Source organism: Leptosomus discolor, chromosome 7, assembly GCF_034619465.1.
Source record: "Leptosomus discolor isolate bLepDis1 chromosome 7, bLepDis1.hap2, whole genome shotgun sequence".
Lineage (NCBI taxonomy): Eukaryota > Metazoa > Chordata > Aves > Leptosomiformes > Leptosomidae > Leptosomus > Leptosomus discolor.
The window spans coordinates 45,868,482-45,929,541 of record NC_141397.1 but is presented as its reverse complement, the minus strand read 5'-3'; the positions used below and the strand labels follow the sequence as shown (position 1 = coordinate 45,929,541).

Genomic DNA, 61,060 nt, shown 5'->3' with positions numbered 1-61,060 from the left:
TCTGGAGACTACCAAGCTGGTTTTAAAATTGCACAGCTCTTTCACGTACATGCCTCCCGTTCCTCAGAGAAAACTCCCAGCTATGTTTTTGGACATCGATTATAGTTATCCAAGCGGCCAGCTGATGGCAAAGCACCTCCTTTACATTCTTCAGGATAACTTTTCTTGCAGCCAAGAAGACAAGCGTACACAGTTAAAAAGCTGGCTCTCACTGTACATTCTGCCAGGAAAGGCTCAGGGGCCATGCTTGAAACTTCATGGTCATAGCGTGTTATATTTTTCTAGCCAAGCAGACCACATTCACTGCTGTATTTCTCAACAGCTCATTGGTCCAACAGCTGATACATATATTTTTAAAATAAGCAGCCTGAGTTACAGAGACACCCCTCATATGACTACCCCTCAACTGCTATTCTACAAGTGTATACATGGTATTGCAAGATGCATGGAAGACCAACCATAATGCTGTGCAGCACCCAAAAATGATGGTGTCTTATCATTGCCATACGTTGCAGTCAGAGTCACCACTCAGCTCCTTCCACAACACAGCTTAAGGACACTACTTGTCACTCTGCATGATAAGAAGGACTTTGTCCCCTCCCCTAAGACAGGGAAACTAAATTGGAGTAAAACAGTTTGAACACAAGCCTCAACACTGTGGTAACAACTCTGCTCAGCTGTATGTAGCCAAAGAATCTTTTAGTGGAGGCTTTTTTATTAATATCTAAGATAAATTTGTTACAAATCACTTAACATATTTTATGTTGGATTTTTCTTTCTTTTTTCTTTTTTTTTTACTTGTTTGTGTTTTATTTTTTCCTGAGGGATTGCAATGGGTATATACACATATATATATCCCATACACACAGAACTAGCCAGGTTTGGCAGTGCCATCAGAGGATGCTATGCCAAGCAACAAGTACAATAATGAGATTTCTTTCTCAGCCATACCCAAGTGTGTCCATCTGATCTCTGCCAACACTGGTTGCTGAAGAAACCTGCCATCCTGGCCAGCAGGATGCTCCCACTGAAGCCTGACAGCGGGAAGGTGCCAGCACTTGAAGAGCCTCCACCTCCCTCCACCTTCGCATCTTCAGCCACCCTTCCTTTGCTCCTAGTCCCCAGGGGATAGCAGGATGCAGAGCTCTGCATGCCCCAAGGACAGCAATTTGCTCTTGGCTGGTTGCCTCATACCCCACCCTACCAGCCAATCGCTCCCCCATAGCCCAAATGTGAGCCCTTCCTTGGCTGGCCCTCCTGCTTCAGAAGAGCAACCCCATGGCCAGGCAGGTGGTTTCACAGCCCACGGAGCCACAGGGCCAGCATCCCACAGGCACAGCCACGCTTCCCGGCACCCCTGACCCCACAGCAAACCAGCCCCTGCTGCCACTCCGGCAGCGAATTTGGCTTTGTATTCCGTGCTTTGTCATCACTAGTCATCTGGGCCCAGGGGCCTCTAATTATGAGACACAGTGGGGTCAGCTATTTCTAACTCAAATTTGTGTACAGAAATTCCTGTGACTCTTCCGAATGGGCCAGTTCTGTTGGGTTTGCATGGCAAGATTTTGGTAGTGGAGGGCTACAGTTGATAGAAGCTTGCCCTATGTCCCAACAGAGCCAACGCCAGCTGCCTTCAAGACAGGCCTGCCACTGGCCAAGGCTGAGCCCAGCAGTGACGGTGGGTAGTGCCTCTGGGATAACAGATTTAAGAAGGGAGAAAAAAACCCTGCTGCAGAACAGCAGCTGGAAAGACGACGAGAGAAACATCCTGCAGACACCAAGGTCAGTGAAGAAGGAGGGGGAGGAGGTGCTCCAGGTGCCTCAGCAGAGATTCCCCTGCAGCCTGTGGTGAAGACCAGTGAGGCAAGCTGTCCCCCTGCAGCCCATGGGAAGTGGAGCAGATGACTGCCTACGCCCCGTGGAGGACCCCACGCTGGAGCAGAGGAAGAGTGTGAGGAGTCCTCCCCATGAGGGGAAAGGAGCGGCAGAGACAGCGCGTGATGAGCTGACCACAACCCCCATTCCCCGTCCCACTGCACCACTGGAGGGGAGGAGGTAGAGAATTGGGGAGTGAAGTTGAGCCTGGGAAGAAGGGAGGGGTCGGGGGGAAGGTGTTTTAAGATTTGGTTGCATTTCTCATTACCCTACTCTAATTTGATGGGTAATAAACTAATTTCTCCACGTCAAGTCTGTTTTGCCCATGACGGTAATTGCTGAGTTAGATTTCCTCTCCCCTGTCCAGCTGAGGAGGGGAGTGACAGAGCAGCTTTGGTGGGCACCTGGCATCCAGCCAGGGTCAACCCACCACACCAGTGCAGAAAGGCACAAAACACTTTTTAGTCAAGTTACCAGCCTTGATCGACTTACCACGTCTCTGAAAAGGCGGTGCCATACGTTACTCTGTAAGGAAGGCGCTGCACTCATATCAATCCTAACAGCTCATGCAGCAGTGGCACAATCACGGTAGCACTGAAGCCAACTGAGGAGTACGTTATAAATTTATACGGCACTTCGACTTCCAGTCGTCTCCGGGCTTCCAGGTCGCCAATAGGAAACTTGTACCGATAACCCAGCATGCCAAGGACCACGCTCTTCATGAGCTGGCGCGTCAGCAGAACAACAAAGATCCCTACGAAGAACCTGGCTAGAGCGACCATCACTATTTTACTGGTGATCAGAGGAAGTCCAAGCTGAAAATTTTCACTGGTATAGGCTGGCACAACATACTGGTTATTTAACCAAAATCCCACAGTTGCTCCAGCTCCTGCTCCTAAGATAGTAGTGGTGTCTCCCCTGGTAGGGCTGTAATAGTCCAGTTTGGGGTAGTTGTAACATAAGACAAGAGGCACAACTATGGAAAGCAGTGGACAGAAGGGACTAGTTAACAGCAAGTGATCTATCATGTCCCACGCAGGATACAAGAGCATGAGCAGGACAGCCGAAATCAGTGCTCCGCCGATCACGTCCTGCAAAGAGATCACGTTTAAAAGCTTTGTGAGACCTGGAAGGTAAAACAGATATTCTCGGGTGATGATAAAAGAGGAGTATCGGCATTTGTGGGCGCACAGCAGCAGAGGAACACCCTGAATTCACAGCGATGGCACTGTCCACGCGCAGTGACAACCCAAAGCCTGTGCTAAACAAAACGTGACAATCCATGAACCCAACCTTAGCCTTGTCTGTGTGAATGTATCTATTGACCCATATTTTTCCCCTGAACAAGTGAGACTGTTCCTCTCACCTGCTTTCATGCTGTAAGGGCACTCTTCACCTGCAACCTCAATGGGAAAGGCACATGCACAACTCCACGTCAGGAACAATATCACAGTAAGCTGCCTTCATACAAACCCTTCCATAATCCTACAAGTAATTTCATCATGCTTGCTTGCTTTGCATAAATGGGAAGATGCTGTCTTTTGTCAGAGACAGGCACCCAGTCCAGGAACACAGGCTCTGGGATGAAAGGCGCAGAGCTGCAGGACACGGTGCATGTGCCATGATTTCTGCCAACCGTGGTGCAAGGTAGGCCCAGCCAGGCAGGAATAAATCAAGAAGAAATTTCTTGCCCAAGCCTCTGAAATCCAGCTTGCAGTAAAGCACCTGAGGCAAACGCGTAGTTAAAAACTAATTTATTAACAGAGGCAAATAAGGTGTTTTGAGAACTTGATTGTTCTCAACTGCAAGGCTGGGAAAGGAGACAAAAGGTAACCGCTAACAAAAGCTGTCTGTATGAGAGCAGCCAGATAAAAAGGAATATAACAAGTTTCTCTGTGTTCTCCCTGTGTCGCTCAGGAGGCAGCAGAGTTTGTTCTCCGATTATGAAAGGCACTGCAAAACCTAATGTTAATCACAGACAGAAAAGTCCTCTCAAGATTATATCTATTTCATTGAGTCATGACAGTTGACTACTAACCATGCTTGGTCACAGTCTAAAATTAATTATTTATGAGAACTTCACTTATAGTTACATAGGAACGAGGGGACTTTTTCACAACACAAATATTTAATCACTTTCTTGTAAATGCATTACTCCAGTATGGCTGAATTTTAGCTGTTTGTAACTTCGAGGCAATAGAGTCACAGCACATTTGGTTTTAAGCAACTCCCAGAGCCATTTTGCATATTCCTAATACAAATTTCCACTTGCAGTTATTCCCTCATCGATGACATGAAGGTAGCCCATGGAAATAAAGTTTTTCACAGATGTCTAATATGTAAAATGCCATTAGGTGTCAATATTTCACAATAATCCATCTTTTGATACCAATTTTCAGGTGATAACTTTACACACAAAGGCATGTGTTTTGGCCCAACACTAAATAACTGCATGGACACGAAAGAGCTGGGGGTTGCTGCCAGCACTGATGCTCAGAAATCCCATCACCACTGTGTATCTTCATTTCCCACCCCACTATTTGTCCACCATTAGAAGTAAAAGTCCTGACATCTCAATACCCCCTCATGTCCCGTTAAAGAGTGAAATTCAAAAGCTGTTCACATGCTTTTTCTGTTCCAATTAAAGACATTTAACCAAACATTAACATTCCCCTAACAAAGGCTTTGCTCAGATTTATCTAGCTGACTCCAGCAGTTCCTGGCTGGGCTGCAGACAGCCTCTATTTACAGACCTGATTAAAGTTTTCTGAATTTTATTTTCCCCTGTTCAGCCCCAGCACAGTAACATGGCTCCTGTAGTTTTCAAGCAGGACCCAGATAACCAACTCTGCTCCCAACCAGTGGCTTATACCAATGGTCTCCAGAGTGGGTGTGCAAGACAACCAATCAGGCCGTGGGAAGAAAATACTTTTTGCACCACTAATAAGTAAAATAAAATAAAAAGTTATATGTTAAAAGCAGTGCTTATTTCATCCTTATCCTTTTTTAATTTACATTTTTGTGTATGCTTCATAGTGTATGTATCACTACAGTAGTACATGTATATAAATCATAAACAAATACACATATATTGGGGGTGCACACTCAACATTTTTTTACTGATCAAAAAAGTTTCAAGACCAGTGGTTTATTCTGTTTTTCCCCCTATCCACCAATATATGGGCTTCTCATTTTGGAGACTCCTTACCAGAAGCTGCTGGAGACCACAGGACATACTCAGCCATGGCCATCAGTAGTGACTCCCTTTGGTTCTGATATGCACGGGCAGAGGTTTGATTTTCTCAACACCCAGAGGAGGTGGGTGAGTTCAAGACCAACATTTTATGAAGACAATTAGCAGTGCAGAATTAATGATTTTCCCCCCTCACCTGTTGAACTAAGGAGAAGATGGGAAGAGGAGGGACAGCTCTGATTTCTGTGAGAAAAACTGCTTTTCTGGACTCTCCCTAGTGTGCACCCAGGAGTTTTCCCTAGTGGTGGAGCTGCTGTTAGCACTCCCAGGAAGCACATTCTTGCCTTTCTGCCTGTGTAAACAGATTAGCCTCTCACAAAACCCGCAATTATAAAGGAATTTTTAAATGAGGGCAGGCTCGAATTTTGCTCAAGGTGCAGCACTACCGGCAAAGCTTAAAACCTCTCGTTTCCCTGCTGGGACACTCCAGCTCCCTCAGCACAGACAAGTCCCAGGCTCCATCCCTCCCCAAAAGCCCCCCTGCTGCCATGCAGCTCAGCCCCGGTCCCGCACAGCACCCCCCTGCCTCCCTCCCAGCAACAAGCATCTGCCCGGCTTCGACACAAGGGAGGCCTCACTCCTATCGATTATAACTGGAGAGCTGTTGTTTGGCTTGGTCACCTAAAGAACATGCCAGTATTGGGTTTCTAACGCTGCAAGTAATTCAAGTTATTTTCCATAAAGAAAAACAACTGGGGTAAACATCCAGTTGCACGTGATGCCTGGGATGCAGGCCCGGGCTGGGGCGCTTCAAACTGCTTTCTGCCCATCACCGAGGCAGCACAACAGCAGCACGGTCCATGGGTGCTGGCACTGCTGCGGGGCTCAGTTCTTTTTGTTCCACAAGGTCTTAGAGCATGATTTGTTTTAGGATTGCAAAAGGTTTCTGAGGGCAAGACCATTCTACGCTCTTCCCATTGAAACTACAGTTGGAACTGTAAACACAAAATGTCCCCAGAATCTCAAACCAACACCCCAAACATGGTGGCACTCAAGCATCTTCTCTGGTATTGCCAATCAAAGCAAAAATAACACTTTTCCTATTCTGTATATGGTCACTGATTGCCTGAATCCCCTTCACACTTTCATTCAGTGTGAGATGCTACTTGCTCTCCTAAACAGAAATACCTGATTAGCTTTCCACTTCTAAAGGTTACTCTGTTTCATCCCACAAGGACTGTACTGCCACAGTGTGTAAAGTGATGCCAATACAGTGTTTGTTTATCAGCTTTAAAATATTTAAGATAATTTCAGGATAAATGGTGGTGTTAAAAAACCTGAGATACAGCACAGCAAAGAAGCAGGGCGGGGGCTACAGAGTACCCTCTCCTGAGAGCGCTGTAATCAGCAGCAAATGCATCAACACTGAATTGGTCTATCTGGGGGAAAAAAAGCAATTTACCTTGTTTACAGAAACAACTTTCAGGATTCTTTTTGGTCATAAAAAGCGACCTTGTGACTTCTCTCTGTACCCTACCCCCCATGCTGGCCAGCATAAGGGATTACTTGCTTTTAACTCAGGGTAGCACAAATGGGAAGCTGCAGTACCAGTAAGGTTGTCCCAACATCATGGCACGAGACGGGGAAGCACACATTGCAGCCAGGAGACCCATCTCTGCCACCACAGCAAATGCCAAACCCATCAGCTCAGGGCATTAAGAAATTCCTACTGCTGGCCCTGAAAGGTTAACAGAAGCCTAAAAGCCTGCCCTCCTCCCCCTGCCTTGGGGGCTGCCCTCACTGAAGTTCTTCCCAATACCATTTGCAATGATCTTGCTTGCATGTTTTTTGGAATACTGTGCACTCATATGAACACTCATTGTTTCAAACGCGAGATGACTCAGCTGCGCTCCAGCAGCAAAGAGACAGGAAAACTTGTTTACCCCACCGAGGCAGAGATCAAATATTAGGCCAAAGTTTGAAGATGGAGAGTAAAGAGCTATTTTCTAAAATACAATTCTCTGGGGAAAAAAAGCTCAAACAACAACAACAAAACAGTCCTATTGTCTCAAATTGGTTTTTGCTCCTTAAAAATAACCCCTAAAAAGTTACAGATCCGCTGCTTCAAAACATGTCCAAATTTTTGCTTTGCCCTTTTCAGGTAACTCTAGATTCCCTCTTTGCCAGCTCCTCAGACTCCAACATTTAAGACTTAAAAGGAAGGACCCTGCCTTTCCCCTGCTTCTCCCCACACATGGGATATTCTCGTGTGGAGGTGGTGAAGGTGGGTTGCTGTAATTAAATTACCTCTCAGCAGTGCAAGTGCATTGCTTGCACACCATCCTCTAGCTGGGTGATGCTCTCCTGGTAACAGCACAGGCAACGGATGTTTATTTCCTTTTCCTTAAGCATGGTGTCCATTCTGATACAGCTATAATGATGCAGATAGCTCTCATACCAGCTTACTGCCTCTCCAGAAGGTCTTTAATGGTAACATCTCTTCTACTGATGTGGCTGTGCTTTTTGAGGCCTCTCCTGCTCCAAAAGCAATGCCAGCAATGCTGAAATACAGACTGATTTGTAGAGCTGAGACTACAGAGATAACCCCCTGCACTGGAGATTCAGCTATGGCTGTAGCAAAGCATGGTGCAACCTCCTTGCCATCCCTTCTCTGGTTCCTCAAATGGGAAAAATTCAGTTACCCTAAGTCAGCGGATTTATGTTACCCATTCATTTGCTTTACTAAAATATTATGATTGCTTAATACATAATTATATCCTGTCAGTATTCATTTTCTATTAAGACCTCAGTTATAAATCCATCAGACAGAGGCTGTTTCGGCTGGTGGCCTGGCAGAGCAGCTGCTGCACCTTGGCCCTGTGGTGTCTCGGGCAGCTCAGGGCAGGAGCCACCCCTCAAAGTGTGGAAAATGGCTCTGAACCGCACTTCTTCCCTGAAAGAACCTGTGATTGCACGTGGGACACCAGAACCTGACATTGCAGGTGGGATGCTGCCGCAGAGAGAGGGTTTGCATTTGGGCAGCTGTAATCATCAGGTGTTTCCCCAGCTCTGTCCCCAACACTACATGCACAGGATGAAGACCCCAGCGAACTACATTTGCCCTTTTGAAAGGCAGCATTGCTCACACTTCAGCTAAGGAGTGCTTTTTTTTATTTTAATTTTAAAGTTCTTTTTTTTATCATGTCAAAGGCACAAAGGACTTTTTCTTCTTTTCCCTAAAATCCAACCAAATTTAGAGGAGTCCTTCATTACAATGGACCAGCAAGGGAAGTATGCGAAGAATTTTTACTGATTGACTTAAGGTCACTAGCCAAGAAAGGGTGTCTCCAGCTTCGATTTAAGTTACTGTTTTGATCCACTAGGCCTGGAAGGGAAGGTCAAGCTATAACTTATAGATAACCTTAATCTCATAAAGGATCCCTTTCTTACAGTCGTCAAGTCTCCTTATTACAAATATAACTATTACTTAGTAAAAAAATACCATTATTTATGCATATACAACCAACTAACAATGAATATCAAACTCCTGTGGGGAAGTAGTTGTGAGTTTTTATCCATACTTGGGAAGCCACACCACCCCTCCGACCGCTACATGTAACAGCACAATAACATTTCCTCTTGTCAGGAAGCAAGCAGCTACTGCCTAATCAAAGTTACAATGAAATCTCTTCTTAAAGCAGGACTGACATATCTAAACAACTGTGCCCAATGAGTTTGTCATATAAAGTCACAGGTATTTTACTATTATTTTTGGACAAAGTATTTGTGCATCTCAGTCCTTTAAAGAATGAACTTCCTTGCAACTGAAAACGAGAAGCTTGTCACAATATTTTTTTAAGTGCCACATCCCTGTATGGCAACACAAGACACGCTGTCTCCCAGTCCCAAAGGGCAGCTCACTTGTCACATTTTACCCTCTCCTCTGCTCTCCGCTGCTCACTGGTGTGACTCATCGACCTGCTATTCCTTCCCTGACACTCCCAGGCTAAACCAGCCCAGAATATTTCTCACTGACAACAGCGATACTATTGCACAAAAGGCTTAGCAAAGGAGCAGCAGCAGCGTCAGTTGCCCAAGTGCGTTCCTCGGAATTAAAATTTCAAAACAGAGAACTACAATTCAGATGCCCCACCAGGGTCCTCAACACACATGCACTGCTGCTTCCCTAATGGTGTAAATAATTCCCCTGCAGACTCAAATAGCAACAGCCTGAGGGTTTTCCCCCAGCTGCCTTTGAACCTACAGTCTGAAAACTCCTGTGTTCCTGTAGTGGCACAGCCAAGGCAGGATGTACATCGCTTGAAGAGTGGGAGACGGGGATCGCTGTAGGTAAACAGCTGGAGGCACGACCGGCACGGGGCGGCGCAGGGCATCCTTACCAGGACTGTGTGCATCCCTGTGTAGAGCCTGCTGAGACACACCAGCGTTGAAAATACAAACGCTGCTACCAGGCCTAGTTCAAAGGGATACTGTGAAGAGGGAAAAAAAAAAAAAAAAAAATACACTCATTACACCATTATCCACTTTAACATCAGTATATATCTGAAATAAAGCATCCAAACAGCCAGGCTAACATTAAGTATCTCACATTGGGAAGTGGCTCCTGAGCTGTACTTTCCCAAAAAGATTAACATGACCCAAGATGAGACCTCACACCAGCCAACATGCAGTCCTGCCAGAAAGTCTTTTCGTTACCTCTGGTGCCCACTTTCGCAAAGGTCCAGTCTTAGCATGGGTAAGCCTGGGAAATAGATCGTATTTGCAGAGTTCTTTCCCACAATATCTACCTGCAAAATCCCTGCTAGTGCTAAAGACCTTAAGGAAAAAGGGCACAGCACATTGTACAAGTAATGCCAGAGGCTGAACTGCAGCCTCAGACCACCCGAGGGGAAGGCGACAGCCGAAGAGCCTGACCAGAAGCGTGATCAATAGTCCTCAAGCAGCAGGCTGGGAGGGCAAAATCAATGTCTGGACCAAAACCACAATCCAGCTACTAGAGCAGTCAAGACTCTCTTCCCTGTGACACTTAAGGTTTAATCAGCTTCTTATGAAGCTGGTTTTGCTTAATTCCCTCTCTGAGTTCCCTACGAACATGGAAAGAAGTGTGGAAATAAATCAACATTCAAAAAGGAAAAAAACTGCCCACATTTGGTAAAGAATAAGCTTAACATATTAGCCCTTAATCCACTCATTCAGTTCCTGAAACCGACTGAGCTGGTGAGCTCCTTTCAGTCTGTAAAGGAGATTTTTCAGAAAGAAATAAACCAACCCAAAATATAGATAAATGAAATTAATTCACCCGATTTGACACAAAGTCTCCATCCACTGCAGAGAGGCTGAGGACTGACTAGGGTGGCCACAGGTCAGCGCAAAAATGCTTCTGTGGAAATTTCAAGCATAACAACTCACTTCTGACCCTTTCCCTCTGGCGTACTCTAGGTCCTAGAGCAGAGAGCTCAGACCCGGCTGCAGATGTCACTCCCAGTTCATGAAACGCTATTTTTTGCTCACTTTTCTAAGTCTTCAGAGGATTTACGCCCCCTTTACTCCCCCCTCAGCAGGCAGCTTGGGAGCTAGTGCAGATCAGTAATTGATGGCTAGGGCAGCTTGAGAAGATAGCCGCATAACGTACAGGTAGCTTTTTCCTTTTTAATAGAGGCAATTAAAACATTTAATTATTTTACGGCAGCTTTATTGTTTCATGGCAGTTTCCAAGAAGTACAAGACAGCCTGTAAAGAGCTGTGTGGCCCACTGGTACCTTATTGATTGAAGTGCTGCTGACCAGGTCTTTTTGGCAGCTCTGACACGAGGTGGATCTGGCCTTCCAGGGCTGACAAATACCACACCTCCTCCCCCCCCACCCCCATCCCACTGTCAAGCTGCTCTGACCAGTTATCATACAATTACCAGGGAGCAGGAGACTGGCAGAGCAGCTTTGGGCACCACTGACCTGCTCACTCACCCCTGCGCTATGGGCAGGAACAAAGCCCTTCATGGCAGGGACTGGCTAAGTCTGGAAGTTAAACTAATTCAGAGATCTCAGTGTAATTCAGAAATCTCTGTTTCCATGAGATACAGCCCCAGGACACAGCACCTCCACCAAACTGGTGGCCATCTTTTGTCCCTGAACAGACACTGGCATCACAGGGAGGACACCCAGGGACACTGAGACAGCAGGACCCCCCAGCCATACTGCAAGCCCTCTTGGTTACATGGGTTTGTCTTCGAAATACACTTGAGAGGCCTGAGGAATGCGCTTCAACACAATACAGCCAACAAGTTATTATTGCTAGAGTACAGGAAACACGTGTTTAGATTCATGAAATGAAATTAAAATAATCATCATAGAGAAATGCATTTCTGGGAAATAAACCTTTTAGAAAGATAAAAGGCTGAAGATTTGGGGAAAATAATTATGGGATCTCCTCAAGCAGCCTACATAGAGCTCCAGTGCAGTGAAACTGCTGTTACTTCTCTGGCAAACAGGCTCTCAAATCATATGCTACTAGTCTAACATGGGTTATAGCCAGTGGATTTTCAAGGATGCTTGCCCTGCATCATACAAAAAACAGGCGACATAGAGCTCCTTTGGTTTCCCTGGGAGCTGGCGTTTCCCAACATGCAGCATTGGCTTGGTGGGAACGGGGAGAGCACAAAATGGCTCCCTTCACTGTCACTTCGCACACGAGAACAGTGAACCCACCAAACCACGGCAGGGCAGCACAGCCCAACCACGGCTCTGAGCAGGGCTTATGCTAAAGAGAGAAGATTTCCACTAAATTTCTTCTTGTGTCTATTATCGGCCAGCTACAGGTAACACCAGGGAAAAATACACATCTGTGAAAATAAATACAGAGCTCCTCTGGAACTCCAACAGCTTTGGATTTGCTGGCTTCCTGTAGCTTGCTCGAAGCAGACACATGGAGTTTGCTTGTTTTTTCTCTTTTTTTTAATCTTTTTCTTTTTCTACTCCCTACCTTGTACTGGTTCACAGTTGCAATGAGAAAGGAGAAGGAGATAGCAGTAGCTGCCATGGCGTGGGTGGAAGGCATTCCGTACTCTGCATCCGTCCTCATTTCCAGCTTGACAACAGGTGGCGAGAGGGGCCGAGGCCACTTCAGGATGTCCTTGGAGACCTGGCCTATGTACATCACTATCTGGGGAGAGGAAAGGCCACAGAGCTTTCAGTCAGCACAGGCAGTCCCCACTCAGCCCACCCAAGAACCACCTCTATTTCTGCGCATTTTCCTGCAAAATCCACCACCCCACGTGCAGAATTTATCCCCTGAATTATTAAAGGTGTTTCCATTATCCCAGTCCGCAAAGGAAGCGGCCGTTTTACTGCACCATGTTGTAACCTGATCAGAAGTGGGACCAAAAGCAGGGTTTGCTGATGAGATGCAGCAGTACAGGATGGCGTGAGGCAGACACGCTAGAGAAGTCTCCCTGTGCCTTACAACCACTCTCCTACAAAGCAAACAGCTATAAGAGAATTTTTTCCACCACCACCTTCAAATCCCCACCTCGCCCAGCCATGTCCCTCCCAGCTCCACGCAGCAGCTCTCCGAGGGCAGCACCAGCTCTCCTGTTCCCAGCAGCTCCCACTCCACACACCACACAAGGTGCTGAAGGAACCCCGCTGGGCCGCACCACCGCTGTCGTTATGAAATACTAACCCTGGCATCGTTGGGGAGGCAGCAGAGAGAAAACTGGATGAGCAACACCAGCTCCCACCTAACTCCCCACCAGCGAAGGGCTTCTGTGCAGTGCTTGGGACACCAGAGATTTAAGCAAGGGCTCCATTCATTAGCTACCAAGCACTGCAATGCAGTGATTCTGGGGGGGAAACGTTGCATTCTTAGGTCACTGCAAGCAGTAGCAATAGGAAGCTAAGGCAAGAGGCAAAGCTGGCCAGCACCCCTGAGAGGTGCAGCCATCCAGCAGCGCCCAGGAGACCCACCGCACTGACATCCTCTGCTCCTCAGCACCCTCTTCCCAAAGGCAATGGGCTTTCAACATCCACAGTGAGGAGGACATGAACAAAAGTCACCTAGTCTGTCCCTGGAACATGCATTCATTTTCCATTGCCACCCTCCTCCCTTGGGATAGTGCAGCCAGATGTATGCAAAACAAGCTCTACAAAACAAAGCAAACCTTTTTCCTTTTTTTATTTTTTTAAATACAAAAATCAGGTTAACTGATGTCTACCACGAAAGCTCAGCTGCTGTGCGAGACTGCTTGCTATTCTGCTTCTCACGCTTCCACATGCAAAGAAGGGGTATTAAAATAACATCCTTCCCATGCTGGTGTTAGCCATATGCCAGAACAGCAACACGATCATCCGCTGCCACATTTGTCACCAGCACATTGCATCCCTCTCTCCCACCAGCCATTTAAAAAATAGCTTCACATTAAAAGAAAGACGTCAGGATTCACAAATCAGAACCAGGAAAAACCCAAAACGACATGTTCCTTCACCCCGCTCTCTACAGCAAAGGGCATGCCATGGGGAGTGCTAGGCTTACAGCCAGGACCACAGCCTGGAAAAGCGACTGCTGGTGCCTTTGCATCCTTTACCCCTCCTCACATGAATCACATTACTGCCCTATTATCAGCGCCACCTGTGGCACGCCTGGCTGCTCCTATCTCACCCTGATACACAGGGCATAGGGCAGTCAGCAAATACCCTGCCCCGGACTGTGCACAGTAAACAAAGGCTCAAGGAACAAGTGTCTTAAACCACCACGTGGGTTTATATGGTTAATGTCACCAGTTTCCAAATGGATGCACGTGCATTGGAAGTTAATTAAATTCCAGGATTGAAAGCAAAATTACTCTCTCTGACAGAACATAAAACATTGAGACTACCATTTGTGATAACATCTGAGAGCCAAGGTAGGACAAGCCAGTTTATCAGCAGTCCTCTATAATAATGACTTCCACTTGTAGAAGTATTATTAGCACTAGTACATAAGAGTATTACAGAAAGGGAAATGAGTCATCTTTGAAATGAAGGCTATGCTAGGAATCCTCTGATGGCAAAAAACAGGCTGGATGCTGGAGGTGGTATGGGTAAGTAAAAACACTAGGCAATCTCACAACACCTTCCTTCTTGCCATTCCAGATTAAATTCTGACCCTTCCATTTTTTAAAAAAAACATAATGTCTATTGTATAGACAGGTACAGTAATGAGAGGTAAGACAACCTCCATGAAATATGAAGAGGAGTCCAGAATACATTCAGACTAATCGCTGATCTCTGAAGCACCAGACCTTTGCCTTTAGTTTATCTGGGTGCTGTACACATGGTTTCACACACAATGTCCTGGATTATTTGGCAGCAGAAGCAGTTGTGGGTGCTGTAAAACATCCCCCATCAGCTGAACTGGCAGGCTTGCCTGAGAAGGCGAAAGATGACAAGTGCACCATGGCTAAAAGCTACCCAGCAAAGGTGTTGCTCCAGTTTGTCTGCTGCCCACAAGTGGCTGGAGGAGCACAGGACTGCCCAGGCTCCGTGTGGGCTCTCTGGCTCGCAGCACGGCAACGCAAGCAGGCCAGAGCTCCTGCCAGATCTGCCTGTGGCAGGCAGATGGGTGCAGTCCCCAGGGAGACAGCCCCACAGCATGGAGCAGGTCAGGCAGAGCAGCTGGGACCTGCACATCTCTGCCCATCCCAGAGCATGACCCAGCCTTGCAGGGACCACTGCACAGCTGGTGACCACCACACAGCTGGCAACTGAAGGCAACATCCCTGCGAGTGTATCAGGCACAAGCATTCAGAGCTCAGCCACAAACAGTAAAAAAAAAACCCAAGCAGCAGGCCACCACAGATGCAGTCACTACATGACAAGAGTTTTGCAGAAACACACTTACAGTATCCTGCCAAAAAACTTTGATGGCCCTGGAATAAATTTAGCACGGGCAGAATGACCCAAAGTCCAGATCAGCAAGTAACCTGGGATTGCTTAGGTCCATAGGACTGGGAAATCTTGCTGTGATTTCCAGCCTACCTTAGGCAAGCCAAGCAGCACATTTGCTTTGGACAGACAAAAGGGGAGGGTATGTTAAGGCTTGACCCAGGAGCATGTCACCTTCTAGCAGCTGACTGGCAGCACGTTTCCGCATTTCAAAGTCTAAAGCAGGGTGATTCTTCAAGCCTGCAGTGCTGGGCTTCACCCAGCTCCCCTTTCTTCACAAGGGCTGGGAAGATTTAGGGTGGAAGGAGGGGCCAGGCTCAAACAATGCTCACTTAAGATTTAAATAAAACCCCTTCCAAAAGCCTTTACATTTCCACCCAAACCATCTCCAAGCCCAATGCTCAACATTGGAGGTCCTTGAACATGGAGCAAGCAGACACCATTTGCTCTCAGCAGAGAAGAGAAACCTTGAAGCAAATCATTTCTCCATGCTTTATTGTTCTGTTTTCTTCTTCCTTACATTGCCAGTCTTCTGTGTTTATTTCTAGTACAGGCTCTCTTCCACTCTGTCCAATTTTCTGCAGTTCTGGTGGAAAATGGTTTGCAGACATCGTCAGCATAAATAACTTTAATTTGCACATTAATAAGTACTTCTGTCTCTGCATGGGAAATTTGTCTGAACCTGGAGACTGTCCCATTACTGAAGTAACAAAGTCAAAGCTGTGATTGATTGGGTAGGACAATTAGCTAGAGAAGATAACTAAACAGAAATGCATGGGAATTTAGTTGAGATTTTGCAAAAGTTGATGGGATGGTCATGGCTAATTCCTTTTACTCTGAAAGCTGACAGCAGCAGTTCTGACTACCCTGTACCTCAAACTGTTGAAATTTTCCAAAATGAAACTTAACCATTTCACACCCGAGTTACAAAGATGTTTTGGTGAACATGGGGGGCTGATCGGGCTGGCAAGGAAGGAGGGGAGCTGGAGTTCAAGGACAGGAAAGGGAAAAGCACCACACGTCAGCACCGCAGCCTTCCCAGGTCACTGGACACCCACAAGCAGGGCCCAAACCCGGGTGGAAGCAAAGCAATGCTCCCAGGCATCAGACAGGTCAATACAGGGAGCTCCTGTCCCAAGACGCCCACCACACTTTCCCATGGGAGCACTCTGTTAGGGGAGGCTAAGGGACTCTGCTCTACCCCTGTATTTGCAAGTCCTACAAGCTACAACCATGAAAAATGCCACAAGGTGAGTCCTTACCAAGTAAATGATGGCAAAAGCAAGGTGGACCATGGCATGGGAGCAGAGGTGCGGTGGAGGAGTCACTGGCAACAGCCACGCACATGCATAGCGCAGGGAAACACCACCTTCCCTTCTGTACTTAGGTGTGTGCACACACAAAGAAAAGTAGCTCACATACCACTGCCACAGTGAGGACCCTCAGAAAGTTGTCAGCTCCCTAATATTTGCAGTGTCACTTGACAGTGACATGGCAGCACCAGCTGGAGATGTGGGAAACACAAAGCATCCCTCCAGCCCCTTCTTCCAAAGCCACACAGGCACGCCCACGGCTACAGGGCTGTCCCCCTGCGGGCTGCACAGCTCCCGCATCCCTTCTGCTGCTCTGCCTCCATGGAACACTAACAGGCTGAATCGGTGAGATGCATTCAGAGGAGAGCCCCGGGCTATGCAAGGGAGGCTTTTCCTCCTCAGGGCTCCTGCTCTGAACTGCATGGGAATATATTACCCGTATCTCATTCTGCTTTGTGGTGAAGCAGTAAGCAGCCTGGCTTACCGAGCCACACTTGAAATCTAGGGTATGGCTACCCTAATCTATTCAGAGTTGAGCCAGCCTCTACTGCTTCTGCATTGCCAAGTGCTACCGCATCAGCTTGGCACACTGTGGTCATGCTGCGAACACGATGTGACACAGTCTGCGCCAAAGCTGCTGTCCCTCCCAGGGGTCCCACATTTATAACCGCACACGCTGAACACGTGGGCTAAGGCAGCAAGCCTGGCACACAAGCGCATTTTTCTAACCCCAAGCCCACAAATGCTATTCTTCAGTTTCAGATTTTCTGAATTTTCGTTAAATAAGCCTGCTCTCCTCTCATGCGCATCCATGCTCTCCCAGTGCTATGAAGGTGACTCTGAAGTCTTCTGACTTACAACAAATGCAAAAAGCATGAAAAAAAATAAAGTCTTGGGTAAAGACTTCTTACTTGTTCCCCTCTCAAAGGGTTTTTCTGTAGTGCTGTAAGCAACTTAAAAACGAGACTTTCCTCAGACTCTGGTGCCTACCAGTACTGCTGGGATGGCCTGGGCTGTTTGAGGGGAATAGTAACCCTTTACAGCCAAGGCATCACGCAAAGAAAAGGCAGTTTTATTGCCACTTTGGTCCACAGCAATAGATTTTACCACACAAACACAATTAGCAGTTGCTACAGCAGCACAACAGCCTCTGTAGCCTTTTCCTGAGGGTTTCCTCTGACTCATGTATATGGTCTATCTCCAAAAACACATCCTCACCTGGGGCTTTGCACTGGGGTAAACAAGATGACTCTACCTTTGTGTTTTAACAGATCTTGCTTTGGTGAACAATGATGAATCAAACTTGAGGCATTAGCATCCTCATCGGTCCAGATGTCAGTTCATTTGTTCCAAGACCCATGGAAGTTCCTCTGGGGTGAGGGACCATTGCCCTTCCTGTGAGTATCGGAGTCCCATAAAGTGACCTGGCTGCTTGATGTTCATGTAACTCCGTTGTTGCTTCAATTATCTAAGAAGTGGGTTTACTTACCTGCAGGTGTTGTCCAGCATTTCCAGTGGGTTTCCCTCACTGCTCTTGCAGTCGCTGTGGGTAGCACTTCTGCGGCAGGATGCAAGAGCACTGCACGTGGACTTACCACCAAGTTGTCGATGTGTACAAAGGCAGATGACAAACACGGCCAAACCATCTCCATACAGAGGCATGGGACCAGTGCCACAGGATGTGATTTCCCCTTTTCAACATTTATGTGGCAGCTGCCCAGCCCCTGAGTCTGGCAGGAGTTAGGAAACAGGCCCTGTGCTACAGGTGTGTTCTGTGGCACGTCCTCCATCATCCCTCCTCTGCCACAACTTCCACAGTGGGACGGACACACTCCACCATCTCACAGGCATGTGAAGGTCAGGAGAAGCAATTCTTTTTGTACTTTGTAATACTTCAGCTAACAAAAGATGAACCAGACCATATTTACTTTCAACTTCTGATTTTGCAGCTCTCCTATCTGCGCTATTGATCTCTTAAAAGGACAAGATGAAATTCTAGAGAAGACACGGGGTCATACAGCATTGGTGACTTCTTCCCCAAGTTCACAGTGTGGCAGCCTGACTTTGAATCTGCTGTTTTGGCTCCCAAATAGAAACTCTATAACCTGGCTCTGGAAACCCTGCCCTGCAATCTTCCCAGAAAGGAAATTTACAGTTTGAAAATGATGTTGCTTTTGTTTTTGTCATAACCACTGTGTGCTGATAGGAGTGACAGAGCACATCAGGAACTGGAAAGAGGGGTGGAAAAAATAAAGATGCACTATTAATAAACTGGCATTTGCAGGAGATAAGTCAAGCAGAAGCAAAGACTGTATTTGTAGTTGTCAAGGCAGGCGTGACTTTGATTCACCATACAGAAATTAAACCAAGCATCCAGTCTGCACTGTTCACAGTTTCTATTCTCAGCCCCCCCCCATCTAAGGCTTAAGTGAGTAGATAAATGCTGCAACAGATAATAGCTGTGACTATGCCCCTCGAGCATCACTTGCTTCACAGTGAAAGAGAAGCAGGGCAAGTAAGAGCATGTTCTCTTGGAGATACTCCTCCTACCCCCAAGCCAATGCCAAGAACTAAGGTTTGGCTTCAGGAAAAAAACACCATGAAAGTTACCGAGCACCACTGCTGGCCTTTCACCCCAGCAGAAGCCTAGGCAGAGGGAGCCCCGCATAGCAGAGGAGCCCCACGCACCCCCAGCCTGGGGGCCCCTAAGCCACCCTCCGAGTACATCCTACTCCCCATCCCCTCCCAGAGCCACCAGCTGCTCCCCGCAGGCAAAGATGCCAATGGCAACTGCGAGGTTGGGCACCTCCTTGAGGCACACATGCCTCACGGAGAGGGCAGCTGGCTAGGGGAGCTTGAGGATCTGCCATCTCCAGCACAGTTACTGTTTGCCAGAAAATATATCAATCCTGTGTTAGCTGTGCAGGAACTTCACACAACATTTGCCAAGGATTTGGTCAGGTGCAACTGGACATTCAAGGTCGCATAGAGCTGGTGGGATGCTCAAACACCTGAGTTGTCCCAGCCATGATGTGAGCAGCACACCCACAAGGCAGGTCTCCAGCCCACTACAAGCAGTGCCACGCTCAGCAGTGAGCGGCAGCACGGAGTGCATGTCACAGCAAGGGGCAGCAGGGGACAGGAGGAAACAAGAGATAGCACAGAGAACTTCTTTAAAAAAAAAAAATTCTATATAGGAGGACAACTTTGTTTCTCTCTGAAGGCACACTTCAGAAAAACAAAACCCAAACAAGATCAAGAGCCTTGAGCCTCCAGAAGTATAACTGACCAACATCCTAGGACCTCCACTCTGTTTTTAAAAGAAGTCTTCATCCAAAACTATAAGATAATTGACTATCCTATGATGGGTCTAAATAAGAGACATTTGGGCCCACAGTCTCCTGGTAGCAGGAGAAACTACTGTCACATTGATCTGGTTCGTCATCTAACACCTAAAACTGGGAACCTGTTAACACCTTGTAGTTGTAGTGAAATACAAAAGGTTTCTGATTTAAACTTCATCTTAAATTATTCCCAGTTGGTTTCAGTTACAAAAGCCTCACTGATAGTTTTTCTTTAGAGTACGCCACCAGGATACACAAAATTCCCCTCTCAGTCAACACTTCCTCCTCTTATGCATGGTATTTTCTTTTATGGACCATTTATTTTTGTATTCTGACATTTTGTAGTTACATGCCTGAATACAGTCTTCCATGTTTTTATGCAGTCTAATATACAGAGCTTTAGAGAGTCTGACTTTTGAGTGACTATGTTTATCAGCTGTTCCAAGCTTGTTTTGGTGAAATGTTGCAAAAGCACAAAGACTAGCAAACACATAAGAATCACTAAACCCAAAGTTTGCTGCAAAATGAGATTTCAAAGCAGCATCCAGGATTCAATCACCGCACAGTAATGTCAGCGGCATCATCAATGCAGGTAAATTCCTGCTGGTTATTAAACTCTTGGTTACTCAGAGAGCCAGAGTCCAGAGTTCATCATTCCCAAGTAACTAAATGCTGACAGCCTTTGGAAAACTGTTCCTCTGAAGAGCAAGATGGGAAGCTAAATTGCCATGGATTCAGACCCAGGACCTTCTCAGGCTTGCTGAAGATGCCTGCATCCAGTGCCACTCAAGGAGCCCAGAGGGGCACATGCAGCCAGTGGGTGCCCACCTGGCACCACCAACTACCCAAACTCTGTGTTCCTTCAGAGATGCCACCTTCACACCTGAGTCAGCAGCTTAATCGCTCTTACACACCAGCAGCCTCCATGCTTGCTCTGACAAAGTCCCTGCTAGCTACTGCTTATTTATATAGTACAAATTTAAGCTTAAGAGAGCTGTGGGTACATTTTATATCCCGAAAAAAATAACAAGAAAAATAACCTCCAGGCATGCTGAATGGAAAGCAGAAATTGCAAACTACTTTTTTTCCAGGCTGAAATTTCACACCAAAATAAAGCTTTCCACCCTGAAGGGGTGAAGAGATTTTAAAAAAAAAAAAATCTCAGCTTTCACTTGTCGAGCCAAGATGTGCAGTAAATTTAAAGTGCATTTGGGGGCTGGTTCATGTGAAGTTATCTTTCATCTCTGCATTTCCTGGTTGAAGTACCAACAGTCACAGGCATCAAAGCCTTGTCTGTGCAGCTTCAAGAGCATTTACTTCAAATTGCTGGAAAAGGGAAGCAAAGACACCAGGGTACCTTCAGCACTGACACAGCATCTTGCTCACAGGTTTCAGGCAGTTATTTCCCTTGTCTATCCATAAAGGGAAAGGTAAAGCCTACACATATACTGTGAATCCTCAGAGGAAAGGCACTGTGGAAGCACAACATGCTCCTTTAAGCTCCCAAAGCACAGCTGGCATTTCCCAGAGCCGTCCAGCTGGACAGAAGAGCACCAGCAGCCAGTTTTGGGGACCCAGGACTACAGAAGACATCCCAGGGCACCAAGCCCACTCCTCTGCTGCTGCTGAAATAAACTGTCTTCATAATTTTTCTTACTGCCCTTTGCCCCTTTAGAGCTATTTCACAACCTTTGGCTTCAACTTAACTTATTTACAACTGCCTTATACATGTTTCTTCTTGTGACTGTACTTTTGTTTTAAGCAGCTCCTTCCTTCCCCTGGTGTTTACAGCCAGCCCTATTTTCTCTGTGACTTCATTTTGTTGGGGCCTTATCTAAGCTTTCAGTCTCTGCTCAGAAAATAGCCTGTTCCCTAATCATCCCTGGCCCCGCTCCAGTTAGAATTTATCTTTCTCAAATGTGGGTGACTGGCTCTGCATAAACGATTACAGATAAGATGGCAGGAAGGCCTTGTAAACAGCATTAATACTGCTTTAATTTTTAAGGAAAGAAACTCCCCTGATTCATCCTGGGACATAGACTCTGTCATTTCCGACTTGCAGCAGAAACTCACAGGTTTAAGGCCCCAATACCACAAAATAAAGTGCCGCACTCGGGACCACTTCTGTTTCTCCGCCGCTCAAGGGTAAGCCCACTTGTCCCGTACGGTGGCCTAACCGCCTTCGTCACGCCCACCCCTGCCAACCATGTTTCACCAGCACATGTTCCCAGTGTACCCGTGTGCTTGGCACTAGGCTCATGAAAAGGTCATTGCTGGTCCCATGTTTCTTTCCCTGCCCTCTTAAAAGGGAACCACTACTACCATCTCCTTAGGGTTCTCTGACACCAACTCCTGAAGGACAAAAGCCTTCTGCAGACCATGCCTGGGTGCTGCACTTGCTTCTCTGTGCTCTTCAGAGTTTTATACTGGCAGCTGTTGTCAGAGACTATTGGGCTACCTGGACTTTTATCTAACATGGCTGTTCAGACCCACATTGTCATCCATGCAGAAACAGAAGCTTTTCTTTAAAGCTGACTTGCAGATCGCCTCAGATCTGCACTTCTGTGCACCACAGTGTCACCAGGCAGGCGTCCTTCCCATGCTATGGCCAAAAATCTTCCAGTGAGTTAAAAGCACAGCTTTGTCACATTGAACATGTGGCATTTCCCACGCAGCTAAGCCGATTCTGCTGTTGCACACATGACCAAGGCATGCAAGACACCACTTACAGCATCACAAATGCTGATTCCTATTCATAGCCTGCCTCACCAGCAAATAAGCTACCCAGCTGAGCTTGCCATAACATTCACACATAGCCTGCATAGACATTTTTAGCCATTTCACAACTACATATAATTAAAATGTTTTTAAAACTACAGATTGTCACAAGTCTGTGCATTTAAAACAGCTTCTCCTTTTCAGTACAAAATGCGACTCCAGAACTCCCTAAGTTAAAGAATAATATTAATAATCATAATATCACGTTTGAATACCCTAATTAAACCAGCCTAGATCTGGCCAGTACTCAGATGGGCTCCTTGCAAGGTAAAGGCAAAGCAAGTCTGCAGAAAGACATGCAAGAAGCTCTAAAGAGTCATTTTTTGAGCAATATGCAAACCCAGAAGGCAGTGACTACCAATTCTCATCTTCTGTGGCACATTTCCAGAAGCAGTAGGTGTACTCCTGGACAAAACCCAGCTCTAATTATACAGTGTCCACCTACTTCCAAATTTCATCTGCAAGTTATTTTTCATGTTCTCTTTATAAAATGTATTTGACTAGGGTTACTGGCACAGAACAACCAAAGCCTTCGGTCCAAGACTGGGTGCATTTGAAGTACAACCCAATTTTATTATTTCTCATCATATTATTTGGACAAAAGACAGAATATTATTAACCAGAATTGACTAAGTCCAGGAGAAGCTTCACTGTAAAGAAACAAAGCTAGAGATCCCATCCAAGTTTTTACCAAGCTTCAATCACTTAAATCAATGTAGATTGACAGCTAAACCTCTAGGGTCTGCCATCTGCCAGAGATGCTCCCCACCTCCCTTCTTTGTTCCAAAATGGTCTTATTTGGGCAGCAAAGATCTGATTGATATCAAGATGAGAAACAAGCAACAAAACTGCAGCCATTCCCAGACTGAAGTGCCTGGTTATCTACTGGTTCAGTGCCAGAACGGAAATACATTATTCTGGGTACCCCAAACTGCATTTGTGAAGGCTGAAGCAATGCTGAAGCCAGTTAATTTCAGAATGCTCACATAGTAACAAAAATCAATACTTTTAAGTCTTAGCTCTCAAGAGAGAATGTGATTTTTTTCCCCCCTCAAATGACTGCAGCAGCACCCTGTTTATTCCACTGCAGCCTGTGCATCCCCTTCCTATTAGGTTTATACTAATTTCAGTCAAGCTAGAACTACATGAAGAGGTTATACAGAAGAAATTGGGGTAAGAAAAAGATTTCCTGAAGTGAAGAAAAATTATCCTTAAAATACAACGATGCATTGGGAAGGAAGTGTTTCCCTAACTGCTCTGTGGAGACCCTATCAAAAGCAGCTCAACTAGTTATTGGGCTGAAAAAATAAGTCAGTCCAAGATGTAACAGAAGAACAGACACCCTACATCAGCAAATGCCTCTCGCCTCCTCTCTCAGCATCACAATGCCTCTGCTTCCTGAATGTGCGAGTTACACATATAAAGAATGTTGGCTTTTCTTTATTTGAAGGGATTTTATTTGTTTGAAGGACTACTCTCAAACATTCATTCACTACAGTTACAGAATTAACAACTACATGTTTAAATAACTTTGAAATACTTACAGACCAAATAATTATCATCCTTCTAGACACAGAGCGATCTATGTTCCAGTAGGTAAACGGAAGGAAAGTGATATAAAAAATCTCTTCACCCAAAGCAGCTGAAAACTTGAACAAGTAGTAGTAGAAGTAGTTCTTCACAATATACTTCTGTGTACAACCCTGGAAATGAGAGGATTTTAAAGTTTTAGTAAATGAGCAAATCATAGCAAACATTTAAGATATTTTATCTGTTACAATTCCCAGCCCTTAAACCAAATACTTTGTTAGAACAAGTGTCAATAAATGAAGTTAAATTTTTATAATAAAATGAAGATTATAGTGATAGCTCAACTACATTTCCTGCAGATCAGAAATCTATTCAAATTAATTAAGGGTAGCAGTCACATTGACACAGATCTTCAAGAGATTGGATCAATCTTTCCTCCAGGGAAATCAAGAATATTTCATAAAAAGGTACTGATGTGTTAATTTTGAAGCTTCTACATCTGTAGATAAAGACAGCCACCATTGCTTTCACTAGAAATGTGTTGAGGTGAAAAAAAGTAAGCTGCAATTACAGAAACTTCTAATTTAAAATTTGCCTCATTATAGCAGGCAAGGTTTACCCTGCTAGCCCCTGAAATTTGCCAATGGGTGCTGCTGGCAACAGCTTCCCCTGCACTGCTCTCACCACTGGGCTCTTCCGACGCCACGCTCCCCCCCACCGGGACGCTCACCGGATCGCCGCGCACTGAGATGCCGCAGTGGTGAGCTACAGCCCTCACGCGTGAGCGGGCTCAGCAACTGCAGCTGCATGAGCAGATCCGGGGGAAAACAAGGCTGTGAGTGGGCAAAGAGAAGAGCTGCCCCTCTCACCACCAAATTTTTGCTCCATTATCTTTAAGTAAAATTAACCAGGTTGTCTCTTTAAACATTACCAGCAGATATATTGCAAACAGTATCAGGTGACACCATTTGGGACTTTATTAATTTTATTAAGCTAGACATCTCACTTTTATCCGAATTTGGCAGCTAGATTTCATTAGATGTACCCCACCCAAGCCCTCTCTTCTGAAAGGCTGCACCCAGCCTGCCAGAGCTGGGAAGCCACACAACAGCATATATTATTAAGGTCATGACTTCAGCCACTTGTGTAAAGGTTTGCTGTCACTGCCATTTGGGACTAGTAGACCACTAAGAAGCCTCCCACCCTGTTAGCAACATGTAAGTGAATCACATTTTACATAGACACCTGTAAACTTCAGGAAAAAGGAGATATATATGAAGAGGATTTTTGATTTGGGGGCAGGAGCAAGGGAGCCAATCTAGTCTCTCTCCATCTCCCCCCCCCCCCCCAAAAAAAAAATTAAAATATGGAAGTTGGCTATGTAAATAGGAGATGAAAGAAGTTCCTAAAGATGAGAGCTGAGAAGGGGTTATGAATGTTTCAGCACAGACACACTAAGTTAAGACATAGCTTTGAGATGAACTCCTAAAACTCTTCTAAGAGGAAAACTATCATGCTCAGTGTTGACTGTGTAACTAACCTACCAGAGAGAAACTCTCATCCTACATGCTAGTGAGAAAATGTAAAAGCTGACTAAGGAGTCTAGACATGCAATTGTGACTCATTGTGAGAGCTGTTAGAAGTTCCAGTCCCTTAATCTGCTTTCAATACAGAGATGAGGCACACTGCATGAAGACAACAAAAGCAAGATGGAAAGAAGTATCATCCATTCATCCACCATAGAAAAAGCCCGCAACTTATTTAAATTGATTTTTGCATTAATAAACAGAAAAGATGAGTCAACTCTTTTGAAACGCTGGGGTCACAGGAGTGTTCCTCCATGTATTAGTAACGGAGGTCACAGATGAGTCACTGGCATCCCACTAAGATAATGCAGCAGTATGCCTGTCTGGCTGAATGACAGAGCTATCAGTCTAAGTGTCTTGAGTCTCATATGACATTTAGAAAACACCCTCAGTGCAACTAGCAGCTCTGATGCTTCTGTCTGAGACCCTGAAACCGTATTTTGTCCCACTTAACATGGCCCCAGCGAAAGCCCTCTTCTGGCATCACTAATTCCTCAATTAAGCATCAATCTCCAATGTATTAGGAATTATCTCCTTGTGCACTTTAGATCAAAGATGATTAGACATATCCCTAAGGCAACACTTTTATACTTGGAACCTTATCAGATGAGGGACAAAACTTTCTAATTCCAGTAATCTGTCTTGAGGGAAAAAAAAAATGTTCAGGTTCTAAAAGAAATCTGGAGTTAAAAAATATTTCCAGGCAGAAGGCAGGGCCAAATCCTTCCATATTAGTTTTAAAACCTTTCTTTTTCTTTCTTCTTTTCCTTTTCTATCAGAAATCACCTCCCACTTATTTGGGTTTTTTTGGTTGGGTGGGTTTTTTAACACTTTTTTTTTTTTAAACACTACATCAGCAGCTGTGGACAGCCCAACACATGAGACCAGGGACAAACAGACCACGATTGGTAACACACGATGGCAACAGCCACATGTTAGGCAAGCAAGGTATGACAGAGTTTCTCCACTTGATTTTAGGCAGCAAACAGTAATAAAAAAAAAAGCAGTGTTTTCAATCAGTGCGATCCTAAAGTATAAGTACAGAAAGCCCACTCCACACAACTTCATACCCTGGTCCACAAGAGGTCCACGTTTGGTTGCAGCAGCGCTGGTGCCAGAGCCCAGCAGTTAGCTCACATTTACTATTTATATCCATTATTTCCACAGAAAAAAAAGACTACTATGCTTTGTGAAGCCTCTTCCCTTTTTATTCTCGTTCTAACCCCAGTGCAGGCAAAAGCCATTACAATTATTTGTGTGAACACTGAGCATCTTCTAACACTCTCAGAAGTCTATGCAATCTCTACTTTTAAATAATTCCAATCTTTAGACTTGGTTATCCTTGATGTATGAAGTGACCCAATGCCTTCCACAACCCCTGAAGCACTTTCAGCGAGTCAGCCCCTCCATCCATCTCCATTACTATTTGGTCTGGATCAGAGAGGTTTTAATGGGCAGTAATTAAGGCTGTTGAGAAACTCTTAAGTTTTAGAACATTTCAGAAGCAAGGTGTAATAAGCCATGACATTCACAGACACAGAAGACAGGTAATTTCACACAAATGACCCTTCTCAACTATAAAATATCTATTTTTAAAAAACGTAACTGCTTAAATTACAAGAAACTCACATGAATGTGTGAGTTTCCATAAATTAACTACTCACCTGAAGTACTGGCACAGAAAATGGCTATTGTAAGTCATCCTAATTTTGCAGTCTCTGAACACTGGTCATGGGTGGGTCACCCACAGCAGCTGCTGACCCATGCATGCTTAGGGATCTGAGTGCACCCTTGTGCTGCCTGCCACAGCACCCACCCAACCTCCTCTGGAGCATGGGAGCATCCTCAAAGCCTCCCTATGGAGCAGCAATGGTGACTCTTGGGAGACAATAACACACAATGACATAACATGGCAGGAATACATAATTTTAGAAAGTATGTACATAAAGAATATTTAGCCTTTACAGCTGAAGTAAAGGAACAGCAGCTGAACCACTAACGTAATGGATTTAAAAAATATTTTTAAGCAGAGGTATACCTCCCCAAGTCAAAAAAAAAAAAAAAAAAAAGCTGTAGGATCTCTCTTGTCAGAGCTGAACAGACACCGGCTTTCCCTGCCCAGTCTCTAGTGACAGCTTTGCAGCATCAGACTTCTAAGGCTCACAGCCTCACCCAGATACACCATTAACCAACATTTTGTTCTCAGCTCAATTACTTTGGACCTTTCAGAAGATGTGCATGTTTAATTAAAGTTCTTGAATTCCCTTGCTTCCTTTCCAACAGAATTACCTTGTAGAAGATCGAGAATTTCCCCTCCCAAAGCCCCTAGTTAATGCATTGCAATACTTCTCATTTAAGGAATTTTTAATGCCAGAAAAGTCATAAAATTTAGAGAAGCCACCAAAAATCAGGCACCACCAAAAAAGCCAAAAACACTCACCTAGATGCTGCTGTACACAGAGACAATATGAATCAGACAATTCAGTCCCACAGGGCAGTACTATGTGGAATATAACCGGTGGGGAAAAAAACCTTCTGTACTGCAGTATTCTGTATAAGCAGTCAGTTTTACCTCACCTTCTATGTTTATTAACTGCACCCAGTTAATAAAAGAATCTATGAAGTTGCAACAAAAAATTAGGTATCTGTGATCAGATTTTGGAAAATAAGAAAAAGCGAAAACCACAATATCAAAGGCTTCAGCTCTTCCATCCCTCTGCACAGCTAAAGGTCAAACAAGTTCAGAGTTTTCTGAAGATTCAACAAGCAGCCAGTAACATCTCCAGCACCTATACATTCACCTTCCCTGGGAGCATCACCACTGGAAACTCACTGCTCCAAAATGAAATAACAGGGTGGCCAGGAAAAAAGAGGCTGTGCCCCAGTGGGAGATCCTGGTACAGTCATGAGCCCCTTGCAGGGAGGGGTTGGGGGCACAGGGCCAGCGGTAAGGTGATGGAGGAGGCACCAAAGGAGGGATACAGACACATGGAAGAAATTGCAGAGACATCAGAAAGACAGCAAAGGGGACGGTAGTAGTACACAGAGCCCACAGAATGCATACAAGGAGCCCCAAGACATGAAAAACTCACCTAACCAAACTCATATATACATGCAGTTTCCTCCTCTGTTAAAGCACTTTTAGCCAGGTAATTCTTTTTACCCTCTCCAGAATTTGATGCAGCCAGTTAGCAACAATTGTCCAGGTTTATGTAGTGCCCTTGTTGGAAAGACACCTAGAGCTAACTGAAACCTAAGAAACATGGGGATGGAGACAAATAGAAATTACAAGAAAACCCTCCTTAAATGCTATAACGTTCTGTCCAGCTCTGCTACTAGCAGAGAGTGCTTCTTGACTAGTAGACAAATAGGCAACGTCCAACTCACGGCTCTTGTGCAAGCATTTATAGTGGCATGCACTAATGGCATAATGAGTAGGGACATGCCCTTGAATCATCATTTGATGCAGAGGCAAGACAATCACTGCATGAGAAGTAACAACATGTGAGCTTCCAGCTAGACAACCATAGCACTTTCAATGTCTCAGGCAAAGAACAAGTGGAGAGTCTAAAAATCAGGCAGACTTCTGGTAGTGTTTCAGTAGTTTCTTAATTCATTCAAAGCACCAAAAAAGGCGATTATGTAAAGCTCTCAGCAAGGCACTACAGCAGAGCAGTGTCACACAGCCAGCAGCACAAGGGATGGCTGGAAGCTGTTGGGCAGAAAGGAGCCACGCTTTGCAGGACCAAAGGCTGAGACCAGTCAAGTAGGAAACGGGAAAGGTGTGTCTAGGACTCCCACCAACAGTGTCACACTGGGCACAGTGCTCACCCAATCGATGTCTCTCACACCACTCGTCACATCTTACATCACCACATTTTCATCCAAAGTTTCCCCTTCAGTCTGTAAAGGAGGGTCAGCTGATACCAATGCACACACCTGCACAATCAACACACACCCAGCACCCGCAGCTAGGTCAGGTCCAAGGCACAGTTAAGACACCTCAGTTTACTCCTGAAGATTTCATTTTTTTAATCTTCAGATTATTTTCCCTTCTACTCTAATTAGTACTTGGAAGGTAGACTGAATTATGGGTTATACTTCTGTATATTGCTCTCGAAGTAACATAAATAGCCCTCCTTCCTTCTTTGAAAGAACACAGGCAGATGTAACAGAATCTGCCAAGTCATTTAAATATAAAGTGGAATAAAATAAGACTAGAGTTGACAGAGCACTTGTCTAGGCAATTAATAGGAAGAACTAACGAAGGAAAAAATTGATCATGTAATCTTCCTAAAAGAAAGCCTTAATGAAAAAAAAAAAAAAGAGCCCGTAAGTCTCTCTCAAAGACACAGGGGAATGGCTGCTAACGAGACTGAGATTGCTTGCGAAGGACTACACCTGCAGTCAGCTGGAAGGACAGCCTCATGTTTACTGAAAGACAGCCTAACTGAAGCCTAGTTCAGTTTGTCCACCAAGGACAGATGGTTTACACTCCCATCACTGACAGAAGTTTGTCTGAGCTGTCCTTACCAACACCAACAGTGGAGGCTCCACTGCTTGCTCCAGGCAATCTCAGAGTGCTTTGCTCTCCTGTCACCTAGACTGAAACCTTCTTACTGGAATTTAAACGTATGACTATTTCCTTATCTACTGCAGAAAAGGAACAAATTGTTTCCTTCCTCTGAAGGCTAACATGGGAGAAGCTTGTTACAAGCATTCAAAAAGGACATAACTGTCCTCTCTTACACTGCTTAATTGCCTGGTATTTCTTACAGAAGATATTTAGCACTTTCCAGACACAGCACTTAACATGCTTGTCTTGAATTATGGTGCCTAAAGATCAGACATGACACAGTAATGCTGAAGGAATAGTCCCGCACAATTTCATTCATTTTGCAGGCTGTTTTCAGAATAACGTGCCGCCATTGAACCACGTTCAACCTGTGATCTCCTCTAACCATTTTTTTTCCTCCATGAAGCACTACCAAGTCTACTGTTTTCCATTCTGCAGTTCAGTATTTATTATACCTGCCTGTTCAGTAAGTATCTGTAGCTGTTGAATAGAAGTCAATTTTCAACTTTGCCTTCATCTTGACAAGACCGTTTGATTCCTGTTCTCATCCTCGAGCCTACCTGCAGCTCCTCTTAAATTCATCTCACAGGAAGCATGCCTCTCACACCTACATTTCCAGCTAGTTATTTCCACATGGCTATGAAACCTATTCTGAAGAGCCTCTGTACTCATCGCTTTCCATCAAAAGGTGTTCTTTGTGGCACTCAAACTCATAAGCCATTCAATTTCATATATTCCTTTCTCAGCAGACACCTGGAGAGTTGACATCCATGATTCACAGAATCATAGAATAGTTTGGGTTGGAAGGGACCTTTAAAGGTCATCTAGTCCAACCCTCAAACCTACCAGCTCATACGCTTCAGAACTTTCACTAGCTGCTAGTAAAAAGGCAAGATTATCCAATGTCCACACAGCGGTCTCATGGTATCAGAATCGTGTTTCAGCTCTTTTCTTCCAACATAAGTTAGAGGAAGCCAAAGAGGTCTGCCTTCCAGCGTGTTCTTCAGATTTTTGAGCAAACACCTATATAGACATCCCTGACACAGAAGGCAATGCCTTTGTCTCCATTTCCTTGCACACTTTTTATGGAAAGTTGTCCATCTCATAGCCATTCCAGTTGCCCGAGTAACTCCTCAGACATCCAGCTCTTACACTTTCATTTTTAAATCACGGATGGGTGTTAACAGCAGTTTCCTGCCAAGAAAGCTGCACACCACCAGCATAAGTAAGGCTGGGTGCATCTCCTTAATGAGCACTGTGAAGGTGGCTCACCTCCTTCATCCTCTCGGCCCTGCTCTGCCAGCCAGAGGTTAGGCAAGTCGGACACAGCTGTTTCAGGTACCCCAACAAAAGTGGCAGGTGAGCTTCCCATGCGCTTCAGCATCCTCCTATGTTCCAGGAAGGACTGGCTGATTTGTGCAATAAGGAAACAACAGGGCAAGAGAGAGTCAGGAGAGGGAAGGGCAGAAGAAAAAGGCTTCCTTCCTCCCTGTTTTACAGTGGAAGAACAGGTTTGTTTAATCGCATTTTAATTTGCGAGAATTAGATTGCAATTTTGTGAAGCGCATCACAGAGCCTATGCCTGAAACTGTCTGAAGAAGTCATTTTAAGGGTTAGGTAGGTGCAGTGCCTGTGGACAGAGGGAGGAAAAAACATGACTTAAGAACCAGAGAAAGTAAACTACAGACTGTTCAGAAGGCCCAGGACTCCAGCTTCAAAACAGAGGTCAAATTTCTCCAAAGCTCAACTGTATTTCATATCTCCAAAGGTTTAGTGCTACTAAAAGTGGTTTTGGATAGAAAGATGTGTCACACAACAGTTTTCAAACTGCATAGCATTTGACAGCCACTCTGCCCACACACCAGCTCCCTGCGAGCACCACCACCTCTTATTTTTGACTTCTTGCCAAAACACATGAGTCAGAGCATTATTAGGACCTGCATGTCTGCTGGATACCCAGGCTGCTCTCCAGAGATCTGGAGAAGGAACGGGAAGCCCCTCAACTCACTTTTCGCCTAGAACACCAGGTTTAAGGAGCTCCTCAACAAAAGCGTATCCTAACCCAACAGAAGCAGGTGGGAATGGTCAAATGACCATGGAGAACCAGGACTTCACCATTACATTTCTTTTCAGAGAAAAATGCTTGTTGTCATCTCAAGGCATGCGTTTTTAACTATAGCCTGAAATTTGACACAATAGATTATTCATGTATTTCTACCCAGCACCATTAATTCAGTCAGCTTGCTGTTGTGCAAAGATCAGTTCCATGGTAGAGGTCTATTCTAAGAGCAGCAAAGCTTCTGGAAGATAAATGGGCAGAGTAACACCATACCATTTTCAGATTACTAAATTATTATTTTCTATTCTGTTATAATCAGGCACTAGCACAGGGAGAAGTGACTTTCTGCAGCAGATAGTTCCAGGATTCATCAAAGCACAGTTTTCTAACACAGTGCTGAATAAGGCTTTGCGTTAGGTATCATCACAAATAGGCAAGACCGAGGTAGCTGTGCTCCCAGAAGGCAGAGGCCACTGTAAATGGGAAGGGACATGGTGTTCGAACTGCAGCCATGACGACGGAGGCGCGTGTTAGAGGACATCTCAGCAGCCAGATAGCCCCTGGGGACAACAGCCATAGATAAGATGTTCTCAGTTCACTTGCTGTCTCATTATTAGTTGCAACTAGTGCAGGCCATGCCAATGTCAGCTGTTTCCAATGGGGAAACACACAAGGAGACCAACATGTAACCCAACTTTGCCAACAAGTGCTGCTTCAAGGATCTCTTCTGCTGGCTTTCAAGGCCAGGACCTCCTACACCACTGAACAAGTGACTCTGTGGCTAAAGCCCCCTTGGCACGCAGCAGCCTCCATGCACCAGCAGTGCTCAGCACAGTGCTACTGGCATGATTTGGCAGGTGCTTGCAAGCTTTAACACTTCAGTCCTTGCCAGTTCACTGTTCACCCTGGCACCTCACAAGTACAGGTGACATTGTCACCACAGCTGCTCTGCTGTACATACGCCCTTCTCCTCCCTAGATCCCTTTTATAGTCTTTTGCTTATTCTGTGCTCTGCTTCATGCCATACATCCTGGTCCATGGGCCTTATATTTGTCAGGGAACGGGTTCCTTGCTGCTAATGCCTCTGAGCCCTTTCCGATACAAACATTTGGTCTTTGCTCTCTTGTGGCACAACTGAGGTGTCTGACACTGTCTTCTCTGTAAAATAAAGTACCTCGATGCTCTCCCTTTGCACAGGGAAATGGCAATGGGGAACACTGAAGGCAACACACCTAATCAAACTGGTTAGCATAAGTAAGCAGCTATAATCACAGAATGACCACACAGTTTTGTGCGTAGCAGAACTGGAAGGCACAAGGAACTCTATCAGCAGTAGTGTGCCACAGCTAGTCGTGTTCAAAAGGAAAGATTAAACAATTTTTTTTTTCAGATCTAGTAATAAATATTCACAAATATAGTAATAAAATAAAATAGTAATAAATTAGCAATGTAACTCCATATTAAAGCATTCGCATACCTCTAAATCTAGACCAATAGCAGTTTACCTTGGAAAAGTTAGTTACAGGTGCTAACTATACCGAACCGACGTGAAGCCCTATAAAGCAGGAACTTGAATAGCCATTTTAAATAAAAATCTCATAGTTTAGGCAACCTGTACATTCTAGACCTTGGATTTACTTGCCATATCAGTCAGTCATCTTCCATTGCCCTGATGACCCATAAATATGCCCTGCAGAGCATATACATGAGGTAAAGTGAAAGAACTGGCTGTCCAAAGGAATTTTACAGGGAGAACAGATTTTCTCTGGCTCCTCACCCATTAAACCTATCCCTGTTCTTCAGAGACCCAAAGAAGAAAAATGACAGCAGCTGAGCTTTTATTCTTCTGCTTGATATCTGAACTAATGGCCTAAGACATTCAGCAGAATTATAAAACAGTAAGTGGCTCACCTCCAAGCACTGGAATTAATCCTAGGATCCTGACAGCTCCTCATTACAAGGTCCAGAGGCTTCCAAAAAGATGACTCAGGCTGTGAGCTGGGAAGCGTCGAGTCACCAAATACCTACTCATTGGCATAACAGACTCGGGCTCCCAGCATAGCCCCTCACATGCCCCCTGCACCACCACCCACCTTGCCAGCAGCAGCTCTCTCAGCACCACAGAGCCATGCAGGGTACCTATTCCAAACATCAAGTGAAGTTTCACAAACTTTTGTTAGCATCAGGTGTTTCTCCAGCAAGATCTAGAAGATGACTAGACGCTGGTAACAAACGGCACATGCTTGGCTTTGCTGCCTGTTCTTCAGAGGAGAGATAAGGAGTGGCAAACCCAGCACTAACAGATCTACATAGGGTTGCCACACATTACTTGAATCTTGGATGCAATTGTACTGTCATCTTCCAAAGGACCATCACTTACAGGGCTGGCCAAAACCATCCAAAGAAACAGTCTTGTTCATACAACAATGTCCCTTACCAGCTGCTTTCCATAGGAACCTTAAAACAAAAATCAGACATGTGCAAGAGAGGCAAGCTCCCTTGGCAGCCACACCAGGTAGGGGAGAGCTGAACATGAAGTACCAGAGCAGCAGGAGTGATGCCGAGGAATGTGAGCCTCGTGCTCAGCCCATCAAAATAAGAAACCGGATCTCATGTTTCTCCAGCTGCAGCTCCAAACTGAGGAGCTTCCAAAAGTTCAGCTATATTCTCTAGGAGGACAAAGCACTAGCGCTTGAGACAGAAATGCTTTGCTGCCAGCTCTCCTAATGGTGCTCATAGGCAAGACTCTGAGGCTGATGCAAAAATCTATTGCAGGAAAACACCACAGAAAAGAGACTTTGACTCAAGCTCTAGAGCAAGTCTTCTTTGAACTACCAGACATCCCATCACAGCAAAAGCAGTGCTGTCATCTATGTCTTGCCAGTAATCGCCTACATTTTTGGGGACTGCAATACACCTGAAACGGATGTGCCGTTTTTATCTACCTTTTCCATTTCTATTACCATCACCTTGCTGTTATCCTGGTTATTAGCCCCCTCACCTAAGGCACAGGCAAGAACTATACAATCACTGAACGTGATCAGGCAGTTTGTAAACACTGCACCAGTTCGGAGCAGTTCTGACAGTTAAGTTATAATTACAGAGTAAATATGAACTGTACTCTTTCAAAGGCAGAAAAATAGATCTCAAGAGGTGATAAAGTATCTGGGAAAAGGAAGAAGGGAGAAAACCAAACAAATTTCTACAGAGAAATTTGAATAAGAGATTTTATTTTTTTTTCTTTGTTCCTTTTAATTCAGGCTATCAATTTCAGGAGCAAAAGTTCATCAGGAGGTTAGAGATAAGCAGAGCTCCACTTTTTAGGTACATGCAACATCTATTTAGACACTCACTAAATCACCGGAGAAGTCTTCAGTAGGTTAGTCAGTATTTTTAAGTGTGCAACTCAAGGACTTCATACAGAGCATCAGGAAAATACATCTTTCAAGCAGTTTCAGAAATAAATTCCCTGCAACCCAAACTAATATTAGAAAGGAGTATACAGAAAATAAAGAAGTATTAGCTAGAGACAGGATAATTACAAGAAGTTACTGTCTTGTCCTCTGTAGTAATAAAATCTGACAGTTCCTTCACTAAAAGTCCATGGGTTCAACATTAAGTCCAAGCCAGGGCATAAATCCAGCCAGCACATTAGCACTATTTTGTGTCATCCTCAGATACCTGAGTTTTCACTTGAGGTATTAAAAATTGTTTCTAACTGATCTGGTAACCAAGGTAATACCAAGAACACAGGCTAGGCAACTTATTCAATATTTAAGAAACATGTGCAGCCCTCGCTGTCATACCTAAGCATTTCATTCCTTGTCTCGTCATCTCAGGGCAGCTCCTGTGGGGCAGACAGGACTGAATTACAAAGATTCAGAAATACAGCCACTTGTTGTGCTGCTGACCACTGTAATGAGGCCTTGATGACTTTTTTTTAAAAAAAAAACACATATAATCTGCAGGTTACACATAAAAGATGACACCAATGCATAACAAGCAGCACTGCTGACAACAAATGCATGTAGGTAATTAAAGGCCTGCTTCTCCCAGATGAAGAGCTGTCCTGTCTCATTACCCTCTTGAGAGATTCCCCCTCTTCTCTCCATGGCATGTATCCCTACAGAGTGTGTCCAGCCCCCTCCCAAACCACGACCAACTGCTAGCCCTGGGCTCCCTTTCCCCAGAGTCCCTCCAGCTAGGCCACCTCGGCACATGATCCAGCCCATGTCAGACACAGGGGCCCGAGAGCTGGCACAGAAAAAAGGGGGAATATCCTGGGATGATGGAGCTGTGACAGCCCCAGCATCTGGCCAACCATTCACATCTTCTTTACACAAGCACGTAATATACTATTTCCACAGACATAACCTACCGATTGTCCAAGAACTTACATAGGAGAATCTGAAAACCTTTAAGACTACTGCATTGTGGCAGTAAAGACAAAGTAATATAACAGTTACTACCTCATGGAAACCTGTCCTGATAATATGGACTTTGAAACTCCCAAGCTTCAGGAATAAACGCTCAAGTTGAGCACAGAGCCACCCAACATAACCAGGAATGAGATGCAGGGGCAGTGCTTAAGTACCTTCTGCAAACACCTGCAACTAAGAGCAAGAAACTACCATTGTCCATAGAGAGTTTATGGCTGAGGACTTTGCTATGTGTATTAGACTCCCAAATCCACTTCTTCACAGATACATCTGGGCAACCCCAGTTCATTTAGCAACACAGCAGTGAGTATGGCTTTTAGCATAAGGAAGATTGAATTTCACTTTTTGCATCTCCTGGCAGGTTGCAGAAGACCCTCTTTGTAAAAATGAATTTTCACAGGAGCAGAAAGTCTGTCTTTATAATTCTAGCACTCTGCTGAAACACTGTTCAAGCCAATACTCACATCTCCATTTTCTTCAGGTTTGAACCCAACCTTCACATTTCAGAAATGAGCATCTTCGTTATACGGAAGCAAACTCTTCTATTTCTATCTCTAGGTGTCATGAAGTCTCACCCAGGACATATTCACCCGTAGTGATCTTATTTTGTGAAACACAAAACAGCTGCTCCAGATGAAGCGAACAGCTCCATTCATGGAGCATTAACTCAGACAGGATTTCAGTATCAACACCTGCATCAACTATGTCACTGTTCAAAAGCAAGTAGTGAAATCTTTTAGTGAATTATCTGCATAATTTAGGGAAAATAGAGTTTACCATAGTTCAGAAGTGAACAGCCGGAAGGACTACCCCAATTTTCTTTATCTTCTAATTGAGAAAGAGTCAAGCAGCAGCTAGTGAAGAAGTTTGGATGCTTGAAATGGGAATCCAAGCACTAGATGCAGAACAGGGAACGGTAATACAGTATGAAAGGGGAGGAGTGGGTACAGTTGCGGCATTCACGGCCGGCACGTGTTTATTTTGCAGGTGGAGTTTAGAAGCCCATTATCACACCCCCTTTCCAAGAGGCACCACAAAGCGATCTACTAATGAATTCCAGTCATTATAGCGAGAGAAAAAGCAGGTCATCCAACCTGTACCCATCGGTTGCGTCATGCCCTTCCCTGTTCCCTTCAGATACGCAAGAGAATTACAGCCCGGGCCACGAAACGTCGGGACCTGCCGGGCCAGCGGGAAGCGCGGGGAGCTCGGCCTCGCTCCGGCGTACCCCAGCTGCGGGAATAGCGGGCGGGGGCCTGGGCGGCAGCGGCGGCGGAGGGCGGGCAGAGCCCGCCCGGCGCGGGGCAGCGCGGAACGGCACGGGGCAGAGCGGCAGCAGAGCCCCGAACGGAGAGACCCACGGTGAACCGAGCCACTCGCGGTGAACGGAGCCACCGGCCCCGCTGCATCCCGGAGCGCGGCTCCGCTGCTGCAGGGCTCTTCCAGGCACGTCTGCAGGCCCCGCTCACACCTGTCTGCTCATTTCGGGGGCGCCAGCGATAGGGGGTAAGCGGAGAACCCCAGAAGCGCCTCCCCGGCTGGGAGCAGTGCTGCAGCACCGCACAGCGCTCCCTAGCCCCGGCGCCCCCTCGCAGCCCGGCCCCTCTATCCCTCCTCCCGCTGCCCCGCCCGGGCGGGCGGCGGGATGCGGGGAGCCCCCCCCCGGGGAGCCCCGGCGCTCACGGCCGCGGGGGAGCGGCTCTGCTGAGTCACGGCCAGGCCCGGCCGTCCCCTGCGGCACTCACCTGAGGGCCGCGGCCGCTCCGCATTCCGTTGGGGAGGCCGCGGCCAGTGGCTACCGGGCCGCGCAGCGCGCCGTTGCGGGCGCCGCTGGCCCGGGCCCGGGCCCGGGCCCGGGCCCCCTCCGCGGGGTCGCCGCCGCCTCTGCCGCTCTCCTGACCGGCGGGGAAGAGCCCGCAGCAGCGCTGGAAGCGCGCCACGGGCTGGGAGCCGCGCAGGGTGCCCAGCAGGCGGCCCATGCTGCCGGCAGCCTCCGCACCCCGACCCGCGCAGCGGCCGCGGGGCCGCGAGCAGGTGCGTCCCGCCCCGCCCCGCCCCGCCCGCCAGGTGCCCCCGCCCCGCCCCACCCGCACAGGTGCGGTGCCCCGCCCGGGAGCGCCCCCTGCCGCCCGGGCCGTGCGCCCCCCCCTCCGCCCAGGGCTGGGGTCGGGACCGGGCTGGGCGGCAGCAGGAAATTCAGCAAGTTCCTTGTTTTTTTGTCGTCCTTCCGACCACGACTGCCCTGGTAAAGAACTGACTGTGATCCACCGGGAGGTACAGCCAGCCTGCTCTCCTAACCCATGGGCCCTGAATCTCATAGAGATCTTCGGGATTTCCCTGGAAAACACCCAAACGTGGGTGCAATGAAAAAGCAGGCCAGGAGGACTGCGGGGGAGAGCCCCTTCCCCTCCCTGTGCTCGCACTGGCACTGCTGCTCCTCTGGAGGGAAGGGCTACCTGGGGTCATCTCCCACCAATTCCCCTCTTGGGTGTAAAATGCACCCTCAGCTGGCCTCAGGTTCATTTTGTCCCATCTTGGTGTCAGCATTCATTTTTTCTCCTGAATATTTACACACATGTACTGTATACGTACACACGTACCCATTCACATAGAAGCATACATCTCTAGGTAATTTCTCCCTTAAATACCACTACGGAGTTTCTCACAGAAAGTGAGAAGTTGCCACTTCGAAGAGACCCCTCAAGTTCTGGGGCTGCAAAACTTGCTGCGGGTGACGCTGTTTCCTGCTCCTGAAACATTAAGGCCCTTAGTTTTTTTGGTGCATTTGTTTTTTCTAGCACAGCCCATTTCCCCCCCCAGAAATATATTTTGTACAAAGACTGCAAAATCATTGTTTGCTCAATGGAGGCTCATTGCAAATTTGTTATGTTTTTTCTCCTCTCAAATACTCCAAATTATCCAAGATTGCATCAAGGTTTTTCTTTCTAGAGCCCCTGAAAACCAAGGCCACGCTGCTTCACTGTTTACAAAGCCAGTTTGTCCCTGTGCTTGGCTGACTTGGGGAGATGCTCGGCCAGGCTCTGCAAGTGCCAGCGCTCTCGGGACAGCAGGGTCACCTCATCACTCAGCCTTACTCGGGCCAGGCCAGCTCCGCGGCCGCGGGCAGCATGGCCTCAGTGGGCAACTGCAGCGACAGGTCTGCTTCACTCCCATCCAGGCTCCAGGGCAGACTCCATAGATCTCATCTCAGTTTTGTGTGACTCATTTTCTTTTATCTTCTCAAAACATAGTCTTCTATCATTCAGGGTTTGCCCAACTACAGCTCCAGGTGACATCACGTTTCAAGTGCTCTCCTCATTGCTTGTGCCTGCTGTGATGACAGGGTTGCAGCTCCCTTGTTGGCAGAACCAGTTCACACGGGCTGAGGAGCGAGGCTGCCTGTTCCAGCTTGGTTAAATGTTTATATTGTTTACTTGCAGGAATTATTCATTGTTTACTTCTGGTTTTGCTTTTTAATGGCCGTATAATTCATTAGGTGCACTCATAAGTATCTGGGAAGTTTTTCTGTTCTTTTTGCTGTTTCTTAGGTATGTGAAAGATCCACAAGTGTGGCATTTCAATTAAAAATGGCATTTATACTGCTTTATTCCTTCTACACAGACTGACTTCAGTAGAGCTGGATGACTTTGGTCCATAGTTCCTTCATGGTTATTTTCACTGTATTACAGAAACAGTCTTCAACACAATTTCATTCTTATTTTATCCATCTATACGATGATGCGTACAAGAGTTTTTAACATGTTAATTTGAAGAGTAAAATTACAGCCCTGCTAGTGCGGCTGGGAGTTTTACCGCTGCTGCCAGCGAGATAGGATCTCATCTAGAGACACGGCGTAAAGCAGGAAAGCAAGAATGAAAGTACACAGCCAGGGCCAGCACTCTGAAGGTATTTTAAAACATCTCTTTGTCAACCACAAGTCAATATTTACCAGATCTGCCTACACACTTGTAATGGGTCTGCCTGAGATGCAGCCCTCACCATGCTGTGCAGTGGTAGCTAGATAACACACCAGTGTTTTGACTACTGCTGAGCAGGGCTCACACAGCACCAAGGCTGTTCCCCCAACATTTCCCCAGTAGGCTGGGGGTGGGTAAAACCTCGGGAGGGGCTATAGCCAGGACAGCTGACCCAGACTGTCCAAAGGGATATTCCAGACCACATGGCATCTGCTCAGCAATATAAGCTGGGGAAAACAGGAAGAAGGGGGGGACATTCGTTTCGCATCTGTAGTCCGGAGCAACCGCTACGTGTACCAGAGCCCCGCTTCCCAGGGAGTGGCTGGACATCGCCTGCTGATGGGAAATACAGAATAAGATCTTTTGGTTTGCTTTTTCTTCCGTGCATGGCTTTTTGCTTCATTAAACTGCCTTTATCTGGCCCACGGGCCTGTTGTTATATTTTCTCTCCCCTGTCCAGCTGTGAGGGGGTGAGAGTGATAGAGTGGCTTTGGTGGGCACCTGGCATCTGGCCAGGGCCAAACCACCACAATACTTATGTCTCCCCATTGTCATTCATTGTCATTATAATACTTCCCAAGTATTAAAATAGAACAATTTGTAGCCAGCTTCTACCCAACTCTTCTTCAGGCAAACACTTAGATTAGTGGGAGTGTGCCTCAGTGAGGACGTCAGCATCCAGCTGGTAAGAATTCAGGATGGCTGAGAGGTTTTTTTCCCCAAACTTACTCTAAACCTAATAGAGCCTCAAAAATTAAAAAAAAAAAAAAAAGGGGGGGGTGGGGTGGTGGATTTCTAGCTATAGTCAACTTTATTCTGCCTTGTTTGTGCCTTTGAGTGCTCCAGCTCTTGGTTTGTCTTTATTCACTAAGGCTCCCAAGAAAGCCAAAGAGGGGGTGGGGGGAATCTACATTTACCATTTTCTCGACATTAGCTTAATACAGCTATGACTTTAGATTGCACTAGTAGATTATTTTAGTGGAGGCACTCACGCACAACGGCATGCAGTTTTCCCCCCATGTTTCCTTATGATAGCTTCAGTAGCAAACCACTAGATGAAGCCAGGCCTGAGACCTTCCTGCTGCCATGTGGACTGGGGAACACCAGACTGAGCAAGCCCTCTCGCCTTACAAGGGAAACAACATGCAGATGCGAACCACTGGGGAGCAGGGGAAAAAGCAAGGCCAGAATTGCAGTGTCATTGAAAAAAAAATGGAAACGGGGTTTGAAGCATGCCAGATTGGAAGGAACTTTAAGCATCCCTTAAGTCAAAACTGCAGTGACCCTTTGTCTCTGCATATTAAGGCTGCATGTGGAAACGATGCTGCCTGTCCTTTCTAGCTTAGAAATGAGCTGACCCTAATTAGGTTGGAGGTCTGGGGTCTTTTTACAAAGGTGCTTAGGGACTCAGAGGTGCAAATACTCAGCAAAAGGGATTTCTGGGCACACCTGGAGAGGAAAGATGCCTAACACTCATTGAATCAACGTAAGTGGTACATAAGCTGAGGATGGAAGTCTGTGACCCCTTTTTTGTGAAGGAAAACGAAAGGATTTGTGAGTTATGTTCCTAATACAGACTGATTTCTGGAATGAAAGGCATATTTCAGGTTCGGTTTAGGAAAAAGAAAACTCACTGGTGTCTTTTGGACATTTTCTTAGGAAGATAATGATCAATCTAATCAATCTGCCTCTGCCACCTCCCCTCAACCAGTATTTGAACCATCTGGCAAATTCAAACCACATTCATCATGGGAGCAGAAGTGTCCTCAGACTTGCACTCCTGTGGTTTTAGGGAGAAATGGAAGTGGGACAGTGGACAGAGACACAATTTGGGCTGTCTGATTGCCCCCTCAGGACATACTTATTTCCAAGCATGCTGCTGGCAATTCCACCTCTTGCCTAGCTGGTACCTAACAGATACGGGCACGGCTGCAGGACACAGCAGAGTGGTTTCGGGGCACTGGGAAGAGGGAAATAGATACTTTCAGGATAGAACAGAGGATCGTAGGAAGGACTGTAGCACATCAGTGGGAGATGTTTGGGCCACAAAGACGATGGAAGGGTTGAGGAGAGAACTGAGGGCAGAAGACTGACTATTGCAGTGGAAAGTGCCTAGTAATGTGGAATAAAAATCTATAGGAAGCTTGTTTTATCATTTGCTCTGCTCATGGAACAACGTGTTTATTCTTGTTCAAAGCAAGAGTATGAATCATTCCTGTTCTATTCCTCTTATACAGCAGTGCTCTAATTGCCTTTTCCTGAGACCTACCTGACATTACCTCTGATGGCCAAGAAAAATACGCAGGATTTGGCTCCTTGAAAGATTTGCTTTAGGAAAAAAAGACTAAAATGGAACAAATAAAAAATGCAAGAACTGTCCCACACTTTGTGTGGCCTATACAGATTTTCTGACGTTTAGAAAGGCAGTCTTCTGTAAAACCATGTAAGCAACATCACTGCAAAGGACTAGATGAGTAGCATTCTGAGAGCATAGAAAAAAAGCTATTTATAAACTGTCCAGCTACAAAAAACATTTTTAAAGCTTTAACTGGTGAAACTACCTCATCTAGGGCCAAAATATCTCACTAATAGCTGGTCAGCACTCAGCTACAATTTCACAAGGGAAGAAAATCACCTCTGGGCTGAGGATAAGCGTGAAAGATGAGAATACAAAGGATAACTTTTGAGAAAGCTGAAAATACTGCCTTGCGCTGAAGGCATTTCCTTAACAACAACCGGTGTCGCTGCCATGACAGTGGATAATTTTGCCTCCAGCATCAACAAAGCTAAGAGAGAAGTACAAATTCCACAACCAGGGGTGGATAATGATGCTAGGAGAACACAGCTCCGTTTTCAGATGCCAGCTGAGTCTGCAGTCCTAACAGCCAGACAAGTCTTGTTTTGACTTGAAAACCTAGGGAATGGGTCTGGAGGAGCAAATACTAGCACAACTTTTACCATTGCTCTACAGACAGCAACCACTTTCACTGCAGAAGATCTTAGAGTTACTTCAGCTGATAGCCCTTTGAGGCGGCGGTGGGTTATCAGTTATACACACAAATGTCAGAACTGCAGTTTCCCAAACAAAAAAACACTGAGATGACATGAGCATGGACAAACTGAAGGCTCTGCTGAAACTCCTGTAGAGTAGGCACAGAGCCACTGCATTATGAGATGTCCCTGGTACCAGGGAAAAGGACTTACTAATATCTTTAATACCTGGAGGGGTGATAACGATTTGATGGGGTAGAGCTACAAACACCAGCATACTGTGACCTGGGACCACAGAGCCTGACAGTGGGATGTGGGCTGTGCCAGAAGAAGCGGGGATTGAACTTACAGTTTTGCTGTGATCCCTCTTCTTCACCATTTGAAGATGCTTATGGCTAGACAGAAATCCTTTGGCCATGCAATGAAGACAGAAATCCCACCAACTCATCAGAATCATGGCACATTGTATTTAAACAGGTTTTGAACAAAATTTCTTTCCCAGCTTCATCTTGTATTTTTTCACTATCCTCTGTCATTTTCTAAATGTACTTAGATCCCAACTCTTACTTTAATCTTCATTCACCATTTTTCAGCCATTTGTTGTTTTCACTGTTTATATTTTGAAAGAAACCATTAAAATTTGTCCATTTTATTACCAAAAGTTCAGAGTACTCATTTTATAAGATTCTTGCATTTTCGTTTTATTTAGTTGAGACATTACTGAACACATTATTTTGGATCTGAGACTTTTGTACTGAATGTCAGTAACCTCACAGGGAACAAAATGGAGCATTCTCAGCTTAGCTGGAAGAACTGAAGATTTTGAAGTATGAAGAGATGGCAAAGTTCTGTAGAAGGTGCCCTTGGAAAGCAATGCATGAGAGACTGGTTTTCACAGCACTTGAATCTTCTGCTTTTGACTTAACACATATCCAAGTTCAAATAAAATTAATTTTGAAGAAATTTTCTTAGAATTTATTTTTTTTTTTAACAAAGGTCAATAAAGAAAGAATCAGAGTTTCACCAGGCTTTGCTCTGCAGCAGTAGGAGCGGTCTTGTGTCTGCAATGTAAAGCCACGGATAGGCACAATTCTCATTGAATATCTCCCAGATTTGATGTCCATTTCAGACGTAACAACTTAAAACCAGCTTCATTTGGCACAACAGGAGCCCACACAGCTGTAATGTGTCTCAGCCTGCATGTTCTGTATGCCTTTTCTGACTATGACAAAATATTTCCTACGCAAATATCTTTGTTAGTTTAACTGAGCAGTATAGCAAGATTGGAACATGTTTCTGTAATACTTCCACAGCCTTCAACACACTGAACACATGGCCAGTTGTCTTTGCACAGATGGTCTTAAAAATTAAAAGCTCCAGCACACAGTTATGTGCTAAATATATCAGTCCTTTGGGGTCCAAACTGCTCATCAACTCCCATAACTCTAGGCACAGGAAAAAATGGAATTGTAGATCCATGTTTTTATAATTCTCACATAATTTTATTATAAATCCTTGTTATATATATGGTCATATTTTCAGTTTTAGAGAATGTAAGTACAAAAGCAAAGTGAATTTTAGAACTGGGAAAGATGAAAGCATCTCCAAAAACTGCAAGAAAGAGAATGTGCTGAAGCTGTGGCTGCTGTCTTGGGTAGGAATTTTTCTGTTTGCAATGTAAATAAACAGATAATGGTACGTAATGGCTTACGATTTGCATTGCTTGAAATGGTATTGCTAATTTCCAGCAACAATTAGCATGTCATTTAAATAATTATTCTGCATCACATCACTTGGACACTTCAATTGCATGCACATCTACTGTGAAATTCCTAGAGGTGTTCTCAACATTTCTGGTTATTTGTAGGCTATACCATACCTTGGCTGTTTCACTGTTTTGGGAAATAACAGCAGAAGAGCAATGAATAGTGCCGTGTTTAAATATTAAACTTAACCCTTAAGAATTTTTAAAAGCTTGACTGTCATAAGAGTTGACCTGTCTGATTTTATTTACAATACCATACACTAGCCCTCTGGAAAAAGTTCCGATTGTCTCAACAGCAGTCTAGACTTAAAATGGTGAAAACTTCTCTTTCTCTGCATTGAGTTTTGCCTTGATGTACTTGAAACCATGGAAAGGGTTTCTAGCTTTTTTTTTTTTTCACATACTGCTGTCTGGTGCGTCTCTGCTTATAGCAGTCAGTGCCTGGACTGAAGGGATGACACAAAGACAAGGGAATTCAGCAGCCTCTGTAATTCACCCCTGTAAAAGCATCCAGGAGGGTCTTTGCTAGCGGTGACCAGCTTGTAAATCATTATAACCAGCTCCCCTGGAAATGGTTGATCTGATAGTACACCCTTGCTACAGAGAGGCAGGCACTGCTGGAAGGGCAGAGCTGAATAAGCATCCTTTCTCTTTGCTTCTTTTATTCTGAGACATCTCCTGGCATGCTCTTTTGAATAAATCCTCATTCAACATGTGAAAAAAAGAGTGAAAACATGACAGTTATCGAGAAATTATTATGGAATACAGTGTAATTCCCTACTTTTTACAATTTCCTTGTCCTTCAAGCAAGCTATTACTCTAGAAAGGTTGGGTTTGCTCTGAGCCCATATGCACAGAAGGGAGCCTGAACACGGTGTGTTGTCTTTAAGCAGACAGCTGCTAATGGGCAGCTCACACCCAGGATGTTCAAAACCGAGCAAAACCTGTTGGAAAGGAGCTGCTGATTTTAATCACATACCTTTTCTGGAGGAAAAGTAATTGATGCTCACTCGTGCTGGGGAGCAGCGGTTTATCTTGCCCTGGCAGAGACCACTTCCAAATGCCCTCTGTGCACTGCACATTTTTCCATCATTCTTCATCCTGTTCAGAGCAGAGGATGGATTTCAAAGCCAGGTACCTCTGCACCCTGCCCCTTGATAGCTTCTCCATGGTGACACCTTACATGCATGAAACCTCCTGCCACCATTTTGAAGCTGCAGCATTACAATTTCTAAATGCACTATGACAGCCTGAGTGACTGCTGTCAAACGCTTGTTAGGAATGCAACAGAGAGAGGGTATTTTTCTTTCCTCTAAACTCTGTGTATTTGCGGTATGGAGCTGAGCATTGCCCGTGCAGGTTAACCTGGCCATAAGGATTGTTCAGTCCCTGCAGAGACTCGGCCAACAAAAAGCATCCTAAGAAGGGCAACAGTGGCTTTTGTGGGGAGCTGCTGACTTGTGGCGGTTTTGTTTTGTTTTGGTTTTGTTTGTTTGTTTTTCAGGTAATTTATGAGTTTCAACAAAACGTCTGTTTGGGAGTTAACAGTCCAGAGAAGGAAGGGTGGGAGTGGAAAATGAGCAATGAAATGGATTGAGACTAGTGCAGCCAGTTCATAGATCTATTTTATCTTTAGTTGATAGCTTTATTTTCTTTGTATGCATGATCTTTGGGTGACTAATGCTTTTTAAACCACTAAAATAATATATGCTCAGTCAATTCATTCAACTATGAAGAGCTTTGAAATTTCTCCACTTTTCATTCTACTGCCACCCACATTACAGATGTCATCCTAAAACCATAAATAGCCCTTGGGTTTTTTGCTTTATTTCTACTATTTACATGACAAACCTTAATGTCATTGATCCTGTTTTAAAGACAGCAAAAAATCCCACACCCATATGTCAACGTTTTAACATTGACTGGCAGTAAATCAAGAAGGATACATATGTATGTTTTTTATGGTACAGTAGATAGAAACAATCATTAGGAAGTCTGACAGTGTTTGCCTTAATTCGTTAGAAATAATATAAGTCATCCACTTCAAACTCTGGAAGCTATGAAATGAACCGCATAGGGCAAAAGAAAAAACTTTTCTATTCCAGGAATTTGCCCTGATGCTAGCAATTAATACTCAGCTACTGATGAAGCAAGGGTACTGTTGTTCTTACATATGGATAAGTGAAGTTGAGATTATTATTTCTTTCAGGTGCAACCATCATATTTCTAGAGCCTTGGGTTGTCCTGCCCTTGTTTTCTGCAGCAGTTTGCAACCCCTTAAAAATGTGACCATCTTCAGACCAGGGTAAGGAAGGAATGAAAAAGGATCCTTAAGGAAGACAGAAATATAGGGCTACCCTGCACTTAAAAGACTGCTTTGTGGAGACATCACTGAACGCAGATGCAGGCAGACTGAGGAGATGGCTTGCCTGGGCAGCTCCCTCATCCCTCTTCAGAATGGAGTCATAACTGATCCTTCACCTCTAATAACTCATAGTAGATTTTCTCATATGCCCCACTCTCAGAGCAAATATTTTGCTGTTGAAATGTATTGAAATATCACCAAACAGCAGGCATTTTCAGTATTTTTTGCAGGAGGGAATATTGGCCATACTTTGTCATCTCCCTTTAATGCAAACTCTATCAACTGTCTGTACAGCTATTTTAATAATCCTTATTTTTAACTATTTTAGTAAAAATATTTCCTCTGCATCAAATTGTTGACTATCAGATGTCATCTGAGAGGCAGCTGATCACACCTGACAGCAGCTGCTGCACCCTTGGGCTGGGAGGTTGGACGTTACGCCAGCATTTACAGTGCTACAGCCTGACCTGTGGCCCTTGCACAAACACTGCACAAGTCAACAAGACGCAAGACATCCATTGATTGTTTTAGAGAAAACATCCACGCTGTTATCGCTATGTATTTGTGCTCATATGGGGAATGCATATAGCAGCACGTACAGATATTTTAACTACGATTGTTGACCATCCACCATGGATTATCCATGTAGCTGGCAGCTTTCCTGGCAATGGCTGAAGAGAAAATCATGTTTTAACTCCCTTCCTTGGTGGTTATGAGGTCTCTAGCAGTGCAAGAGTTGAGAGAGGTTGCATTCCTTGGGTGCTTTCTTGCATTAGCATCTACAAATCCAAACCACAACTATAACTCAACATCCATGCTTCTGAAAGAATTACTATAGAACCTTTGGATGAGCTTCTGAAATCTTATTTGAAGCCTCAGACAGTCAAAGAGACAAGACTATAGAAATAAATAAAACAAAAATATTGATCTAAATATATTGGGTAAAAATATTTCTCTGAGATTATGGGATGAGGGTTTTGAGGGCAGAAGTGTTTCCAGAGACTCGAAGTGGCCCTAAGAAAATTTCTCCCAAATATGGTATTTTTCTCTCTACACAAAAACCAGTTAGGATAGATCACATCTCCCAAAATGAGCTATATGATGATTTCTAGCATGAAGAATGAATTGCCTCCTCTGCTGTTGATAAAATCTTCCGAAGGTCTCTTTTAAAGTAACTGCCAAACCAAGCTTGTTTTTCACTGATTTTATAATCTGCATATGAAAGACTTGATCTGGAATGGGACCTCAGCCTGGCTCCCGATTATATTCCCTCAGGTCTAAAAGTGGAAAAATTATGCACGCAGGGCCTGATTCTGTACTCGTTAAGGAAGGTGCAACTAGGACAACTGCAATGAGTCCAATGGAACTCTTCCAAATTGGCATTCACTAGTGGGAGTACAAATTTAGTCCACATTTTTGTGGGGAAAATAATTGTGAAAAAAAATGGCAATTTAATCCATTTTCAATTATTCTTACTCATAAAACTCAGGAACCATATACTCTTCAATTAAAGTAATTTAGATTTCAAATTAGGATGAAAGAATCTCTTTCTTGACTCAGCTAGAACCGCATTTTTAGCTAATTGGAGAGTTTTCTCTCCAAATGTTACATCCTGAGTTCTCACCCCTATCAGAAAGACATCCCAGCTGTTAGTTGGTTTTGTTCCAAAATATTTAATATCTAATTGACCCATTAGAAACAAACTTCTCATCTTCCTTTCCAATATTATGAAAATGAGTGGGCCAGCAGAACAGACGATACAGTGGGAGTATGCCAAACAACAAATAAGATATCCTTTTCCTTCTAGAGTTACAGTCACCTTTGGCGGGGCGAGTTCAGAAGTTGGCAGCATCCCTTTTTGGCAGTCTCCATCCTCTTGTAATGCTGGAAATCCGTTCTCTGTGTCTGAGTCTCTTGGCTTGTTCAGCAGAGTCAATTAGGCCGCTATTGTATCCCCTCTGAGCCGCCTCTTCCGGAGGCTGTGGAGTCCTGGTCCCTTGGGTTTCCTTCGTAAGGAAGTTCTTCCCAGTCCCTGGTCCTTCTTGCTCTTCCCTCAACATTTGCCTTCCTAGAGAAGAGGCACCAGGAGCGCACATAGTTCTCAATACATGATTGATACAGTGGCAAAATGATGTTTTCTCTTTTGGTTTATAATTGTTCCTAATTTACCCCTAACACTTGGTTTGCTTTCCCGACTGGTACCTCTTTCAAAAGCAGAGGCTGGGCTCTGCCACGGTTGCAGAGATCCAGGTAGGGAACGCAGAGGCTGCCAAGAGGTAGGGAGAGCAGAGGGTGGTGAGGGCAGCATGCAGTCCTGCCACTCTGAAGGCAACCCCATTTCTATGTCCCCTTACAAGCCACCTGAGCTCAGATGAAGCTTATGAAGTTTCTTCTCCCCTATGTAGGCACTTCTTGAGCACAAAGCTGAAAAAAATCTACAATAGAAAATATTATTATTTGAAACTAAACTTGAGTCCAAAGAAATCGATACAAACAATCCCTTAGGCTTCAGCTAGCTATAGATCAGGTTTTAGGTTTACATCAAGTGATTTTTAGATTTATTATTTCCTGTGAGAAGATGTTAAAGTTTGTCTAAAAAAAAAGAAACTCCCATGTGCTCACTTCAGCTCAAAACAAACAAAAAAATTCACAATTTCAATATCTGAGTTTACGCAACAGTATGAATGCAAAAATTCCCAATGTTTCATCTGTTTTTTATTCCAAATAAAATTGATTTAAGCACATATACATAATATTGTGGTCTCAGCAATAGTAGTTGTTTCCCAGCTGTCTCAAAAAAATATGTCCCTGTCATTATCAGGGATAAAAACTTGTCCCCTTTGAAGCTGATGAAAAAAATCTTACCAGCTTCACTGGATCAAGATTTTACTTCAGAGCTGACCATCCCTATTTTAACTCAACGTTACCAATCATATGCCATAATAAATGCAGTAACTAAAATGTGTACTGTGTATTTTAAACAGAGCTCCCAAAGCACTAACAATCTTTTAAAGTGATTCCATACAGGAATAGCTTTTCTTTCTCAGTACAATGCAAGGACAATTTGGGTAGCAGAAAGTAACTGCCCAAAAGCAAACAGCCATGCTGATATTCATAGAATCACAGAATCACTAGGTTGGAATAGACCTCTAAGATCATCAAGTCCAACTGTTGACCTAACACCACCATCCCCACTAATTCATGTCCCGAAGTGCCACATCTACATGTTTTTTGAACACCTCCAGGGATGGTGACTCCACTTCCCTGGGCAGACTGTTCCAATGTTTGACCACTCTTTCAGTAAAGAAATTTTTCCTAATGTCCAATCTAAACCTCCCCTGGTGCAACTTGAGGCCATTTCCTCTTGTCCTATCGCTTGTTACGTGAGAGAAGAGACTGACCCCCACCTCACTACAACCTCCTTTCAGGCAGTTATAGCAAGCAATAAGGTCTCCCTTCAGCCTCCTTTTCTCCGGATTGAACAACCCTGGTTCCCTCAGCTGCTCCTCGTAAGACCTGTTCTCTAGATCCTTCACCAGCTTTGTTGCCCTTCTCTGGACACGCTCCAGCACCTCAATGTTTTTGAAAAAATAACAGTTAAATCAGTGCAATTCCTGGATTCTTTTCTCAATCATATCATCAGCAAAGGGTTGAAGAAGTGCAGTTTCCTTAGTAGAAGGTAAATTTTATAAAAACACCTTTGTTCCTAAAGCTACAACCAACCTGGAAGACTGTACCAATTTAAATACTGTTTTCTATGAGATTAATTAAATCCCTGCAAACAGCCAGGGCAGATCTGCCCTAACACAGAAACACAGTTGCTGCTTCAGGGAGCCATTAATAAAGTGACATACACGAGAGAGCTGTGGGGTCCTTTGGCTGCGCTTCATCATACCGCACAGCCTGAGGGACTCAAGGGGTGCACAGAGCTGGAGCCCAAATAATTGATCCTGATACTCCTGTTAGCTAAGTTAAACGCAGGCCTGCACAGGCAATACTGGAGTCACCTCTGCCTGAATTGCAGAGTTAGCCCACGCCTGCCATCAGCTTAAATAACATTTCTGAGATGGGTTTGCTCTGGATAGCAAGTCTGTGGTGATGCTCCTTGTTGCTGTTAAACATTGATTATTTGAGAAGGATATTGCACTAATGGACATGCCCTCACAATTTTAAATGGTTCCTCACCTTTTCTTAACCAAAGCTCATAATACAGTTAATTCTTTGGGATATGCTGAAAACACAGGATTATGGAAAATAAATAGATGGGAATAAACAGAAATTAGAAATCAGAAAACTGGGGAGGAATAACCACACGCATGAGTACAGGTTAGGGGCTGACCTGCTGGAGAGCAACTCTGCGGAGAAGGACCTGGGAGCTGTGGTAGACCAGAAGTTAACCGTGAGCCAGCAATATGCCCTTGTGGCCAAGAAGGCCAATGGTATCCTGGAGTGCATTAAGAAGAGTGTGGCCAGCAGGTCAAGGGAGGTCATCCTTCCCTTCTACTCTGCCCTGGTGATGCCACATCTGGGGTACAGCATCCAGTTCTGGGCTCCCCAGTTCAAGAGAGACAAGGAACTACTGGACAGAGTGCAGTGGAGTGCCACGAAGATGATGAGGGGACTGGAGCATCTCTCCTATGAGGAAACGCTGAGAGACCTGGGGCTCTTTAGCCTGGAGAAGACTGAGAGGGGACCTTATCAATGCTTACAAATATCTAAAGGGTGGGAGTCAAGAGGATGGGGCCAGGCTCTTTTCAGTGGTGCGCAGGGACAGGACAAGAGGCAACAGGCACAAACTGGAGCACAGGAAGTTCCGTCTCAATATGAGGGAAAACTTCCTTACTCTGAGGGTGACAGAGCACTGGAACAGGCTGCCCAGAGAGGTCGTGGAGTCTCCTTCTCTGGAGATATTCAAAACCTGCCTGGATGCAGTCCTGTGTGACCTGCTCTAGGTGAATCTGCTTTAGCAGGGGGGTTGGACTAGATGATCTCCAGAGGTCCGTTCCAACCCCTACCATTCTGTGATTCTGTGGTTATTCCCACCAGAAACGATGTAGTCATTCCCAGCTTTAAGCCCATGTCCCTCGCCCTTTCATTGCAAATAAACCTGTTGCACAATTTGGCATCAGACTAATGCCAACGAGGGTGTGTCTGTGCTTGAGGCTGCATGTCAACATTGGGGGAGGAAGAGAAGCTTAAAGCTTAACCAAGAAGAAAAGAGAAAGCAGACACCTCACCAGCAGAAGTGAATGGTCAGTGAAGATGCTGTCTTTCACACATTCCTCATTGCTTGAGGCAGATGAAATAGGTCTGTATTTAGCAGCTGCAACACAAGAGGGTTTTTTGTGGGGAGAAGGGTAACAAATATTCTACCTCTGCCTCTTTCCTGTTATATACAGTAAGAGAACAAAGTATTTGGTATACGGTTGTGACTGACATGGAATTGCTCATAATTGTAGTAATTTTTCTCTCATTTTTTGGCTCCCTGAAATGGCCTGCAAATATTATTGAAAATTAACATTCCCTTCTGTACTGAATGCAATAGTGCAACAGCTTTTACAGTAGTTCCAAGACAGAAAAGGTAAAAAAGCACTTTAATTATAAATTATTCAGAAATACATTATATGAAATGTTAACGTGAAGAAAGTAGAAGATGATATTGCAGTATCCTACAATACAATGATAGGGCATAAAAATAATGCACAGCTTTTGCCACCCCTCAAAAATGAGTGAAAATGAGGTCAGAGGAAGAAACTTGTGTAAATGAATTTGAGTGGAAGGATAAAAAGCAAGAGTGTTCTCCTCTTCTAAATATTTACCAAATGAGCTCTACACTTAGCTACTTAATGCACTCTAGGCATACAATAAGCAGGCTTTTATAAAAGTAAAAAACTCCCGATATTAAAATATTATTAAAAAACTTCTGATGTCAACCACAATGGTATATCAAGCCACAAGGACTTATCCCAAGAGCTGTCTGACTTCAGTGACATCATCTGCATCAGTCCTAAACAAGCCACTTAATTGTTGAAATGTACAGAAAACATAAGTAAAACATGGGCTTTAACTTTTTTATTGTGAACAGGCTGGCATATGATCCATTCCTGTCCTGCACATCCATCAGAAAGAACTTTCTTCCTACCTGTAACTATAAAGCATGATGTCAAATTTCATTAAACATACCTATTGTACAGCAACACAGAAATTCTGAAGAATTAAACCAGCTAAACAAGACATTATGGCTGCAGGGATGTATGCCAACATGCCCCTTATGAAAAACAGGATTCTCCTACAAAGGTTTGGGCTTGGCTCATCAGTGAGTTCATTTTGCACTGTCAGAGCTCTTCTTAAGACCAAGTCTTAGACCAGCATAAAACTGGCATACTGCACTGGGTACATCAGGCCCAATATTTAAAATGCTACAAATCAATTCTTACCAGCTGCAGGCTAATTATTTTAAGTGGAAAAATGTGTATTTTGTAAGGGTTGTTTGCCACTTGTGCACAGAATTCATAACACAACTTCTGCTGAATAACATCCAAAGTCTCCGATAGTGGTTCAGCCAACAGTCAGCCCTCAGAATTGGCTCAGTTGCATTTCAGGGCTTTTTTTTTTACAATAACTAATACATCTCTCCCACTAAAGAACAGCCCCTACAAGCTGACAATCCACAGAGTAAATGCTCACTGTAATTAAAATGACTAAAAGAGAGAATACGTCCGGATCTTCAGAAACACAGTAACTCTCACAAAAATCTGAAGAAATTTCTCTTCTCTTCAATCCCAGCTTAGGAAGCCTTTAAATTCAACATGAAGATGTTTTCCAGTACTCCTGGTCCAACTCCTCCACTTGTGAAGAATCACAGATTCAGTTGCTGGAGGAACCCAGCCAAGAAGCCATCTCCAACTCCAGGCCAGGTGCCCTGCCAGTCCAAGTGACCAAGGAGCCAGGGTACCGCCACATTGTGGCACAGATGCACACCCTGCCTGGTCAATCTGCAAACCCCGGGAGAGCTACAGCTGAACGCTATCCTACACAGGTAAGGCTGCCAGGGGATACAAGAACACAGCTTATTCTTCAGGTTGTCACAGCAGGGTTTCAGGCCTTGCTCTGGACTAGAATATCCCATTATACACGACACAATGCTAGACTAAGACAAAAGGTCTGAAATCATTAATGGCTTTGTTCCATAGTAAAGTAAGTAAAAGGACCGCTGTGGTCCCAGCTTCATTTCCTCTCCTGACCACAGAGCCACTGGCATTCTTCCTTGCACTGGCTGCAGACCTCTTGCACCCAGCCAGCGATCTGCTTCACTGAGTTGTTTCAGCTGAAAAACTAATAAAATGTAAACAGTGTTCAGCTGGATCATCTCCATGCACTGACTTGCTGTGTCATCACATGAGTTCCTGTGCTAGCAAAAGGGTAAGGACAGAACTCGCAAGTGCCACTAGATATACAAAGAGGTAAAGAGGAGTTGCACCCTTCCACAGAAAAAAGCAGCATCTCACCATGCTCGGGGACCATGCAGCTTATATGTTCCGTTAAATAATGTTCTCCAGGGGCCGCACAGCACAAGATAACCTTGCCTGTGCAGGATCCAGTTATACAGCATTGTATTCACAGGGGTAATTACAAGCAAAGAAGTTTCTGTGACTACACAGTAGTTTTTCTCATTGTTAGTTTTAAAAAAAAAAAAATGTAAATTTCATCCTAATTTTGCATTTAGCATTTTTATTTTTTTTTTTTCAGTTATGCTCAACTTTGCCATCTATTCTGTGTAGTTTTCATGCCAGAATTACAGGAAGCTTTCCCAATGATGACTTTCATATACTTATTAGGTGGAGTTTCAGTTGACCTCAAGGCAGATACACATCAGATAAGCAAACTCAGAACACAAAAGACAGGGGCAAAGCAGTTTGAACCAGAAATGCAGCTGATCTATCTGGACCTTATTAAAGCATTTGGTACAGTACCTCAAAAATTTTTACTTGAAAAATTAATTCAGATTTGCTTGGATCTAAGCACTTTCACATGTTTTGAAAATTAATTGGAAGTTGTAGGGTTATGAAAGTGGCAATAATATAAGGGCGGTGCCTGAGATAATTTGACACACATCTTTTAACAATGAACTAATTAAATAGGAAGACAACACTAACTGGGAAACAAGTAGGAAACAAGTAGCAAGCAAATAAAAACCAAATCAAAACAAAACACCAGAAACATACATTTAAGAATATCTAAGTAAATAAGATGAGATTTAGTGTAAAAAATTGAAGAAATCAGAGTGAGATGAAAACAGTTCAAATTCATCAGGGACGATACGCAGCCCTGGGAAAACAGTAACACTAAAAAAGTCTTCCAGGCGATGGGGACAGATTAGCTGTGCATTTGGAAACCAGCGTGGGCTTTTATAAAAGGGTGATTTTTGACTCTGCATGCCAAAGCTCTGCACTATGGACAATGACAGCAAAAGTAATTTTCTTTTTTCTTTTCAGAGTCTAAACCTAGACTTTTAACAGACTCTACATCATCTCCCAGGATAAATTACAAAAAGGATCTGGCTCCCTGTACAGAGAATGTTCCTATTTTTCTCTTTATCCCATTCACTTTACCCTATTATTTCATTTTACGCTAAGCTGAAAAACTTTAAAGAAGTTCCCTCTTTTGCTAGTTTTATTGTTCAAGGACTCGTGGACAATCTTCAGATCTTCCACCACTATTTAGCAACATGCGTCTCTTCACATTTCCAAGTCAGTCTTTCTAAACAACAGTTTCCCCATTTTCTTTGGCTCTTCAAGAATACTCAGGGCTCAAGAACAAGTCAGTCCCAGCACAGACAGACAGAAGGGTCCAATACTGAGGAGGAGAGAGAGCTTCCTCCAGCATTTGCAGTGAAGCATGCCTGAAACAGCATGTCACACAGCAGAGAGAGGAAGATGTCTGATCTGAGACAGCTCTCAGTCCAGAGCTGATGTTCCCAAGATGCAGCTTTAACAACATGTAGGGGCGATGCGGTGCGCCTGAAACTCAGGCCTTAACTGCCTAGAGCTATTCCCACCCGCAAGTGCATTTTCAGAACTACAAAGAGAAATAATTACTTTTATGGCCTGTGCTACTCCCAAAGATAATGGAGTTACTCCAGACTTCCCTATGACAGAGAACAATTTGATTTAGTGAAATCTATCAGATTGTTTAACATATGACATTGGAAGCTATGAATGCTTTATTGTTTGGATTGTTTTTCATTAAACTGGGCAAAAGCTCTCAATCTTATAGCAATGCCAGCATGTAAATAAAAACACACAGAATCAAAAAACGGTTTGGGTTGGAAGGGACCTTAAAGATCATCTAGTTCCAACCCCCTGCCATGGGCAGGGACACCTCCCACTAGACCAGGTTGCTCAAAGCCCCATCCAGCCCAGCCTTGAACAGTGCCAGGGAGGGAGCAGCCAGAGCTGCTCTGGGCAACCTGTTCCAGTGCCTCACCACCCTCACAGTAAAGAACTTCTTCCTAGTATCTAATCTAAATCTCCCCTCTTTCAGTTTGAAACTGTTACCCCTCATCCTATCACTACACTCCTGATCAAGAGTCCCTCCCCATCTTTCTTATACACCCCTTTAAGCATTGGAAGGCCACTGTAAGGCCTCCCCAGAGCCTTCTCTTCTCCAGGCTGAACAACCTCAACTCTCTCAGCCTGTCCTCACAGGGGAGGTGCTCCAGCCCCCAGTGATCTTTGTGACCCTCCTCTGGACCCACTCAAGCAGGTCCATGTCTGTCTTGTGCTGGGGGTCCCAGGGCTAGACGCAGCACTGCAGGTGGGGTCTCACCAGAGCAGAGTAGAGGGCAGAATCACCTCCCTCGACCTGCTGGCCACACTGCTCTTGATGCAGCCCAGGATGCAATTAGCTTTCTGGGCTGCGAGCACACGTTGCTGCCTCATATCCAGTTTTTCATCCACCAACAGCCCCAAGTCCTTCTCCGCAGGGCTGCTCTCAATACACTCATCGCCCAGCCTGTGCTTGGGATTGCCTAGACCCAGGGGCAGGACCTTGCACTTGGCCTTGCTGAACTTCATGAGGTTTGCATGGGCCCACCTCTCCAGCCTGTCAAGGTCCCTCTGGAGAGCATCCCTTCCTTGCAGTGCGTCGACTGCACCACGGAGCTTGGTGTCATCAGAAAACTTGCCGAGGGTGCACTGGATCCCATTCTCCATGTCACCAACAAAGATGTTAAACAGCTACATCAGTAGCTCCTTCCACTTCTGGTTTCCAGAATAAAATACCTTTTATTTTCATGGTGCATAATGAAAGAAAATGACAGTGCACAAAAGGTTCTTCCCAAAGAGAAGCAAAGTATGTTAGCCTTCGAGCTGAAATGTATTGAACAGAGGTTAACCTGGCAACATACGGCTCCCAACCTTCCCATATTAACCCTTAATTAGCAGTGTTCGCTGCCTAACAATAGTTTTGTAATCATAACTGCTGGTCCAAATGCATAATCACATTGGGAAACACCCATAAACTCTTAAAATCAATAGAATGGTTACGAAAAATACAATTCAGGACTAAAAAGCTACCCGGCATTTTCCACCTGGGAGTTCTTCCTAGAGCCAACGCAGACCCGCTGTGGTCGGAAATGCCCACCCCGAGCGCGGCGGGCACGCCGCTGGGGCGCAGCCAGCCGGGAGGCCCCACGGCTGCGGCACCCCGGCGGCACCGCCCGCCGCTCCAACGGCCCCGCCGCCGCCGCCCCGGCCGGGGCGCGCTCCCCGCCGCCGCGCACCGGCGGCCGCTCCCAGGTGCGGTCGGCGCCGATCCCGCCCCCCGCCCGCGGCAGCCGCCGGCGCGGCGGGCTGGCGAGCGGCGCAGGCAAGCGATCGCCGGCCCTGCCTCCTTCCTTCTCTCCCTCCCTGCCGGGCCGGACCGCACCGCAGCCCGCGGGCGCGGCCAGGAGGCGGCGGGGCCGCGGCTCCCCGCCAGCCTCCCAGGCGCGGGGCGGCCCGGGACTCCCCGCCTTTCCGCGGCTCTCCGTCCCCCCTCCGGCGAGATGTTATGGCCGAGCCGGCGCAGAAGGGCGGCGTAGGGCAGGGCGGGCGGCGGCAGGATGAGGCGGCGGCGGCGGCCGCCCCCAGCTACGAGGACTACGAGTGCAAGATCTGCTACAACTACTTCGACCAGGAGCGGCGGGCGCCCAAGCTGCTGGAGTGCCTGCACACGTTCTGCCAGGAGTGCCTGAGCCAGCTGCACCTGCGGGCCTCCCAGCAGCCCCCCGCCGCCTCCGCCGCTGAGCCGGGGCCGGGGCCCGGCCGGTCGGCCGGCGGCTCCCTGGCCTGCCCGCTCTGCCGCCACCGCACGGCGCTGCCCGACCACCGCGTCCACGGCCTCCCCGTCAACACCAAGCTGGCCGCCGCCTGCCCGCCGCAGCTACGAGCCCGCGACCCGCTGCCCCAGGACAGCCTGCCGCCGCTGCCGCCCCGCCGCCAGCTCCGCGCCCGGGAGGCGGCGGCCGCCCTCGCCCCGCCGACCCCCGCCTCCGCCGGCCGGGCTGGGCCGCGCTCCTCCGGCGGCGGCTACGAGAGCTGCCAGAGCTGCAAGCGGGCGGCGCTGAGCGCCGGCTGCGTGTGCGTCGTCGTCTCCTTCCTCTCCATGGTGGTGCTGCTCTTCACCGGCCTCATCTTCGTCAACCAGTACGGCGGCGACGCCGGGCCCGGCGCCCCGGCCTCGCCGTCACCGGTGGGGCCCATCTGCCTGTCGGTGGCCAGCATCCTCGCCCTCTTCTCCGTTGTCGTCACATGGCTCATCTGCTGGCTCAAGTACCGGCCCGAGGCGGCGGCGGCGACCGGCGGGGCGACCGCCAACGGCACCCCGCGGGGCCGGGCGGCAGCCGCCCGCAGGAGCGACACGTAGCGCCGGCGGAGCGGGGCCGGGCCGGGCCGGGCGGCCGCTGAGGGGCTGAGCTGCTGAGCTGCGCTGGGCAGGGCGGGACGCGCGAGCGGCCGTGAGGGAAGCCGGGGTCCGCCTCACCACCACACACCCCCCCCCCAGCGCCGCTGCGAGGGGAGAGCGCGGTCGGGCGGCCCTGCCCGGGCCCGGAGCCCCTGCTCCCGGGTACCCCTCATTTGGTCAGTGTTAGCCCTGACCTGGCCGAGAGGCGGGTGAGCAGTAGCGGGGGAAGGACGCAGGCAAGACCGTGGCTCTCCTGGGCTCAGCAGCTCTGGGCCTGGGGCCTGCCGTGGTGGCGGGGGGTCGGCGGGGTTCAGGCCCAGGTCCGCTATGGTGACAGGCCGCAGGCCCGCCACGGAGGACCCTGCAGCCAGGCCAGCCCCGTGGCTCTGGCGCCGTCCGAGGTGGCAGGGATGGTCTGCGGGGTGACCAGGCGAGGGGCCGAGGAGGGCCCGGCCGCTCTGGAGGGAGGGCAGGACGCGCCTCTCTCGCCAAGATGTCTCGACGGGCTTCCCCGGGGAGCTGGGGCGGTGAGGGTGGGGGCGCGCTCCTCCCCGCCGCTATCGGGAGCGCACCCGGGGTTCTGTGCTCCCTGGTGCAGAAGGACGCGATCTCGATTAAAGAAAACTGGCTTACTGTTGCCCCCACCTGGAAGATAATTGGAGAGATAGTCTGTGGTTAGGAGCAGAACAGGATGACGATGTTGAATGCGTTTTGCGTTTCCACTTTCATGAAGTTGACCAGTACACGTAGAAGAAGCTGTAACAGAAATGTGTTCCCTTAAAGAGACTGAGCCAAAGTTTCCCTACATGTATTGAGTACGGTTTTGTTATAATTTTATTAGAAGGCCGTCGGGCCCTCTGTTGGTTGCTTAAAATAAGCTTTATTATTTAATTCTTTGAAATTCTCATTTAATGTGGGAGACTGAAACACTACATTGTACACTTAATTTATGGAAGACTATTTAATTAATGGAGCTCTCCTGTGGTTGAGAATAATATTTCATTGGCTATTGATTTCAGGTTTTACACAGTGAGAGAAGCCCACATTAAAATATGGACTTTCAGCATCACTGGAGAAGTGGAACGTGGTAGCATAGTTCGTGTATTGAACATTTGCTTTTGGTTGAGGTAGCTATAATAAGACTGGTTTTCCCTCTCGGTAAGTTTCTCTTCTGTGTTAGGAGTTTCTGTAAAGACCAGTAGAAAACGGTTTCTGTTCTGTGAGGTTGAAACGTCAAAGATGTCTTTGAAATGTGACAAGTTGCTCATGATATGAAATGGAAAAACATTGCCATACAGCTGGTTTTGTAGTATATTAGGGAGAGCACTCTATATAGACACTGTTCTGTGTTGCGGGATGATTCATTTGGTGCCTGATTTTTTTT

The 61,060-nt window shown here is 45.8% G+C and overlaps 2 protein-coding genes across 3 annotated transcripts; one reads left to right on the top strand and one right to left on the bottom strand.

Moving 5' to 3' along the window:
- Positions 1-2,420: 2,420 nt before the first annotated feature.
- Positions 2,421-38,610, bottom strand: SGPP2 (sphingosine-1-phosphate phosphatase 2). Of its 2 annotated transcripts, none has more exons than XM_086468271.1 (5): positions 38,377-38,610; positions 23,986-24,144; positions 12,068-12,247; positions 9,469-9,558; positions 2,421-2,966 (listed from the first exon to the last, which is right to left on the bottom strand). In XM_086468271.1, exons 1-5 carry the CDS (start codon positions 38,608-38,610, stop codon positions 2,421-2,423), a joined length of 1,209 nt encoding a protein of 402 aa, XP_086324397.1. The 2 variants fall into 2 exon arrangements, with proteins under 2 accessions (XP_086324397.1, XP_086324398.1); XM_086468272.1 differs by having other exon boundaries at positions 38,428-38,610.
- A 20,172-nt stretch (positions 38,611-58,782) lies between these two features.
- Positions 58,783-59,637, top strand: RNF228 (ring finger protein 228). Its single transcript, XM_086468467.1, has one exon. The coding sequence runs from the start codon at positions 58,783-58,785 to the stop codon at positions 59,635-59,637; it is 855 nt and encodes a 284-aa protein (XP_086324593.1).
- The last annotated feature ends 1,423 nt before the right edge of the window (positions 59,638-61,060 follow it).

Excerpts from the sequence above, each read along its gene's own strand:
- RNF228 (XM_086468467.1), top strand. The coding sequence starts at position 58,783 with ATGGCCGAGCCGGCGCAGAAGGGCGGCGTAGGGCAGGGCGGGCGGCGG.
- SGPP2 (XM_086468271.1), bottom strand. The coding sequence starts at position 38,610 with ATGGGCCGCCTGCTGGGCACCCTGCGCGGCTCCCAGCCCGTGGCGCGC. Across the intron at positions 12,248-23,985 it reads GGATGATAATTATTTGGTCT|ATAGTGATGTACATAGGCCA; the intron begins GTAAGTATTTCA and ends TCCTCTCCCCAG. Across the intron at positions 2,967-9,468 it reads CAGGGATGCACACAGTCCTG|GACGTGATCGGCGGAGCACT; the intron begins GTAAGGATGCCC and ends ATCTCTTTGCAG.